The following is a 72,089-nucleotide window of genomic DNA, read 5'->3' as shown; positions in this document are numbered from 1 at the left end:
CAAAGTGGATACACAAAACTACGAATGGTGGATATCTGACAGAAGCAATGCCAACAATATGAGAGGTTTAGCCATACTGAAAAAGAGAGAAAATCGGATTAAGGTTAGAGGAGTTAGAACCATTAATAAAAACATAATGTCAGCCATTATTGAGAAAGAAGAAGGAGAGGAAAGCTGGCTGATAATCAACGTGCATGCGCCGAACGCTAATGCAAATTCGTTCTTCGCAGCTCTAGGAGCATACATAAACAGCCATCCGAGGAAAGAGAAAATGATAATCTTAGGTGACTTCAACTCGCAAATAGGTAAAGAAGATATAGATGATGATGACATGGAAAGGTTAGGCATACATATAGGACATAGAATAACAAATGAAAATGGCGATTATATGAAAATATTCCTTAAAATTCACAATCTAAATGTAACTTCAATGAGGTTTGACAAGTCATTATTGTACACTTGGACAAATGGAAGTAAAACATCGCAAATAGATCATATACTATTAGATGATAACACAATTGTAAAAGTAAAATACATAAAAGCAAGGTGGACCACAATTCAAACAGACCATAAAATGTTGATGTTAGGAATACAAGCAAAACAGTGGAAACAGGAAAATAAGACCGTAACGGCTGTTCGGGCTCTAAAGAAGTTGATCATCAATATTAATTTCTATTCCCGATCAGCCTAGATAGCCGTGTAGTGGCGGTAGCAGTTATCTCAACTGGCTAAGAATATCACTACGGATTGCCTAATCCGGTGGTAAAAGTCCACCAAACAAGCGACCCCTAATTCATGGTGTTAAGCGTACCGTGCCTAGGAATGAATGGTTAGGGGGGTCTAATAAAAACTTAACCGTGAACGGAGCCTGTGGAGTACCAGGGCACCCTCCACAGTATGTTGCCCTTACTGTGTTAAACGGAGCAATGACGCAGTGGACCTTATTTGTCTCCGGGATAATCGGCCACTTTTCTTACGTCTCAATTCCGAGGCTTAATAAAAGTGGGTAAATGAAATTTTTTTATGGCGGGAATTAAGTTCGTACAGGTAAACCTTCATCACGCAAAAGGTGCTTCTGCTGTGTTGAGTCGAAGGTTTAAAAAAGAAGGACTGGAAGTGGCGCTTACTCAAGAGCCATGGTCCAATAAACGAAAGATTCTTGGAGTTCTGACACAAAATAGTAAACTATTTTATGATGAGCAACAAGATTCACCCAGAACCGCTGTCTTAGTACGCAAAACGTTAAAATGCTATCCTATTACAGAGTTTATCAGAAAGGACATTGTTGCGGTCATGGTAGAGGTACCAACCACTAGGGGTAAAACTGAGATCGCTGTGGCTTCAGCTTACTTTCCTGGTGATGTTCCTGAGGTACCTCCTCCTGAGATCGCATCATTTGTTCAATTCTGTAAAGAAAACAACAAATCGTTTATCATTGGCTGTGACGCCAATGCGCATCACACGGTTTGGGGTAGTACGGATATTAACAGTCGAGGTGAGTCACTATTAGAGTATCTGTCTTCCAACAATATAGACATTTGCAATAATGGTGATAAACCTACTTTCTCAAATGTAATCAGACAAGAGGTCTTGGATCTAACACTGTGCAATGCTGCAATCTTTGACAAGATCACAAACTGGCACGTGTCAGATGAGATTTCTCTATCTGATCATAAACACATAATCTTCAATTGGAGTGGTGGAGATTATTCTAGAACCGCATTTGGAAATCCCAGGAAGACAAACTGGGATCAATATGTAGAATTGTTGAATACGCAATCATTTACAATGGGAGAAACTATTGATTCAACCCAAAAGTTGGAATCATTTTCTCAAAGGGTAAATGAAAGTATCATCAATTCCTTTAACGGAAGTTGTCCCACCATACAATCGTCTTCTACTAGAGACGTGCCATGGTGGAACTTTAAACTGGATCGCCTTAGAAAATTTTCTCGTAAAATGTTCAATAGAGCGAAACAAACGGGAGATTGGACTCAGTACAGGAAAGCCCTGACTGATTACAACAACGAAATACGAAAATCGAAAAGAAAATCTTGGATGCTGACATGTGAAAACATAAACAGCACTCCTGTAGTTGCAAGACTACAGAAAACGCTTGCAAAAGATCATTCAAATGAATTGGGAAACCTGAAGCGCGACGATGGAGCTTTTACCAAAACTCCTCGTGAAACATTGGATTTAATGATGGAAACCCATTTTCCAGGTTCGGTTCTAAGTGTGGATTCCAATGATACTATATCTCTGGAAGGTGAAGGATGTCCTAGTATAAACTCATCGGAGTCAACTAGTACAATAAACACCGCCTCAGATTTAGCTGATGAAATCTTCACGAAGGCCAGAGTGGAAAATGCAATTAGATCTTTTCAGCCTTTTAAATCTGCAGGAGTTGATGGAATATTTCCAGCACTGATTCAAAATGGAGAAGCGGTGTTGGTTCCACCACTAATTGAGATTTTCAAGGCTAGTTTAAGATTGAATTACGTTCCATCAAAATGGAGACTTGTAAAAGTTATCTTTATACCAAAAAAGGGGAAGCGAGACAAGACGCATCCCAAAGCATACAGGCCAATTAGTCTTTCTTCAGTTTTGTTGAAGACTATGGAAAAGGTTTTGAAGGATTTTATTATTTCTTCTTACATAAAAGACCATCCCCTATCTGACTTCCAGTTTGCTTATCAATCTGGTAAGTCAACAGTTACGGCACTTCATTCGCTAGTAACAAAGGTGGAAAAAACGTTTTCAGCAAAAGAAATAGCTCTATGCGCCTTTTTAGACATAGAAGGAGCATTTGATAATGCCTCCTATTCATCTATGAAGCGTGCCATGGAGAACAAAAACTTCGACCAATGTATCATACATTGGATTGATACTGTGCTTGCACAAAGAGAAATCACCTCTGAGCTGGGAAGTTCTTCTATAACAGTAAGGGCAACGAAAGGTTGCCCTCAAGGAGGAGTCCTCTCACCACTAATGTGGTCCTTGGTTGTAGACGATCTTCTAAGAAGCTTGAAGGAAAAAGGTTTCGAAGTTGTAGGCTTTGCAGACGATATAGTCATAATAGTGAGAGGAAAGTATGACGGAACTGTTTCGGAAAGAATGCAAAGGGCTCTAAACTATGTATTAAGGAGGGCCTTAGCGTCAACTCGTCAAAAGTCGTAATTGTCCCTTTCACTAGGAGAAGGAAGATCAACCTTAAAGCTTTTCGGCTTGGAGGGATACAAATTCATCCTAGTGATCGAGTCAAATACTTAGGTTTGATACTGGATGCTAAACTGAACTGGAATGCTCAAATTGAGTCCGTGATCGGTAAGGCGTTCTGGTTATGCTCCAAAACTATTGGCAGGAAGTGGGGCTTGAAACCAAAAATGATAATGTGGATTTATACTGCCATAATCCGCCCAAAAGTGACTTATGCTTCGTTTGTCTGGTGGCTAAAAACAAAAGAGGTTACCACGCAATCAAAGCTTGCGAAAATTCAACGTCTTGCGTCCATTGCTGTTACAGGAGCGATGCGAAGCACACCATCAAAAGCTTTAGATGCGATTCTCAATCTGCTACCTTTGCACGAGTACGTGCAATTAGAAGCAGAAAAGGAATTGCTGAGACTTGAACGAGTTGAAAAGTTTATGCCAGGTGATCTTGTAGGTCACCTGAGCATTTCACAATACTTCCAAAATAGGCCAGTAATGAAAATGATTAAAGACTGGATGAAACCTGTGGAGAACCATGATGTTCCTTACAAGTTGCACGAAACAACTCGTGCAGATTGGGAAGTCGGTGGTCCCACTGTTCGTCAAGGGTCAATCAAATTCTTTACAGATGGCTCAAAAGTTGGAATAAAAACGGGAGCAGGAATCTACGGCCCTGGAATACAAATTTCAGTGGCGATGGGACACTATCCTACGGTGTTTCAAGCAGAGATTCTTGCTATTTTAAAATGCGCAAATATCTGCCTTGAGAGAAAATACAGGTATGCAAATATTTGTATTTTCTCAGATAGTCAAGCTGCACTAAAAGCATTGTGCGCTTACAAATGTACTTCAAAGCTTGTCTGGGAATGCATTCTTTCACTGCGCAGGCTGTGCCAAGGGAATTCAGTAAACTTATACTGGGTTCCAGGTCACTGTGGCATTGAAGGAAATGAAATGGCAGACGAGCTTGCTAAAAGTGGTTCCAATTTACAGTTTGCTGGCCCAGAACCATTCTGTGGTATATCAAACTGTACAATTAAAATGGACCTGAAACGCTGGACTGAGCAGAGGGTGATATCCAATTGGATGGACGTCAAAAATTGCAATCAGTCAAAACGATTTATAACACCAAATGCTTATAGAACTAAAAAGCTCTTAGAGCTCAACAAGAGAGCTCTATGTACATACACTGGCCTAGTAACTGGACACTGCCCGAGCAGGTATCACTTGAAAAATATTGGCCATATTCAGAGTGATATCTGTCGTTTCTGTAATACGTAACGTGAAACCTCGGAACATCTGCTTTGCAGTTGTGGTGCTTTATACACGCGCAGGCAAAGATTTCTAAATAGCGGTTGCTTGCAACCCAGTGAGATCTGGTCTGCAAAACCTGGGAAGGTCTTGGAGTTTATCAATTCCATTGCACCTGACTGGGAGACGACGCGTCGTGGCAGTAGCTGATTACTTGACACATGGTAATTAGCTGGCTAGATGCGAATATCAAAACGGGACATGCCACAAAAGTTCAGCCTATTGGACGCAGTGGCTTAATTTCCCCAACAGGGGAGGAAAAAAAAAAGACCGTAAAAGTTAAAAAGGTGTTACAACAAAGTGAACCAAAACAAATATTCCATAGAGAACTGCAAAAACATGAGCCGATAAATGTTGAAAATTTAGAAATAACTGAAGCATATGAGAAAATAACTGAAAAAATAACCACTAGTGCTAGAAAGGCCTTAGAAAAAGTCAAGGACCCTATGACACCAAAGAGAAAAAAGGCAATACACTCATTACTGAAGGCAAGGAAACAGGCGAGATTAGCGAAATCAAGAGGAATAGATACGAACTGGTTCGGAGAAAACATAAACATTCGAAGGCATGATTACTACTTAGCGGTTAGAGATCACAACGAAAAAGAGATATTTAAGTTCTATAACGAATTACAAGACTACGAAGTAGGAGAGCGAATCAAAAGATCGTACATATTTTTGAAAAAGTTTACTAGAAGAAGAGCAACAAAAAAACCTCTAATTGCAATGAAGAAGTGGGTAGAGGAACTAAAACTGACGGAAGGTGAATCAATTGTCATTAAACCGGATAACGAAGAGCTAACAGAAGAACCTAGTAGGGAAGAAATTAGAAACATAATCGATGGACTGGTTAACGGCAAAGCAGCAGGAACAGATAAAATAAGAAATGAGTACGTCAAATATTCCGATGAAGATAGCATAGAAGAGCTATACCAGATTATTAGAAAAGTGTGGAGAACCAACCAGATGCCAGAACAATGGAAGAAGTCAGTACAAATACCAATCCCAAAAAAGAAAGGAGCAAAGGAAACCGCAGACTTCAGACGTATAACGCTGTGTAACCTAGGGTACAAAGTTTACGCCAAATGGTTAGTGACAAGATTGAGACAATACGCAGGAGACCCTGGTTACCATCAGACAGCCTTTACACAGGATAGATCGACGGACGACCAAATCTTTTTTGCAAGAAGGTGTATGGAAGAAAACTGGAATGCTGGTAACACAATAGTACTCATGTCAGCAGATGTCAAAAAAGCATTTGATCTGGTAGATGTCTCCTCGGTAAGTACGGCAAAAATAAATATATGGGGCATTTCAAATACGACGTCAATTATCCTCTCTTTCTGCATCCTCTACTGCGCTTTCTATGCTCTTCTCTTCTTGACTTTTCTTCCTTACTACGAAAAGCCTGCTTCACAGCAGAGCTTCAATGAGCGCTTCCACAAATGTTGGCTGAGATTTTTCTTAGTCGGTGACCGTTCTGGGCGGGTAGATCATGTGGTAGACGAGAATGGTGGAAGCTCGAACTTTCCAATTGTCTTCTTACAAGGAAAAATTACCCATTGATTGTAAGTTTATTGAATAGTTAAATGGAACAACACTATCACAATCTTGCTCACAATTCTTCGAGGGTTGGTCATATAATGTATGTATGTATGTATGTATGTATGTATGTATGTATGTATTGCAGCTCCATCCTTCCTATGACATTGAGATACTCAATGTAATAAAAAAAAAAGATAAAGAAACAGACTTAAATATTTGATATATATAACTAATTCATCGCTAATGCTGATAGACTGTGATAATATAATAGCACAGACGGTGATAGTAATGTAGACATATTCAATTATAGAAAGTAAATCAAACGAAGTAAATAAAAAAGATTGAGTAATTAATTAAGTAAAAGTTCAGGATTAGCACAATTGGTTTGGTAGTCATGGATAACGGGGAAGGAAGGAGTTGAATATACAGTAGAACAATTTTCTATTTAGCTTCTCTTCTAATCAGTAGACGAAGTTTTGAATGACCCTAGAATGGACAGGTATACACAATGTAGATAATTAACATTGCATACAATTTTAAAACACATTTAGGTGGAAAACATACTGACTGAACTGAACGTCCCTGCACATATAACAAATAGAGTACTACAAGCGTTGACAGCAGAGCGAACGAGCATACAGTGGGAAGGAGTCAGGACGGAGGAACGGAGCAAAGGCAAAGGAATTAAACAGGGGTGCCCATTATCACCCTACATTTTTACGCTGATCATCCAGAAAGTTTTGAATGAGGTTAAGAAGAAACACCCTAATATTAACCTATTGGAACTTAATAACGGAAAGCTGCCAGTGATTCTAGCTTTTGCAGATGATTTGCTGATTATTGCCAGAACAACAAATGAGATTGAAATAATTATGAAGACACTAAAGATGGAGTTAAAGAAAGTAGGTCTAGAAATTAATGCTAGTAAAAGTGAAATACTAATCAAAGAACCTCAAAGTGATAGGAATATCCCTGAAAAAATCAAAATTGATGGAGAAGAGTATAAAGTTGTGAAAAATATGAAGTACTTAGGGACCTTTCTGACAGAATCGTTAGACAGACCACAAACGACAAGAAAGCGATGTAAGTTAGCTGTAGGGAGCAGTAAAATTATTGTTGAATTTTTAAGGCGATACAAACCGCCTTGGAAATTGGCGAGATTAATATATAAAACGGTAATATCTCCGGCCATAACATACGGTTTGAAAGCGGCAGCTCTTGTAAAAAGAAACAGAAAGTCGATTAGTAAATACGAAATGCAAATTTTAAAAGAAATGATCAGGTACTGTAGAGATAGGCCAAGAGGAAGAGTAAAACTGTCAAGATTGCTAGAGGGGAAGACTGCGGTAAAGAAGATTAGGGTAATGAGAATTAACTACTGGGGTCATATTCAAAGAAGACCTCCTGGTTACCCACTGAAAATTGCACAACAAATAAAATACGAGAAAAAGAAAAGGGGAAGACCGGCTAAAACGTGGAACGTTTCAGTCATAGAGGATAAACAAATGATTCAAGGAATATCAGAAGAAGAGTGGATAGAATTAGCAAAGGATAAAGAAAAATTAAAAGGAAAGGCAAAAGAAATATATAGAATTGAGGGCAGTGAGGAGGAATCCGAGTCAGAGGTAGAGTAATAAATAAATAATGTAAATATGTAAGTAAATGAGCTTGTAAATGAATAAACTTTGAATAATCTGGAATTGAATGTAAAAATAATTAAAAACAAAAATAAATTCATATAAATCGGGAGGAGAAACATATGAATTGGTGTGAAGAATTGAGAACGAGAGAAGATAATGGTGTGTGGAATTAGAGTGCAATAATCTACACAAATTCACCTAATTGAGAAAAAAGCAGATAAGAATAAGAGTATAATTATACTAAAATACCCCACAGATGTTTAAAAATGATACTTTCTATCCACAGAAGTAATGAATCAACCCAACTGGCAAAGAAGAATCAATGAGAACTGGTAAGATCGTTTCATATACACCGCCTTTAAAACCAACTAAATACGCGCCAGAATCAGAAATGGTTTTTTGATTCAGGAAGTATGATCTCATCTCAGATATCCATTTGATATGTGGATGATATCATGCGGGGCTTATTGTACATGAAAATGACCTCAGAACGCACGTGTAGGAACAGGCATTCTCGAAATGGGTTGTTGGATTGGCAATAGAGCTATCACCTTCCATCTCCCCCCGGATTAAAGTTGTTTACATATGTTTGATAGTAAAAATATGAAAAAAAAAACACAAATGTGTAAACATATTTCTTCCATAAAAGCACTGCCGGTCAGTGGGAGATGGATTGTACACACACACACACACACACACACAAATATGTTCAAATTATTTTGAGGGAACACAAACACATGAAAATTTAATGAATATTTTGTTAGAGTTAATAAGTACACTACAAACAATATGAAAAATCTGCTTATGTAGTTGACGATGTTTATAAATTTAACACATTTTACACATATTATCTGCCAAACGTTTTCCACTAATAAAAGAGCATTAATTGAACAAAAAACAAAATTCTATAACTTTCAGAAAACTTATTCGATCTCGTTCAAAATTTAATCAATGGAGCTTTAACATATAGTTTATGATTGGTCAAAATTTCAGCGTTTTTGATTGACATATAAAAAAGTTATGGACTTTTTAACAACATTTATGAATGAAACAAATGTTTGATACACTGTACATGATTAAAACACTTATACTGTAGTACCAAGTCTCTATAATATAGCTTAATCAATCAATTATGCTGTAGTTTTCAAAGGAACATTGCAAAAGAGTTTGAAATTTCCAATTGGGTTGTTTAGTGAATAAAATATTGCTATTTTCTATAGCCCAGCTCATTTTTCTGAGTATAACGTGATTTTATTGGATTCCAATACCTTTGTTTTGATGGTTAAATTAACAAAACAGTTTCCATTTTTGTGGATAGAATGACAGTTCAATCAATAAAGTGACAGTTCGACCCGAACAAAAAAAATTCCCCATACAAACTTTAAATGCATTTTAAAAATAGTTCCCGAACTCCGAAAATTATGAAATTTTGGAATTCGACTAATTGTTGGATGGAGAATCCGATTATGAAATAAACCGGATACCCCTAAAGAACCCAATTGTCTTGTAATGTTTTCAAATTTGTGCAGTAAACTTTCCCTAGTTTAGAAGCGGTATGGTAAACAAGCGGTAACGATAAATACAAACTTCTTTTGCTGGCAATTCAGAATTTCCAATTTCAGTTGATTTATTATAAATGTATTAAATTCAATATTTAAGTATTATTTCTCCAGTACCAAAAATACCGGTACCAGAGGTGCTTCAGCACCGATATTTTCTGTACCAAAAATTGCCCGGTAGTACTGGAATTTCGGTACCGGTAATACCGGTACTACATCCCTAGTTAAAAACATACCATTTCACATAAATAAACTCATGTTTGCGTTGTTTGCGTTGGACGTAACCAGAAACAACATTTTTGTAATAATAATGGGTGTTTGAGTATACATATTTTCAGTGCCCCAATAAAAATAATTAATGGTAACCCTTGGACAGTTATGTCGTCCAATTTACCATGCGAAAGACTAAAGGTGAAACGGACGCCGTGTTATTTTTCCTATCCTGCCTCTCTTTCTAACAATTTGCCTCGCGATTTTGAAAATGGTAATCTCGAGTTCTATCGCACTGAAGATGCTGAAAAACAATCAGCATATGCATTGCAAGTGAGCATACACAATGATAGGTTTTTGTTGCAAACTATGAAGTAGAACATGAGATTACCATCTTAGTAGCAACAGAGCAATGGCGGATATTTTCCGATCGTCCTTTTGCCCTTAAGGGAGTCATATCTTATTTCAACGAATGGAATTCAAACATTTCCAATCACTATTATAAAAAAAAATCGTGATGGTCCTTCTTACCCCTCTGGTGAGCCGTCTTATCCCGTCATTAAAAAATAAAATACTTTTTAATCACATTTTCAAATGGCTCAAAATTATAGAAGTTTCAACAGCACGAATCGAAAGATTTTCTTGCATACCTAACACTTTGATAAAAGATATGCTGTGATAAAATTAGTGTAATTCATTGTCAGTTTAAAGTTATGATTGTTTTGGCTGAGGGTGGCAGTCTTACCCCGTCTCCCCCTGATCTGATCAGCAGATTTTCTCATTGCATTAAAAAAAGAGATTAATACACCTAGTGGTGCCACGGTGCCCCCACAGACCGTTATTATAAAATAAAAATGTCCATCAAATTTTTAAAATAATCTCTAGGAGGAATCTCGAGAAATCTTGATTTGATGTTTTATACTGAGAAATCCATGTTCAGATTGGACAATATTAAATACCTACAAAAATTTTCCTAAGTGTTCAAAGTTGTTTCAAATCAGTATATATTTATTAACCGTTATGTGTCCGGCAAAATTTTTGCTTTTTTCTACACCGTGTATTTTAAATGGGTGCTGGGTACCCGGGTACCCTGTCGGCCACATAAGGGTTAACGTTACTTTAATTATACATATTTACTACTTACCCAACTCAGATAACTGATTAAACTGACTTAAGTATGTTATGCTAGCCATGCATCGGTTTTCACGTAAGCATTAAAAATTTGATTTTGTCCCCATTGTTTTATGAACATATTTTACATCCCAGTATTCCACATTAACATTTTCCCAATTCTACAGCAAGTTTACAACTTCAATTTGCATAGCGATATCAGCGATCACTGTGGAGTTATGGCAATAAATGTGAAAAAGTGTTGGAACTTTTTTTTCTTTCTATGATTTTCTACTGAGTCGATTAAGTGCGCTGTGGTGTGCCTCTGTGCTCCGTTAAGATAAAACCAATCAAAATATCAAAATACAGTCGGGTCTTCTATTAGACGCTGCCATCCACTTTACGCCATTGCGTTTCCCAGGCTGTCCTCTAATCAATTTAGTTCTTTTTTTTTTTTGAATATGATGGAGTATATAGTAAGCACTAATAGTACTAAAAAATCAGCTGTATTGGATGTAAAACAGCTGAGAAACTGCGGTCGGCATAAAGTGGGTGGCAGTGTTTAACAGGAGTCTCGACTGTATGTAATCAACCAAATGTATGAAAAACCTAAGTGATTTTGAAAAAAAAAATAAATATTTATTTTTAAGTTGGGTACGAATTGAAAATCAGTTGCATCGTATTTCTCCTCGCGTAAATCATATTCCTTCAAAAATGTAGCCAACTTTCATAGAAATAGCGCCAAATGTTCACGAGTGGTATCCTAGTTTGTAAGGAATTATCATTTGGAAGATGTTATTCTACTTCGACATGAATCCACAACAACGTATTGAATATGTAATTACTAGTTATACGTTGTAGTTTCCTGTTCTTCCAAAATTGATGTACTGTTAGATCTTCATTTAACACATTTTTCTCAATGATTTTCTAGTGTTCATGTGCAAGAATATGTAGCACTTTTCATTCAAAAAAAATGTTCAAAATTCTAGGCAATATCAAAGAAATTAAATTCAAAGATAACCGTACACATCGTATTTGCTACTCCGTGATTGACCAGAGCAATCGAAGTTGCACAGAGTATCAATGAATGTTAGGCTTGGGACTAGCTAATCATTCTTAATGTGCACAATTCGAGAGTTCAACATTTGAAAGTCAATAACGGCGCTGGCCACGTCCTTACGGTCATCGGATCGATAATGTGTCAATGCTCGCCTCATATGGGAGCGATGCATTTACAGCAAGGAACAATACAATACTAAACACTGAGCACCCCTGTTCAAAATGCTTAGCAATATCGAAAAAAAGAACAATTTTATTTATGACTATTGTGACTGAAAGCGTTATTCATTTTAAGAAAACTGAGAAATGATTCTGATTTTGAAGGTCGTATATCGTATATACCACAACGCACTTAATCAACTCAGTAGAAAATTGTAGGAAAAAATATGTTTCAACACTGTTTCGCATTTATTACCATGACTCCACAGAGAACGCTAATATCGCTATGAAAATGGGAGTGCAAATCGTAATCATGTTGTAGAATCGGGGAAAGTTTTAATGTATAACATTTGGAAGTAAAATTTGTTTATGAAACAATGATGAAAAAATCCAGTTTTAAATGCGTTCGTTAAAACTAGTGTATGTCTTAGCATAACAGTTTAATCAGTTAACTGAGTTGGGTAAGTAGTAAATATGTATAATTGAACTAACATTAATAAATATATACTGGTCTGAAACAACTTTGAACACTTTGGGAAATTTTTGTAGGTATTTAAGCAATATTGTCCAATCTGAACATGGATTTCTTTAAAATTTCTCAGTATAAAACATCAAATCGAGATTTCTCGAGATTCCTCCAAGGGATTATTTTAAAAATTTGCCCAGAGGTGCAAAATGGTACCAAAAATCGAAACCTGAACTTGGTTTTGATGGACATTTTTATTTTATAATAACGTTTGTAACCGTTCGGTTCCAAAATGTACTTGATGGCTCCGAAACAATTCCTATTTTCCCAAATTTCTTCCCCTAAATTAGACCCTGCAATAAAGGAACGCACACACTCCCTGCATGCAGGTAACGAATGAGTGCTTGTTCCACTTTCACGTCATACCGTGTCCATGAAATGCGTCCAAACTCGAGCAGTTTGAGCTCGGGCAAAACAAACACCAGCCCTGAAAGTCTTCTCCTCGTCCCATAGATGGTGCTCAACTACAACAGGATGGGCAAACATAAAATCATGAGCATAAATGTGTAGGAAAAATGTTGGCTCTTCTTATAAATGCCAAACGGAAACTGGCGAATGGCTCTTAACTGTCAGTGATCCTCGAACAGAATCGTAGTAGCGCGATCAGTTTGTTCGTTAGAAAACCACGTTAAATGTTAAAATGTGTGTTAATGTTGTAAAAAGTAATAGTACGGACAGTTAATGTTAAAATGTGTTAGTACGGTTAGTAGTGTAAATAGTAAAATAATATGACTTAAAGCTAATTAATTGTTAAAATTATAGTAAAATCCACTACACAAAGAACAAACAATAGGACAATGAACGAAAAACAACGTGTTAACTAAAACAAAACAAGAAAAAGGTACGTAACAAAAGTGACAAGACAATGAGTGAAGTTAGAGGTTAGGTACAGTGGCGTCATAGGGTACTAATCCGTGATGATCAGGTCCAAGATTGGGACCTTTTTCTTTTCTACTCTTTTTGCTGAGTTTCCGACAGTGCGAGGAGCAGTGAATGTGTGTGGTGGAAGTGCGCGCAGTTTTCCTGTTCAGGACGCGACCCTGAACTCGGCCCAGCATTCCGAGGAGTAGCTCAGTGCCGCCATTACTCTTGGCCGCGCGATTAGGCACTTTCGACGCAGCCAGCCTTTCTGCAGCCGCCATCTTCCCGCACCTGCACGAGCCGATCAGCACCAACACCGACAATAGCCCGGCCTTTCCGAAGTCGGCATGCGTCCGTCGAACTCTCCTTCTACGTTCCCGACGCCTGCTTCCCAGACCAGCATCGATCGGCGATCCACGATCGACTCGCTAGCCACCAGCTACCCCTCCAACAACGATCCGGAACAACAGAAGAACAAATATGCATGCAAGTACCCATTTTGTGACGTCACTCAATAAATAATTGTAAATAGAAACCTCAGGTGTAGCGCGTTTTGGAAAGAGACACCAAAAGTTAAGATTCGTTCACCATTTTGTGTTTGTGTCGTTCTCCGGGTTCGCAAAGGCACCTCCAAGCCTCGCTTTTCTTGGATCATTACCGTAAGAGTATCCCCCCCCCCTTTTAGATGATTCGTTTGCCAATTCTACGTAGTGAGACCTCTATGGACAGGTTCCCGTTCCGCGATTGCTCCTGCGAGATTAGGCCATCCATGGCATGTGTATAGGGGTGAATGAAATGCCATCAACGACCCTGTAGATTCCCCCATCCCATGAGCTACCGAGTTACACGTTCTGTGCCCCCCGTGGGTGCAGGGTGCACTTGCTCGTTCAATAAGTATTCATGATATCTCCATTATCGTAGGCGGAAATGTTCTTGAATCATGATAATACTTGATTTAGAAAAACAACTATAATAGCCATTTTCGAATTGGGAAACACAAAGAATGCATTTATTTCACAAACAAAATCAGTCCTATGTATTAGTTACCTTCACTACCATTAAAGGCCGATCAAAATAAATACGATAATGGCAAACTCCTCTATCAAAAAGTCATTTTTGGAGTGAACATATAGCCTTTCTACTACACTGAGTGTACCAGAATGGCAAAAAGAGTCAGAAACTTCATAAAGCAGCGGTCAATTTGAGTTTTGAGTTATCTTAGATTTTCTGATCATAACTTTTGAACCCCGTATAAGTTCGCTATACCAAACATAATTATGTCTCGATAACATGAAACGTACAAAATTACTAATGGCTCTGTGGCCACATATATGTAACAGTTTGCATATTGCTTGCTTCCCAATTTCACCCCACCATTCACTACGAGCCGATGATCAGGTTGAGGATGTTGCTTTTGAACGGCCGTGTTGATTTTCGGAAGCAGATTGGTGGAAAACTGCTACCATTATGAGAAGACCGCATCCCTACTTAAGGAGCTCAATTTGTTGGTTTCATATGCCACAGCAATTAAAATTGAAAATGGGATTCTGTGCTCCAGTATCGCCAACATCTGTGCGTAGTGACGATGGGATCAATTTTTCTATGTTTAACTTTGGGTTTAGTTGTTTGGGCTTAAAGGGGTTCTGACTGCGGAAATAAGCATTTTTCTGAAAAAAAAAACTAATGAAATCCTCGATGTTTTTGAATGAATTTACTATGCACTAAGGTTTAGGTATACAGGGTGTTAGGTTCCTGAGTGCAAACTTTTTAAAGGGATATAGAGGACCATAAATGATGAAAAAAATTGTTCTTCGCATATGGTCAAATCTCAACCGTTACGAAGTTATTGAACTCCCCATGTTTTTTACTCTTATTGCCATAACTGGCTATAACTTTAAAATGATCAAACTTATCGCAGTTTTTTTTACTCTTATTCGAAAGATTATTGAATTTTCTATCTAATGGAATCTTTGAATCGATTGGTTTAGTTAAATAACTAAGTTTTCTAGAGCAAAATAGCTAAAAATAGTGTGTTTTTATTTGTTTATGTCAATTATCTTTGAAACTTGCGTAATAAATTAAAATTCTTTCTGTGGCAAAGTTGTGACCCCTGTTTCACTCTACAATTCGTTCTTTGACGCCAAATTTCTAACTCCTATCGTTTTCTTGCAATTTTGATTTAAATGTGCGGCACAGTTCGCAAAAAAGTGCTTACCATGACGATTGCAAATTTATGATCTGAAATGCGACGTTTAAACCGAAATTGCAAGAAAACAATAAGAGATAGAAGGTTGATATCAAAGAACGAATTGTAGAGTGAAACAGGGGCCACAACTTTGCTGAAGAAAGAATTTTAATTTATTACGCATTTTTCAAAGATAATTGACAAAAACAAATTAAAACTCACAACTTTTAGGCTATTTGCTCTAGAAAACTTAGTTATTTAACTAAACCAATCGGTTCAAAGATGCCATTCGATAGAAAATTCAATAATCTTATGAATAAGGGTAAAAAACTGCGATAAGTTTGACCATTTTAAAGTTATAGCCAGTTAAGGCATTAAGAGTAAAAAAACATGGGGAGTTTAATAACTATGTAACGGTTGAGATTTGACCATATGCGTAGAATAACTTTTTTCACCACTTGTGGTCCTCTATCACCCTTTAAATAGTTTGCACTCAGGAACCTAACACCATGTATAAGAATTGGTGCCGAAATTTTTAAACGAATCCTGGGAAGAAATTCACATAGCTCTCTCTCTTTGGGCAAATGATGTGATAATATCTTTCCAAATACCTACTTAGAAGCCCAGTAGGTATTTGGAAAGATATTATCACATCATTTGCCCAAAGACATCTGGTTGAAAAGCAATTAAAACAAAGTTAATTTTGTTTTTTTTTATGTTATTCATCACTTCCGAAATGTGAACCCTATTAGTTGGGTTTGCCAAAAATGGACTTCGATTCCAGGTCCTCGGCATAGGATCCGCCGTCTCAAAAATATTAATACGTTTGAGTTTTTTATTGACTGGATTATTCATTGCTTCCAAACTTAGTGCTAAAACATAATGTTCATAAAACACTGGGAAGTGGGCTTGGACACTGGTTCAATTCAAAGTTGTTATCTGTAATATTAATTTCGCTAAGAATAAAGCTTCATTAAACAAAAAATAATCCAAATTGAATAATTCAAAACTATGAACAATTTCACAGCTTTCTTTTTCTACATTTGCATTACTGAAATTGACTTGAGTGGCACTGCGAAACCCGCTTGCCGACGGTAACCACAGAAAGCATCCGTAAGCAAAAAGGTAGCCACAAAATTATGACTGCTTTCGCTGGGAGATAAAATTCATGTCTTCCTAACATGGAAAACCACTTGCACACCTCTTAGGAGGTAAGGAAAATGCGCTCCATTTGAGAAGGAAGTTTCTTTGCGCACATAAACAACACGTCACAAACTTATGATTACCGTAAGTGGGTGGATGAGGCGTACGTTTTTGTAAATGGTATATGAGCGGCATCGCATATAGGTAAATGTGGGAGTGCTCTTTCCGACCAACCTTATTCATGTCACGGAAGGGGAAGTTAAGACTTTACAACTGCTCTCATACAACCAATCAAAAAGTGATAAATTTTCTTTCGAGGCTTATTGGCTAAGGCATATGTATCATAAATCAGAGAACATATTTATTAATATCTTCCAAACCATACGATATGAGATTAATGACTACAACCCTCAACAAGCATGTGTTATTCCATCTCAAATTAATCGTAGTGTAAACCACAAAACATCACCACGAAAGTCACATTCAAATATTTTGGTTTGGGTGAGGCATTCCATAGAAACCGTACATTGCCTACGTTTATTAACGTTGAAGACCTCGCTCTCTCTCTCTCTCTCTCTCGGGTGGGCGCGTTATTAAGGGATTGCGATTGGGAAAAGCTGCTGGTGAGGGAATTTTTGGAGGGCAACATATTGAATTAATGGCTTTGCTTCCATCGTTAAATTTCAGCGATTAATTATTCTACTAACAGGATCAGGATCAATGATGGTGCTTTGAACCGCGAGTCGAAATGTATTGGAATAAAGTTGAAAGCATCATGACGGACCACTGTGAGTTAATCGAAAGGTGGGCGCAGTACATTGACAAACACCTACATCGTTCAGGAAACGTATACACGGAGGATTAGCGTAAAATATAATTATGACACGTGGGAGGACTGAAAATAAACCAACTCTTAAATCTTGATAAACATATTTTACTTAAAACAAATAATAAAAATAAGCTTACTTCTTTAAAAACTCCATCCAAAGAATCCTTTGATAAGATCGAAGAACTTGTCCACATCTACCCCATGGTCACGAAGTTTCTGAAATAGTGACTTCAGCTCTGTAGAACTCTGAAAATAGTGAAACGTGAAACCCAAGAAGCATCTCTACAAACATTATTTCACTCACATTGGCAAACTCTAACAATTTCTGGAAATCCGTGCTTTTCACTGTCTCGAAAAACGCTCTAAATTCAGCACTGGTTTCCAGCTTGTGCTCGAATAGGGCAAACAGCTCATCCTTTGGAAGTAGGGCCAGCAAATCATCAACAAAATCGTTCAATCCACGAGTTCCGGCCGGTGGTGGTAGGCTAATTTTCGCTGCCGGTTTGATCTGCCCCAACCCCAGCAGAGCTGCTATATCGTTGAAGAAAGCGTACGCCTCAACTCCCGCCAGCTCCAAATAGTCCAACACATCGCGCACTTCCTTCAGGGCAAACACTTGATCCCAAATGGATGAAAATTCCGGTCCGTAGAGATACTGAAGCGCCTGCTGGACGTCCTTGTCGTTTAACAAGTAGTTGATGCTCACATCGACAATTTCATCAAACGGAAGCAGTTCGACAAATTCATTGAAGTCATCCTGTAGGGAGCGGGGGCTCGGCTCGTCTCCGGATGTGGTCGAGATCAGGGCCGCAGCAGTAGCAGCAAATGCAATTACCGCGAGGAACTTCATAATTGATTGCTATTATTGGATTCGAAACGGACGGCCAATTGACGACGATGATATGATTGATGAATCAATACCTGCAGGGGGACAATTTATAGCGCACGCTGCTAATCATTATCTCCTCCTTCGAGCGTTCAAGTGCATTCTTGTGTGGTAACAAACGATAACCGATAGAGAGTAGTGTTTTCATGTAGCATAGCATGGGGTATCACGGTACGTATTACACATCACTCTATCTGGGCTTACAAGCAATTGGATTTGAAAACAGTTGAACGGATAGGTATGTATTATTGCACTTTGGACAATGAGAAGTGGTTGTGGAGTCCACTGCTGTATCATTACAGTGGAACAGTGTTTTATGGTGACAAAAATCTTTTTGATTGATTCACTTGTTATTTCACATGAAATATGACTGAAAATTCGCAAGCAACAAACCTCGTGTGAGTCATTGAAAAGTTTCAAAGATACCTAAATGTCTAAACTTGTATGAAATCTACTACAATGACAAGATAACTGCGTCCCTTAGCTGAAATACCCGTGTCATCCGTAAATAACGATTTTTGACATCTATGTGGCAAAGCAGGTAAGTCGACGGTAAACGCGCAAGGTGTGTCTAATACTGTAAAAACCTATGGATTTGGATTATAAATTCAATTCACGATAAGTTTTGATTTCGTAGATAAAATGTTCTAAAATTTTCAGTAAGAATACTCGAATACCATACGTTTCGAATGTTAAATTCCAAATTTATGAGGGACAGGTTGATGGCCACGATCGTGATATAACCACGGTTGAATATTAATAGTTCAAAGATAATTTCATTGAAAATCCCTAAAATTTAAAATCGATCAAACTATCAATTCCCTCGATCAAACATTTCTAAAATTTCAGAGATGATACCTGGATACTATATCTTTCGAATGGTGGGTACCGCTTAGATGGATATTTAATTGTTAATAACGGTTTTAGACACACCGTGAAACATAAAGACTGCCCCAGAAAGTATGGACGCACCTAGTCTTCAGTTGTCTGGGCCTGATCGATGGTTCTTGTTTCGGGCTCCGTTTTGTCTGTTTCTGCTTACTATAGGATCGAAAATTAAAACGTTCTTTGTCACGATGAACATTGGAATTCAAAATGGTAACTTTTTTGGTCATACCCCGCTCTGTGTTAGTTAGAAGGTTTTTTGTTGTGCTCAAGCATCTTCATTATTTGTTTATCCAAACAAGGGATAGCAGGATCTTTATTTTTTACCCAATTTTTGCCTATGCTTTAACGTGTTATTCCTATCGTGGTTGCTAATTGCTGGTTGCACAATTTTCTAACTTACTCCCACCATATTTTGTTCTTTTCATAAGTGACCTTTCAAACTCTGAGCATCGTTTGTGCACATTTTTTCAATGATGTTCCGTTGAAAGTTCATGTATTTTGAAATACACTGTTGGAACCGCAAAAACCGTCATACAAATGCTGAGAAAATAGGTTGACCAACAGGATGTAGCTTTCAAAAAGAACTAGTCATCAATAGTTTTGAAATGTCAGTATTTTCTTACTGCGTCCATACTTTCTGGACCGGTCTTTATTGTATGCTGCCCTGTTGAGAACCAGTTCTTACAGGTAAATCTATCTTACTTGGAGTTGTGATAGTTTATCTGAAGTGTTCGATCGGATAAATAGTTTTGAATAATTTCCATAATGTTGGTGAGTAGTCGAATGTTCTTGGCGGAACCCGAGCTGCTGATTGGCAAAAATACAATTTTCATCAATGTTGGGAATGTTAAGTTTAAAACAATAACTAGAAGCTCTGGCAGGATTTTTGTCTCGCTTCAAAATTAAAACTTAAGCATTTTTTTTATATTTTTCAGGAAAGTATGCCAACTGAAAACGTTTGTTAAATATATTAATTAAACGTGATAAACCACTTCCTGGAAGTTTTTTCGATAAGCATATAGACAATTCTGTCATCACCTGGAGTTTTCATGTTCTTTAACTTCTTTATAATAGATCTCACTTCGTCCAGGGCTTGCTGGTCGCTTCTGATTCGTATGCAGAAGGTCATGGGTTCAATTCCTGGCCCGTCCCTTTCATCCTACTTTGTATCTTTCTATCCACTTTCTCTTTCTCTCTCTCTTCTCCACACATACAACTCTTGTATATTTATATGTTCAAGGGGTGATACACAAATTATGTCACGCAAATCTCGACCTTTTTCAGCCCCCCTCCCCCCTATGTCACACTTTTTGTATGGGACCTAAATATTTTTTGTATGAGTTGTCACGTTCTGCAAAACCCCCCCTTCCCCCTAAAAGCGTGACGTAATTTGTGCACGGCCCCCAATAGCCATCGCTAGAACCAGAAACGAATTGCAAAAATTCGTTTCCCTTCCTTCAAACTTCCACAGCACAGTGTATATAATATAATGCATACAAGTTATGCAACCAAAGCGAGCTGTGCTGCTTGTCCTTCATAGTAATCACCACACAATCTATCACCCTTACGAACACTACAAATATCTCCTATCCATGGATCGCATTACCGACCCAACGGTGACTCCCAGATCTCCCATCCTTTCCGTCTAACTCCGTGCTAATTGTGGGGATGCAGAGGTGATCTCGGTATTTAGTAGCAACAACCAGCACACTCTAACATTCCTTTCCCTTCCTAACCGACTATAAGGACGTGACCAGCGCTGTTATTGATCAAAAACGTATGAGCTGCTTAGATTGCACTTTGAGAATAAGTGGAGTGTCCCAGACCTTTTTCATTTGGATCTCAGTGCAATTGGTACCAGCTCAGATCAATCACGGAGGAGCAACCATTGACATGTATAGTCAGATTTGAACGTTGATCGTTTTGATCGTTTTTATAATAGATCTGACTTCGTCCAATACCAGATCCCAACGCATCACCTGTTCATCGACTTCAAAGCGGCATACGACAGTATCGACCGCACAGAGCTATGGAAAATCATGGACGAGAACAGCTTTCCCGGGAAGCTTACCAGACTGATAAGAGCAACGATGGACGGTGTGCAGAACAGCGTAAGGATTTCGGGTGAACTATCCAGTTCATTCGAATCTCGACGGGGACTACGACAAGGTGATGGACTTTCCTGCCTACTATTCAACATCGCCCAGGAAGGTGTTATGCGACGAGCCGGGCTCAACAGCCGGGGTACGATCTTCACGAAATCCGGCCAATTTGTCTGTTTTGCGGATGACATGGATATTATTGCTAGAACATTTGGAACGGTGGCAGAGCTGTACACGCGCCTGAAACGCGAAGCAGCAAAGGTAGGACTGGTGGCGAATGCGGCTACGACAAAGTACATGCTGGTAGGTAGGACTGAGCGAGATAGGACAAGCCTTGGCAGCAATGTTACGATAGACGGGGATACTTTCGAGGTGGTAGAAGAATTCGTCCACCTCGGTTCCTTGCTAACGGCTGACAATAACGTGAGCCGTGAAATACGAAGGCGCATCATCAGTGGAAGTCGTGCCTACTATGGGCTCCAGAAGAAACTGCGGTCAAAAAAGATTCACCCCCGCACCAAATGTACCATGTACAAGACGTTAATAAGACCGGTGGTTCTCTACGGACACGAGACATGGACGATGCTCGAGGAGGACATGCAAGCACTCGGAGTTTTCGAGCGACGGGTGCTAAGGACGATCTTCGGCGGCGTACAGGAGAACGGTGTGTGGCGGAGAAGGATGAACCACGAACTCGCTGCACTTTACGGCGAACCCAGCATCCAGAAAGTGGCCAAAGCCGGAAGGATACGATGGGCAGGGTATATTGCAAGAATGCCGGACAACAACCCTGCAAAGCTGGTGTTTGCTAACCATCCGGTTGGTACAACAAGCCGTGGAGCGCAGAGATCACGATGGGCGGACCAGGTGGAGCGTGATCTGGCGAGTGTTGGGCGTGACCGACGTTGGAGAGCTGCAGCTGCAAATCGAATATTATGGCGGCAAATTGTTGATTCAGTATTATCATGAATTTGATGTTAACTAAATAAATGAAATGACTTCGTCCAAATCAGTGATGAATAAATTGAGCCAATGAATTATCGAAAATATTCTCATGATTGAGATTGTTTTCTAATGCGCGGGCAACCTGTGTGTGTGTGTGTTCTTTTGGACTAGTTAGACATAGGGAATCGCGCCACTTGTGGGCGGTGGCTTCTATATTCGTCTGTTTTCCAATATAACTCAGTAAAATTTGAACCAATTGACACAACTTTTGGAATGTGGTGAGATAGGTAAAGTATCTACCCGTGTACAACATTTCAAGTCAATTGGTTCAAAATTGACTGAGTTATAGTGGAAAACAGACGAATATAGAAGCCACCGCCCAAGTGGCACGATACTCTACTGAAATTATGCGCACTTTCAAACTTTGTGCCAAGTTTTTGTGTTTTTTTTTTAAATTAGTTAAAAATATTTTATTATCCTCTTTCAGCGCAGGAATACCCAGGTAACCAAAAAGCAGTTAAAATGACATTAATTCGGTCCTATATGCGCCTTTACAGCAGGTCAATGAATGCTAATCAGCCGTATATGCTCCATAAGTGCTGATTAAAAGTGGGTTTTGATCCGATATACGGCTGATCAAATGCTTATCCCTCTTATCCCCCAGATTGTTAAAAATAAAAACAAATATTTTCATCTGCCCATTATACGACTTCCCTTTCTCTTCTATTTTTTCTCACTCTCCTGTGGAGCTTTAGAGGCTTATGGCACGTTCTAAACTGTTGTTGATGTTTTTTTTTTTGCTGATTTCGGACAAATTAGGATTCGATCCCTCGATCCTCGATCCTCGATGGTGCTGAACCGCGCTACAGGGTAAGCTATAGATTATTAGATAATGTGCGTTTGAATAGAGATTTATTATAGGCTAACACCAGCAGTTGCTTCGTTATGCAATGGGCTTAGTAGGTGCTGATAATAATCCATCAATGGAAGCAATTTGCCAAAGCATGTTTTCCCCACTGATTTTCTTCGTGAATACCTATGAATATGCGAATAGTACATGCGAATGATAGTGGCTTCTACAGTCGTAACATGTTTCTAATTTACGTGCCTCGGCTGTTGGAATATACTAGTGGTTTTTGGAATATAATAGTGGTTTTAGCATCACTCACATGGTCAGAAAATTCACTCATTTTGGAGCTAAAGTGGGACAACTCAAAAATGAGTAAATTTTTTTTCCAGCGATAGCGTTGGCCCAAGTGCGAAAGTCTCATCAGTTTAAGTCGTATAATATTCTTGCTGATGTGAAGAATATTATACGGTTTAAATTGGTTGGATTTTTACACTTGGGCCTGCGCTATCGATGGAAATGCAATTTACTCATTTTTTGAGCTGTTCCAGTTTAGCTCAGTTTTGTGTGAATCTTACTCATTTTAGAGTAACATTTTCTTAGCGTGCATCTCTCTAAGCAGTTTTATGGCAATAGTAGCAGCTATGACGCCTGTTAACCTAAACTTACCGTGTATTTGTCAGATTTTAAGTAACATTTACATTGCTCATATAGGACAGTTTAACCGTAGAAATGCTATGATACGGCAATAAGCAGGTCAAATGCAGACATGAAACAGAAATACGGTTTATTCAAATGCTTATTGGTTACCTGGGTAAGCTTGGCCTGGTTCATTGTTGATCTTCAGCACAGTGCCTATTGACATCTGGCTGAGGAGTCATAAATTTTGAGACGTCTAACGAAATTTTCAAGGGTGTTTCGATGGGATAAAGGAGGTTTTAGGAGCGTAATTAGTAATTACAGGCGCGTTTTCGGTCATCGGGTTACTTATAAAACAACGGTTTTAATTATAGCCGACGTTTCGAGCGTTTATTCACTCATCTTCAGGGCAAACTACAATTTACATACAAAGTTTGAGTAGTCAAGTCATTTGTTACATAAAACATAAAATTACTCACATTAAAGGTTGTTTTAGGTCAAGTGGGTTTGAACATGGACAATTTGAACGGTTGACAACATTACACTGAAATTATAATCACACATATAAATTTCGGACCTAATGACTTGATTCATTTTTAATTAACAAAACTTTGAACGGAGCACAAACTTACACAGCTTTCACCAAAGCACATCTAAACAGGTTTGAATCAATATGTCTGTGAGTGGAGACGTCAAAACGAAACGATGGAACAGAAACAGAGCATCACAGCATCACATCTGTTAATGTCTTTTCTGTTCCATCGTTTCGTTTTGACGTCTCCACTCACAGACATATTGATTCAAACCTGTTTAGATGTGCCTTGGTGAAAGCTGTGTAAGTTTGTGCTCCGTTCAAAGTTTTGTTAATTAAAAATGAATCAAGCCATTAGGTCCGAAATTTATATGTGTGATTATAATTTCAGTGTAATGTTGTCAACCGTTCAAATTGTCCATGTTCAAACCCACTTGACCTAAAAACAACATTTAATGTGAGTAATTTTATGTTTTATGTAACAAATGACTTGACTACTCAAACTTTGTATGTAAATTGTAGATTGCCCTGAAGATGAGTGAATAAACGCTCGAAACGTCGGCTATAATTAAAACCGTTGTTTTATAAGTAACCCGATGACCGAAAACGCGCCTGTAATTGCTAATTACCATCCAAACGGTCGTTATTCCATCAATGGTTTTAGGAGCGTTTCGAGGCATTTCAGTACCACTTTGAAAGATTTTCAGGGTAGTTGCACTAACCTTTCAAGGGTGTTCCAAGGGTTTCAGGTGCATTTGAAATTGGTTACGGAGATTTCACTAAGCGCCCCTGAGAGCCCCAGGACCCCCTGAGCTCCTCTGAGACTTCTTAAACTGTCCCTGAGACCCTTTTGAACACACCTGAGACCTCCTGTAGCGCCTTAAGAATTTCTGCAACCCCTTGAGACACTCTGGAAACCCTTAAAGCGCTCCTGAGACGTCCAGGTACCCCCTTAAACTCCATGAAATGTTTCTGAGACCTCTGGTACACTCCGAAACCCCCTGAAATGCTCCTGAAAGCCCCTAGATCAAGCTGACTCCCAGTGTAACCCCACCAAGCACCCCAGTGACCTCCTAGAGCCACCTGAAATAAATTCAATGTGGCAGGAAAACTCCTTCCCTGAGAAGTGGTAGACCCGTGATCTCAAGGCAAACTTCCACACTAGAGATCTTAGCAACTACCGGCCGATCAAACCAGTTCACTGTGCGGGAAATAACATAAGAAAGAAGGTCCACCGGCTACACAGGAAAAACTCGAAAGCGACATTCATCTCGGGCATTGATAACACGCCTTCAAACCAAGGTACGCGACCGACATCTATTTCATTTAGCCGGATCACTTGCTTATTCAACTTCTTCTTCTTTTTCCTTTTCGCCTTCTTCTTGACGTAGCGTGCTCACTGGGACAAAGCCTGCTACTCAGCATGGAGCACCTAAATGACATCGAACTGGCTTAAGACGTTGCTCTCCTATCTCAACGTCGCTTTGGTGAGCAGAGTTAGCTCGATGATCTTGCCGATCGCTCCTCGGCGGCAAGTCTTACCATCAATGTCAACAAAACCAAATCGATGATTGCAAACACGGTCAACCCTTCCAGCTTTACGGTAGCTGGGCAATCAGTGGAGAATGTTGAAAGTTTCCAATATCTTGGTAGTCAAATGGCAGCCGATGACGGCACCAAGGTGGACATAGGTGCACGGATCAAGTAAGCGAGGGCTGTCTTTGCGAGTTTAAGAAATGTATGGAGAAACACTCAACGGCTGCAGGTTTTCATCAATAGATGCTGGCGATGTATAATTCGTGCGTGGTGGCCTCACAATTGCATATCCTACGTGGAGTCCTATCGTCAATGCCATCAAAAGCCGAAAGCGACAGAAGAAAGACGGGAGCGAAAGTGCAGGTGGGTCGGCCACACTCTATGCAGGGGCGGAAACGAAATCTGCAAGCAAGCGTTAGATTGGAACCCAGCAAGACATCGCAGCAGAGCCAGACCCAGAAGATCATGGCGACGCAGCTTCTACAACGAATTCAAGCTAGTCAAGCGGCCACAGGTCAAGGCGATGGCTGGCAATCGCCCAGAACGAGGACGGAGACCTTTCACTTCGGCCCTCTGCACCACACCGTGGGTGCTCAGGACTGAAATTAAAGTAAGTAAGCAAGCAATCATTCGAAAACCCATCAGATATTGCTGCAGGAAACTTTGCGAAAGTTTTCTTTTTCAATTAGGCCAAAATCATTAGTGCGCTCTCACCGTAAATTCCTCCATAAATAATTCCAGGATTTGTCAACAAACATGTCTCAACAACATTTACAGATGGCATATTTTATCATAAAATATGTTTGAATACCAGGGTGTTTTGTTATTTTGTGATTCCTGTGAAGAATCATACAGGACTGTCTTCAATGACTGTGTTAGAGTTCGTGTAGTGAAGTGTAAAATTGCTGAGAAGACTATACCTATGTAGTAGTTCTTCTTCTCTTCTTTATGGCTCGACGTTCGCATTGGAACTCTCTTCAACTTAGTACTTTTAGAGCACTTCCACAGTTATTAATTGAAGGGCTTTCTTTGCCTGCCATTGAAAGAATTTGTACATTGAGTGGCAAGTACAATGATACCTATGTAGTTGTTAAAACTTATAAATATGTAAATGAATGATGTGCTATGAAACAGGAACATTTGAACTGAAACACCGGGACAACGTTATTTTCTTTCGTGAAATAAAAATCTCCCAGCTCGCATTTCAATCTCACCAAATGTATTAGAAGCCTTCGCTAGAAACTACTAAAGCTAAAGTAACCCTGTATCTGCTGAATCCACCCGGGAATATCGAAACCATGCCGCTGCAGCCTCCACAGAAGAGTCCTCAGCTGTTGGGAACTCTGTAACGACAAGCAGGGAGAAAAGAAAAACGCACGCCACCAGGATCGCATGCAATCAGTTTAGTGAGAAAAACGAAAATCTTTTCAGAATCAATTTCAGCTGGCTAATCCCGATCCCACACTGTCACTAACGGTGGATGGAGTCCGTTCGCTAGAGCCTACCCACAACTCAATGCCGTTTTCATACGGTTTGGTACAGTTGGATATCATTTGACGTGGGCATGAAATTTACTTTAAGAAATTACTATTAAAAATTATCAATTTAAGCTTCGTTAAAATCCATCCTTGCTCAAAAATAAATGCTAAGTCATTTGCAGAATAAAGTAGCAGTGAGTAACCGGATTAATCTAACCAAAAACTGTCCTGAAAGTTTCTAGTTCGTTTTTTTGAACCTCTTTCTGTTATACTTACCTGTAGCATATTGAGCACATTTTCAAAGTCCCCACTGCCGATCTGCTCGAAAAAGTAGGAGAAATCGTTGCTGGTCTCGAGCTTATCGAAGAATAGCAGGATTATCTCGTCCTGTGGTAGCAGTGCTAATATGTCATCGACTAATCCGTTCAGTCCCCGGGTGGTTAGATTTACTGCAATCAATATCGTCACCAGCCGGAATGGTTGGTTGGTAGCACATGTGTGAGTTTGGTGTTGTCGTAGGCAGGACGCCGGCGGCCAGAAGAGGGAAGAAAAGAGCAAATGGATATAAATTCATCAACATGTTGACTTTGGATCATATGTAGCAGTCACAATGAATCATGTGACACACAGGGCGGCTTCTTCAGTGCGAAATTGGTTCCGGCTAGGGTGCCTCCGGTCGGCAAAATTGATTAATAATTCAATCAAGTTTGCTCGCACCGGTGCGGCTTGAGATGAGGACTCTAGGTTCGAGAATACCGCACCAGATGCGTACGGACTGACGCGCTCCGGTGCGTAAGCTCAATTATAAGCCAAAGCTTTTCGATGTCGAACATGTATAACTCATGCACCTGACGGAGGACGGCTAACCAATCACCGCAATCAGGGCGAAATTGCACAAACGCAAACAAATGTCCACCTGCATAGGTATTGCTTCTGAGTGCACAATTCGTTTCAAAAGAACGTACGCATTGATCCGATCCGATATAGGGAATCGCAAAGCCTTCAATCCCAGCTCGACATATCGTTTGATGGCGTGTGTTTTGCTGAATGCATAGCTAGCTCAGTGCGACTTATTGGATATTTGTTACGATGCACGTTATTGATCAAGATCAAAATTATTGATTTCTACTTTCATTTTTATAACCAGTGTTCATTAAATTCCTGTTGGTGAACCGATTATGGAAACCCGAATTGAATTAGAGACAGTTGATTAATACACTTAGGCATCATGAAGGCATTATGAAGTAGCTATAAGTAATCCTATGTACAATTTCAAACGTTAGACATATGTACGATATATGTACAATGTACATAATTGACGGCTGGCATTATATACGTTAGGCATAATGGACGATATCGTTAGTGTATTCGGCTGGTTTATGAAACTGTTTCATGGTGGCTTGTCAGTCAGTAAAACACTATTTATGTTGACCGACGTTTCGGTCCATTTGGGACCTTCTTCGGGGACTTAATATTTACAGTGTTCTCGTCCATTGTGATTTGGTCGAACTTGTAACTGTCGTTTTGGTTTGCATTTTCCCGCACAAACGCAGCCAAAAGTGATGCCCAATCGGGGGAACACGTTCCAAAAATAAGCACTCTGAAATTTGTCTGCGATTGTACGGGAAAATTCGAACAAAAACGACAGTTACAGGATGTACCTAACCATACTGGACGAGAACACTGCAACTGGATAATTCTCGCTGAGATCGGCCCACTATTTACTCCTTGACATCTTTAATTTTTTTATATGTTGTGTATAAATGTCTGCAATTTTGAAAATCGATGGTCGCCATCATAGTGAAAAAAATGTTTTGGTATAAAAATTCAAGATGGCGCCTAAAATCAATATGGCCGACCCAAGTTTTTATTATTGTAAATAGTAGCTCTATCTTTCCTCTTTTCAACAACAATTCTTTTTGAGGTGGTTTTGGAGAAACTTTCGAGTTATAACGGTTTATGGCTTGTTTCCACTTCGTGCGTATTGTGCAAAAAGATAAGACAAGTAATGATCAAGTAATGATTCCGCTTCAAAATTACTTGAGCGGTTCACAGATGACAAGTAAGGAAAACAGTGTAAAGCCAGTAACGATTTCCGTGCAAATCAAATGAAGCTGTCATTTTTCCGCGCGGAAAAATAGTCCGTGCTATTATTTCGTAAGAAAAAGTGACATTTCTCCCCATATAGATCAGTTGTCAAAATTACTTGCGAAAAAAAGGAGGAATTTTACTTGAGTGCTCTACGTGGGAGCAGGAAACTTAGCTTTAAATGAGCCACCATTTGACCAAAATCGAGCGGTCTGCAAAAATTGTTGTGGCTCTAACAAACGGGGGGGGGGGTGGGCCCATCAATTTGAGTAACCAAATGCATTTTCCTTACTTTTTTAGCGAAGACTTTCAGAAAATCGCCACCTTAAACATTTTTGAAGACAAGGTGTAAATAGTGGGCCGGGCTCAGCAAGAGTTACCCAACTATTGAGTCCATGGAGAAGGCCTCAAATGAACTGAAACGGCCGACAAAATGAAAGAACAGCGTTTTATTTTTATCAAGACTAACAAGCCACCACGTCGGAAGACTTCTGGTATTTGGACTATCTCCTTTTTTTCAAAAAAATAAACTCCTACTGCATGAATTAATTCGATACCAGCTGCTTCACTCATTGTGTATTTGCTACACAGTCAATGTGCAGATATATTGAAGCAGTGAGTAATGGCATTGCTTTTTTTTCATTGCATAGCCATTTGCTTTCAGCGTTTCGTCTTTCAAATCTACGCATTTTGCTCAATGAATATGAAAATGACAACCAAGATATACTAGAAGATCATACGCTGAATTTAGTTTAGTCTTTATGCAAGACACTCCAAAGATTCCTTTAAGGATCAGAAATTCCTCCAACGTCTCTTTCAGATTTTTTTTTCCAAGGAATCCATCATCATTTCCTCTATGATTTTTTATTTTCAGGAAAACCCTTAAAATTTTTTTCGAAGGATTTCTGTTATATTTTCTTTATTGAACCCTCTATGAATTACTCCAGGAATTCTTCAAAGGATTCGTTCGAGTAATTACAAAACTCTTAACAAAATCCTCCATTTATTCCAACAGGAATTCATCTAAAGAAATTTCCATAAATGCACACTAAAAAAATCTCAATTTTGACGGTGACACAATTGAAGAATTTGACATAATAATTCGTGACATAATCTAATATATGACATATTTTTAAGTCTCCGGAGACGTGAACGCAAAGAAAATCATTGCCGGATCTGTATTAGACATTTTGGACATGCTTTTAAGCGTTGACCAGTAACATTCAATCATGTGACTTACTTTTCAATTACCTGTGCCAAAAAATTACATGACCAATAACGCAATCCGACCGAGCTATGTTTGTTTACGCCGAAACGTCAAGCGCCGTCGGCTGTTTGTTCAATCTTTCCGAGTTGTATTTTAGCTTGCGATCCCAACATTTTTAATAAAATTGTGCAGTTGTTATAGTGTCTATATAAACGAGCGATGGGTGTCAACATGCAAAATGGTATGATCCTCTCGGACGGATGCAGTTGGAAATGGCAGAGAAGCAGATATGCTGTAAAATGCGCGGAGGAGGAGGAGGTCATCCGGATCGTGATTTTATAGTGCAAAACAGTCATTTATACATTTGTATGTATCTGAATCGATAGAAATTAGGACTGATATGTAATAAAGTGTATTCAACTGGTATTTCTAGTCTTTGTTTTATTCATATGAAAAATAAACCAGGACTATAGCGTTCTAAAAAAAACAGGGGATTGAGGTTAGGTTAAAGCCAGAAGACGCGTACTGTAAAATTACGAGATCGCTGGAATCCAAATCGTGTAAAAATAAAAGGAAACCTAATTTTGTGTCATTTTGCTCGCTGCTATATGTCGGAGTTAAATGACACAAAATTACATTAGTTTTTCGAAGTGTGTGGCGTAACAATTTTTGGCCGATTTTCTATCCTCCCTTCCCCCTTGTAGTATATTTTCCCATACCTAATACATGGCTTGAGCCATCGTAACACAATCCCAGACTCACACCCCCCCCCCCCCCCCCTAAAAAGCTACGCCATTTAGAACGCTCCCCATGCGTTCTATCAAAAATTCCTCCAAGGATTTCTGTCGGTAAACTGTCGGTAGTTGCAATTACTATTCCTTCAGGAATATCTCTTACAATCTCTTCAAAAGATGTATTCAAGGATAATTTAAGTATATCTCCATGGACTTTTTGTAACATTTCCCCAAGTATTCAATTAACCCTAGTAGGATGATAGAGTAAACATGATCCAAACAGGCACGCTGAACGTGTACTACGCCATCGTGGAGCGAAAAGAACATCTTAGAATTAATTTAACCAGGAGACCAAAAATACCAAAATTTCTCTAAGGATTCCTCCGAGGATTCCGCCAAGAAACCCTACAAGGATTTCATCAGGAACTTTTTCTAAAGATTGCCTGAAGCATTTCTCCAGGATTTTCTTCTAGAATTGCTTCATAAAATATTCAAGACTTGCTCCTACATTCAAGACTTGGAAACTGCGAAGTTTTCTACGTAGTTAACATACGCCCTTGGATATCCCAACTCCCAACTCTTGTGGGTTGTCAAGATAGGGAGTCTCCATGTCATGTCGTAAGTCTTGGACAGGTCTAATGAGACTACATCTACGTGCAGGTCCTCACACGACGCTTGGTCTTTAACCAAAACCATCCATCAACGTCTTATCCTTTCCATCTTTGGAGATAAAAGAAATAACTTAAGAGTGATTTAGAAAAGCCTGCATGAATCGCTCCAGATATTGCTGCTGATTTTTTTTTAAATTCAGTTACAGATTTCTTCAGAAATTCATCGAGAGATTTCTCAAGAAATATACCGAAGGCTCATTTAAATTTTCGAAAATGCCTTCACGGATTTCGAAAATAATCCTTCAGCTGCTTCTTCAGAAATTGCTCTAGCGATTCCTTCAGAAAATCAGAAAATATCCAGGGAATTTTCCAGAAATTCTGCCAGAATCGTATTTGAAATTTTTTCCTTAAATTTTGAAGTGAATAATTTCATCAGTAATTTCTTTCAAAGAATTCTTTTAGAAATTTCTCAGGAGATTCCTTCAAAAAATCTTAGTGGGATACCTCCATAATTTCGGCTAAGGATTCCTTTAGTAAGTCTTCTATGGGTATCTTTCAAAGTTGCTTAGAATTTGTTTGGAAGATTTGGCTTTCTCAGGCTAGGGATCTAAACGATTAAATAAGCATTGCTCGACGCTTCGGCCTAATTTATTTGGGCTTTTTCAAGGATAAAGGCCAAAAAATAGGCCAAAATGTTGGTCAATGCCAGTTTAATTGTTTGGATTCCCTAGACTGAGAATGTCAAATGTTCCAAAACATATAATTTCTAGTCGAAAATCTCAGCTTTTCCTGGGATTCAGCCCTTAAATTTAGAAAGGTTTCTATCTGTCTTATTCAGCGTTATAAGACCTACCCCCGAGATAGTTGCTGGGGAGGTCCTAGGCTTTGGTGTGTTGGTAAGCCACGACGCAAGGATTGTAACTGTTTATAAGAAGTTGCATCTTGGCTCAATTAACCTTGATCTCAATTCATGCGTGTTCTAATGCGCAGTTCATCAAGTGAGTGCCCAATCCCACTTAGAGGTGGAATGCTAGAGCTATGCGGTTGACTCTGTCCGCTTTCCTAATTCGGTACCAAGTTCAAGGGAGGATCGGTTCCTCTCTTGGCGCTTACCACTGGGGACCATTTCGAGACCGGTGAGCTTCCGCTTACATATATTGAGCAGGCCAACACACCCCATCACCAACTTTCTTGGTGGGTTTGGGAGCATTATGCTTTTTGTCCATGTCTTTTTGAAAACTTGGCTCCATCCAGCTCTATGTTCTTATTAGAGGTTGACGGTTAACCGCTCACGAATCCTAAGGAGTACCAGGGCTTCACCAATATGGTTTCGCATTAAATGTTTTACACAGTGTATTCTGTGTATCCTCGCCTTTGGCGTTTTCGATAAGATATGCACAGATCAATCTTCAGCATAAGAGAACAGCAAAGATTAATCTTTGCAGACTTATGCAAAATGGTACAGCCCAAGTGGCCTTAGTCCAAGGTCCTTACTCTTGTGAGGGGAATTTCTATCTAGGAAACCTTCTGGACCCAGAGTTTGTTACTTACAGTAAAAATGAATTGGCAAACTCGCGTATCATACAGCGAGCATGTGTGCTCATCAACAACGCAATCGTTGCTACACTCATATCTGAACTATTCATTATGTATGTGCTATCACAATATTGATCTTTTTGTTGGAAATCTAAACAGGAAATACGTCTATTGTTCGGTGTATTTACCGCATGATGAACCGTCCCCTGCAGATGGTTTCAAACAAGTCATCGCATACTGCACTTCGAAAGGCCGCTTCCGTTAAGGCTCAAGCATCCGTCATCATTTTTCGGAAATAGAAAAGCAGTTTTTTCGCTGTAAATCAAAACAATGACCACGAAAATGTATTCACTGTATTCTATTTCTCATGTGGAATGCAGTGAATCCATTTTCGTTGCAAAAATTATTGATTTGAACGAAAAAACTGCTTTCAAATGTTTGATGATGACGATGATTTCAATGACGAATGGTTCAACGTTAATTGTTGGCAGTGATGCTAATGCTCACTATATCGTCTGGGGCTACTCAGACATTAACTTGAGAGGCTCCAGCTTGATGGAATTCTGAAGTAATATAGATCTTGGATAACTTAACATGGGTAACCGCCCAACCTTCATGATATCTGCTAGAGAGGAAGTGTTAAAAATAACGCTTTGCTTTAGCTGAATTAGTCATGAGTTCGCCAATGATAATGTATCAGATCTGATCATTGCTACATCTCTTTTGAACATGTTTATGCAAGCAACATAACCCTTACGTTTCAGGAATTCCCGGTCAACCAACTGGGATTCTCACCATCCATTAGCACTCCAAGTGATTTAGTTGATGCCGTTGATACTAATAACACCCATATAGACGAGGCGGTAAACGCACGGGTATTCAGCATGACCATGCTGAGGGTGACGGGTTCGATTCCCTGTCGGTCCAGGTTCTTTTCGTAAAGGAAATTTCCTTGACTTCCTTGGGCATAGAGTATCTTCGTGCCTGCCACACGATATACACATGCAAAATGGTCATTGGCAGAGGAAGCTCTCAGTTAAAAACTGTGGAAGTGCTCATAGAACACTAAGCTGAGAAGCAGGCTTTGTCCCAGTGAGGACGTTACGCCAAAGAAGAGAAGAGAGACTAATAACACCCCTCATCATGGAAGCTTTTGAAAAAGCTTGCTCTCTACGGTCTGTGAAGACCGCACTGGGAACCCCTTGGTGGAACTGTGCTCTGGCCAAGCTCAGGAAACAATGTAGTAAGAGTTAGAACAGACGACGTTGATCAGAGACTTTCAGGTCGGCTCGCAAGGCCTATCAAAAAGCTCTCCGGTCTGCTGAACGATCCTTTGTACAAATGTTTCCAGTTTGAGTGTAGTCAGTCGGTCGAACAAAATCCTTGCAAAATCTAATTATTTTCGAGTGAACGAAATTCGATTGCCAAATGGCGACTTCACCTTCAATGATGAGAAAGTTTTAGAATGTTTATGCAGTAGACACTTCCCCGTATGTGTGGATATTACATCTTCGGATGAACCTGATGTATTTTCTTGTAGTTATGATTCTCTACCTTCAGCTCGGAGTGTCATAACTATAGAAATGATTGAGTGGTCACTTAATAACTTTGCTCTTTTCAAAACTCCTGAAGCAGATGGGATATATCCTATTTTGCTTCAGAAGGGATTTGCTCATTCCAATTTTCAAACATGTTTTGAAAAAAACTACTTGTTTGCAGTTTTGCTACAGGATATATACATATCTTGGCGGGATATTACTGTAAAGTTAATTCCGAAAGTGGGTCGTACGTCGTATGAAGATGCAAAGAGTTTCAGACCTATCAGTTTGACCTCTTTTCTTCTGAAATGCTTAGAACGCATTGTTGATCGTCACATCCGTGATGTTCATCTGCCCAACGTGCCTCTTCATGTGAACCAACACGCTTTTCAATATGGAAAGTCCACTGTGACTCTTTTACACAAGGTTGTGTACGATATTGAGGAAGCCTCCACTCAAAAGCAATCTTGTTTGGGTGTTTTCTTTAATATCGGGAGTCGATGTGGATTTACCCATAGGTGCGGCGATAGGAAACTAGTCGGCTCTTCAACTCCTACGGCGTTCTTGTGGGAGTGACGTCATGTTTACAAATATGGAACATGACGTTACTCCCATAAGAACGCCGTAGGAATGAAAGAGCCGACTAGTTTCCTTTCGCCGCACCTTAGGTAATCCACATCGATCGGGAGTGCTTTTGATAACGTGCTTTTCGATTCCATATTGGAAGCCGCACGGTGTCATGGTATATCTCCAATGATTTCCAATTGGATTTACCAAATGTTCAAAAAACCGTTATCTCTTCTAGACATTGGGTCAAGCAGCGATTAGGAAATTGAGTAGTTGTGGATGCCCCAACGGGGAGTCTTTTCCAGGGCGCTGCAGCGCGCTGTTTGAAAGCTTGTGGTACGCTTATGCGTGTATGACGATCCTATTCCCTTGCCATACCTGTCCTTTTCTCTGTCCCATCCTGTTTTCCTTCCCTCGCCCTTCAGACAAATGATAAATAGGCTCGTGTTCATGGCGGTGGCAAAAATTTCCCTAGTGGAGGAGAACGTGCATCTGCATTTTTGACCGAAATCTCGAATGCTGAGCGTTCGGTAACGAATTTTAAACGAAATTCTGTAAAAAATTAACAAATCTCGGTAAAATGTTATCGTTTATCTTTCAAACTATAACAAAAGTGGCTGCCTTTATTGATTTTTCCTGAAAAACAAACCTAACAATTGAGATTTCTGTGAAAAATGATCGAAGTCGATGATTTTTACTAAGTGTTTGGCTGGTGGTGGCCAGTTAAAGTAAAAAGCCATTGCTCTACATTTAGCTTCAGTCCCAAGGAACACACTTGTCACATAAGAGTTACGGCAGCGTATGTTTTTGTTGCGCAGAAGTCACTATGACTTACTTCTAGCAAGTAAGTATTTATTTGTCTGGATACCACAGCAAATTCGTCATCGAGTTTTGGTCATCCACCCCTTCCTACTCCGTCCAAACCCGAAACGGTTGTAATATTGTGTATCTTGGGGATAGTATTGACGGTTGAAGAAAATTGATAGTCCATACTTGACCGTTTCCGGGAAGCTAGTACCATCGACCGTTAGTATTACCGTGATAGTTTTGTCCCTAGCCTTAAGATGAGGATTAAAAAAGCAGAATTGAAAAGCTAAACGAACCACACACTCTCAGCACTGTGGCACAAATTTCCTACATGGAGAAGAACGTGCCTCTGGAACCGACCTACTGATATTGCTCTCATCGAAGTTTTGTTAAATATCACACGTTAGAAATCCAATTGGAATAATGAAATTTAAAGTAAATAAAACAATTGAATTTTAAACAGTTTTTGATTCACGGAAAAATCGTCATAAAGCTCGTGTTCAAAATCTCCCACAACCGCTGCAGCACGCAATCAAACTATTGGAACGCATATGTAGATCAATACTACTCACAATTCCGTATTGTATCATCCGGCTCGACAAACACATCTTCCACGTCGAATCGCAGGCACAGGTCCTTCCAGACCTGCTCCACGCTGAAACCGATGCCATCCAGATACCGTCGAAAACTCTGCACCTCGCTCAGGTTCATAATTTCCAGCTTTATTTGCGAGTAATCTTCGGTGGAAACATAATCAAAGGCGTTCTCCACCTCGGTGTCGTAGTGATAGTAGTACTGCATCAACGTTTGCACGTCGTCGAACGGAACCAGGTCGATGAAATCCATTATGTCCTGCTGCAGATGATGCGACGGTTGCTCCTCGATGTGTCGAATCGTCGGCAACTGATAGGCAAATATTTGAGTCGTCACCGGTGACGATGATAAAAGGGACAATAGCGTTGCTAGCGCTGCAACCGCCACGGTCGGTGAAGTTGCTGCCGTAGATGAGAACGTGCTTCTGCGCCTCATGATTAGTTTGGGTAATTAATTTACACAGGCCGTGTCGTCTTTTCAAGAACCAATGGGAGGGGTGTTGTGCACGATGATAAACTTATCCTAAATTTGGTTGTGGTTTTTAGATTTATGCTCCATCGGTACTTGGGCTGATTGCTGAACTTTACGAGAAATACTTTTTTGGAACTAATTTTCCATAAATTATGACTATTTCAGTGGTACACCACTTCACGACACCCGCGTGAACACTACGAAAAGTTTTCCGAATTGCAGTCTCATTTGATCTTCCAATCTAGAAGCACTATCCAACCGAACAGCGACGAGGGTGGGTTTTCACACCGAGTCAAAACTCTTTCCCGCGAATCGAAATAAACTTCTCGCGAACGACTCCGTGAATGGACTGAAAATTCTCCCCGGCAAGGGTCCATCAGATCCGGGACAAGTTTTGCGCCTCGCCGCCACATGATTCATAATGGGCCCTCTCGTTCTCAAGTGCGTCGTTGATTGAATTTAAATTGGTCCCAGGTCAGATATAGTCTGGATCTGCGTGATCCACACGGGGGCTGCTAAATTTGTAAATAAGTCGTAACCGAGACGGTGCGGTGCCGTCAACAGACATGAATGAACAGTGTTGTCGACGGTGTCGGTAGAGGTACTCCGGCTACTGCAAATCCATCCACCGACCAACGATAACGGCGACGACAACGACGTGATGATTCGATTATCCAATTTATGAGAAGTAGCAATTTGGGGTACGGATGCTGCAGTTATGTGTCTTACCAAGTGTAAATAAATAGCGGAAACATGCCTTCTACCGGGCCCGACTGCAATTTCGAAGGGCAATCAAATCTACAGAATTTATCGCCAGTGCTAATTGAAAGTACTTCCTAATTGGATTACTTTTGGGGCTGGATCTCCCATCAGTGGGGAACGGAAATGCAACTACATTGGCAAGGAGTACTTACGCTGAAAGCTGTCTGCCATGCATTGTCGTCGTTTGCAGGGTAACGACAGGAGGGCAATCAAATTGACCAACGTCGTCGAAGCGTTTCCAGTCAGATTAGATCCATAAACGACCATCGTTTTCCAATAAGGCATGTGAAGATACCTATTCGATGGAAACATGGCAATCATTGAACAACATGAGAAACACATATTATAAGTCGGGATACTGTCAATCTAGTTATTACAGAGTAGCGGTATTAGGGGCATAATGGACACCCTTAGCCAATGGGTACGTTAGGCTTGTATAACAAAGTAAAACTTAACATATTAACAGTTGACTTACAACTTAAACTTGTTTCCTACGTCTCTCAACCATTTACAGCAGGAAGCATGTCTTAATTGTGAAGAAATCATGAATTGCAAACCTACGAATTTATTTTCTTGGCTCCAACGTTTCGATCCCAATTTGGATCGAAACGTTGGAGCCAAGAAAATAAATTCGTAGGCCAATTATTAAGACTGCAAGCCAGAACAAATTATTCGAAATATAGACTGTTTCAGAAATTATAAATACACTAACCATTAACTGCCATTTCAATTTGAGCACAATATCCAAATAAGTTTCTTCTAGCTCTTATAGTAAACATGCCAACGAAGCAAATAATACCAATTTTGTTGATGTTTGTGTTAAAAGTTAAAAAAATAGGGCTCTGTAAACTAGATGATTAAAATTTGAAGTTGCACAAAGTGGTCAAAAAATGTAGCATAGAAGAAAAGAAAAAAATCTCACAGATAAAATATTGAATTTCCAAACGCAATAAAAATTGCTGTATCGATAATAAAAGATATTTCTCGATTGGTAACAGTAATTTTTAGTGGAATATTTGATCAAGAACCACCATTACGGGCCTTCTCAATACAAAACTTTTTGTTTCAAATTTCTCATCAACACCAGTAGCAACAAACGTTAATCAAACGAATGTCTCAATAACTGCTTACTGCAATCGTTTTTATTGTATGACAAGCTTCGCCATCTGAAGGATCGAATGAGCTGAAAAAATCAGTTCGTTTAGATTAAATGCGTTCAAGAATGCTAAGAAACTGTGTGGTAGTTCTTATGGTCCGTAGAAAACCTTAAAAAATAAGAAACTTGATCTCCGAAAAAATGTTGTGGAAATGCCTTTATCGATTTTTCCCAAATTTTGATCAAGGCATTCCTTAGATAACTTGTTGAGCAAGCGAATATGATAAAAATTTAGATATTTTTTTGGTATTTAATGATAAATAATGTTGAAATCATTAAAAAACACATTTGTGCAAATGCAAATTTGAAAAATTAAGTAATTTGTTAGAGAACTCGATTGTTCTTTAAAATATCAAGACAATTGAAAGGAAATATAAAAATATGGAGTACAATATGCAATACTCTGAAAGAAGTTGGTAAAAATCATTAGAACAGTTCATTTAATTTAATAAACAAAGTGTATTTATAATTTCTGAAACAGTCTATAATCTTCCCAGTCGAAAATCGCAAGAATTGCAAACCGTGTGTTTTTCAGGGCAGGCGTGAAATGTACGGGGCATAATGGACACCTTATTATATTTTATGCTAATTCTTTGATAACATCGACCAGTTAAGTAATTTGCCTTTGGAGATCAACACCACAGATATAATACTCCATCTTAGACGAGTTTACATAATATTAAAGTTAATTAAATACTATTTAGGCTAAAATAATCGGACGAGCAAATTCCTTTTAATTCTACTACTGTGCTTATCTTCGGACAGATAGGCCTATTTCGTCTGTGACTTACAGACTTCTTCAGTGTCAAGTGTTCGACTGAAGAAGTCTGTAAGTCACAGACGAAATAGGCCTATCTGTCCGAAGATAAGCACAGTAGTAGAATTAAAAGGAATTTGCTCGTCCTTTCTAGTTTTTCTTTAAAAGAGTTATTCATTTTTTATTTTCTTTTGCAAAAGTGAAGTATTAGTGAAGTGTTTTTAAATTAAACTAGAGTCTGAAGTAACAAGTTCTACTAAAAGCTCTAAAGTAATAGTAAAGTAAAATGATCGGATTGCTTTTTTCCACTCTCTAAAACGCCTAACAGTATGCAATGCGCGTACATCCATTAGTAATTGCCAGTGTTCATTTCGCCCCGAATCGACTACAACATTAAAATCGCTATTTTGAGTACATTCTGATCAAAAATATAATACTTTATCCATTGCTAAATCTGCCCATGTAGATAAGCTAACAATTCACTTGTTTTAACACACTTTAACACTCGAAATACCTTATTTGATGCTGCTTCGAAATTATAAGAATTTCACCATATGAAAAACACATTTCAATTTCAATGATATTTTGGTTATTTTGGATTGAAACATATGGGACTTTTGAAAAATGGAACCATGACTTGTTCCTTTACACTTATGCATTAAAAGTTTAACATAAAAGTCAACGGTTTCGGCAAAAATAGGGGTGTACATTTCGCCCCGGGTGTTCATTATGCCCCTAATCCCCCTATCATACCGCCTAATTTTCGAGTGAGGCGGAAATCTTTAAAATCTCTGCATCCAGGTGGCCAGTAAGCATTAGCAGGAGGAAGTATATCTGTGTTTAACTTGCGTTTAAAATGTCTCTGGTTTTGAATGAGTAGTTTGAATACATAGCCGCTAATATGCTACAGTATTGTTAAGGGGCTGTTCATAAACCACGTAGGCGAATATTTGGCCATATTAGACCCCCCCTCCCCCGTCGTAGACTTTTGTCCATACAAAAGCGTATGGAGCGTAGACTTTGGTCAGACCCCCTCTCCCCCCAAAATGTCTACGTGGTTTATGAACGGCACCTAATCATCGGCTGTTCGGGCTCGAAAGAAGTTGATCATCAATATTAATTTCTATTCCCAATCACCCTAGATAGCCGGCGGTAGCAGTTCCTTCAACTGGCTAAGAATATCACTACGGATTGTCTGATCCGGTGGTAAGAGTCCACCAAACAGGCGACCCCTAATTCATGGTATCATGCGGCTTAATGGGTACCGTGCCTAAGAATGGATGGTTAGGGGGGGTCTAATAAAAACCTAACCGCTAACGGTGCCTGTGGAGTACCAGGGCACCCTCCACAGTATTTTGCACTTACTGTGTTAAACGGAGCAATGACGCAGTGGACCTTATTTTTCTCCTGTAAACAGTAAAAAAAATGAGTACCTTGAAAATTATCCAAACAAATCTTCACCACGCGAAGAGTGCTTCAGCTGTGCTCAGCAGAATATTCATTAGAGAACAGTTAGACGTGGGCTTAATTTAAGAGCCCTGGGTAAATAGTGCTGGTAATGGGTTGCTCTTCGCAGAATTGTAGGATCTTGTACGACGAAAGTCAGTCTAATCCAAGAACAGCCATTTTAGTAAGTAGGAGAACAAAATTATCCCAATTACTGAGTTTATTACACGAGACATTGTTGCGATTAAAATGGAGGTCCCAACAATCCAGGAAAAAACTGAGGTATGCATTGCTTTTGCATATTTTCCGGGAGACGTTGATGATGGTCGTCATTCATTTATTTAGTTAACATCAAATTCATGATAATACTGAATCAACAATTTGCCGCCATAATATTCGATTTGCAGCTGTAGCTCTCCAACGTCGGTCACGCCCAACACTCGCCAGATCACGCTCCACCTGGTCCGCCCATCGTGCTCTTTGCGCTCCACGCCTTCTTGTACCAACCAGATGGTTAGCAAACACCAACTTTGCAGGGTTTTTGCCCGGCATTCTTGCAACATGCCCTGCCCACCGTATCCTTCCGGCTTTGGCCACTTTCTGTATGCTGGGTTCGCCGTAAAGTGCAGCGAGCTCGTGGTTCATCCAACCCCCCCGTAACATGACAGATGAGCTCAGTTTCGCGTACCTACTTGCAAATCGCAGATGTCGCTATTGTACGTAAACAACGGATCCATCCTTCACTGACGCAACAATTTTTGTCCATGCATAAACATGTTTTTGTTTCGTGGTGAGTGGATGCCAACAAGAGGCTAGGGTTTCGTATCAAAAGGACGTATTCAACAGAAGCGCAAAACTTAATGTTAATTAAATTCAAATCATTTTGATGTGATGCTGTAAGAAATGTAACAGAAGCACTTGCATATTAGTTTGTAACTGCGCATGCTTGATTAAACCGTTGATCCTCGGTTTAATCAAGCAGTTTAATTGATCTGATTAATTTTTAATTTCCATTTTCGATTTGCAACCAGATGTGCAGCTGTGAAATGTTTGCATAAGTAGTAATTTATTACTTGCATGTGCATAATAACCGCACCAGAAGAAAACATGAGTTTCTGATTAATAGTACGAAAGTCGACTATTTTGCCTTCATCTGCTTTATAGATATAATTTTCACTTCCAGTAAACAAATTCATCATACCGCACTTAAATTGCATTTTCCTCAGCCAGAGAAGCAGAAACAACACATTAAGATTCTTGTTTAATATTTTATTATGTTTTGTACGGTTTGTTATTCTTGGTTTTCGTCATTTTCAAATGTAGCACTTGCCGCTTTGAATCTGACATTACCAACCGGACCAAAATTTTTAGGTACGCTGACGTTGTTCGGCAGCTGTCAAGAAGCTCCCGGGTTGGGTTCATCCTTCTCCGCCACACACCGTTCTCCTGCACGCCGCCGAAGATCGTCCTTAGCACCCGTCGCTCAAAAACTCCGAGTGCTTGCAGGTCCTCCTCGAGCATCGTGCATGTCTCGTGTCTGTAGAGAACCACCGGTCTTATTAACGTCTTGTACATGGTACATTTGGTGCGGGGTGAATCTTTTTTGACCGCGGTTTCTTCTGGAGCCCATAGTAGGCACGACTTCCACTGATGATGCGCCTTCGTATTTCAAGGCTCACGTTATTGTCCGCCGTTAGCAAGGAACCGAGGTAGACGAATTCTTCTACCACCTCGAAAGCATCCCCGTCTATCGTAACATTGCTGCCAAGGCTTGTCCTGTCTCGCTCAGTCCCACCTATCAGCATGTACTTTGTCTTAGCCGCAATAACCACCAGTCCGACCTTTGCTGCTTCGCGTTTCAGGCGGGTGTACAGCTCTGCCAGCGTTCCAAATGTTCTAGCGATAATATCCATGTCATCCGCAAAACAGACAAATTGGCCGGATTTCGTGAAGATCGTACCCCGGCTGTTGAGCCCGGCCCGTCGCATAACACCTTTCTGGGCGATGTTGAATAGTAGGCAGGAAAGTCCATCACCTTGTCGTAGTCCCCGTCGAGATTCGAATGAACTGGATAGTTCACCCGAAATCCTTACGCTGTTCTGCACACCGTCCATCGTTGCTCTTATCAGTCTGGTAAGCTTCCCGGGAAAGCTGTTCTCGTCCATGATTTTCCATAGCTCTGTGCGATCGATACTGTCGTATGCCGCTTTGAAGTCGATGAACAGGTGGTGCGTTGAGACCTTGTATTCACGGCATTTCTGGAGGATTTGCCGTACGGTGAAGATCTGGTCCGATGTCGACCGGCCGTCGATAAAACCGGCTTGGTAACTTCCCACGAACTCATTTACTTAAGGTGAAAGACGACGGAAGATGATCTGGGATAGCACTTTGTAGGCGGCATTCAAGATGGTGATCGCTCGAAAGTTCTCACACATTAACTTGTCGCCTTTCTTGTGGATGGGACAGATTATCCCTTCCTTCCACTCCACCGGTAGCTGTTCGGTTTCCCAGATCTTGACTACTAACTGGTGCAGACAGGTGGCCAACTTTTCCGGGCCCATCTTGTTGAGTTCTGCAGCGATACCGTCCTTACCAGCCGCTTTGTTGGTTTTGAGCTGGTGGATGGCATCCTTAACTTCCCTCAGCGTGGGAGTGTACAAAAAGATGTACTTTATTTCCCTTTTCCCCCCATGATACTGTCATCAAATTGATAACTGCTACATCACTTCCTTTCTTCACTTATATTGTCCATTGTTCTTATAAAACTAAAACACTTAAGACTAAAACTTAACACTTGAGCATAGCTCTCACTTTCACTCTCTAGACTTCTCCATCTAGACTTCCCTATAGACTTTTCATCTATAAAATAACTCCTATCAACTGACTTCTATAAACTCAACTATTAACTGACTACATACTGACTGCCCCCCTCTGAACATAGTAATGTCTTTTATAAGTTGGCTTTCAAGTAATATTTATGACTGTACACGTCTGTTTTGGCTACCTAGTTCATACCTTTGGGTGTTAACGGACATTCGTTGAACCCCACGTGACTCGCTATTTACTATTTACGTTAACGGTGGTTCGTAGATTCCAACGTGCTCGCTCGGAGCGTTCTGACCTCTAGGTCTTTGTTTATCTTAACGGTGAACCGTTGATTCACATGTGCGTACTCGGGCGACACATTATATTTACTGTTTTTACATTTAAACGCAAACTTTATCGCTACTAGGGTAAAAGTGCCAATGTTCCACATAAATGACAATTACATTATATTTACTGAGGAATCCTAATTAGTATGGAATAGTAAGGGTGATAACGACTTAGGGTCGTTACAATATCCCCTTTGCCAATCAGCTGTTTGATTCTAGAATTGAAGATTTTAGAGACAAACGGTAAGTGTAGGTTAAAACATTATTATTATCACTATTGTTATTATTATTATTATTATAATGATTATTATTATGATTTTGTTTTCATTCCCGAGAACTTGTTGATATACTGCTCTGCCTCCAATGCCTGCTTCCTTGGGTTTCCGTTTACGTTACGTAGCTCCACGGATGATTTCAGATTCCAGGTGTGGGTATCGGTTTGCCTAATGCCGCTCTCACATACCTTCCATGATTTCAGATGAATGAAAGATATCTTAACCATGCAAATGTTTCGCTACTACCGGTCTCAAACACGTTTGTAATGCTCTGTTTCATCGTTGAGCCATATAAGACATCTCGTCTTCAAAAGGGTGAATTGCAGAATGTATTATATTCTTATTCCATTTTCAGCTTCTGGTTTGGTTGGTGAAAACCGGCTCCTCTCAATTTTCGTAGTGAATCAAAAATATCATCCTAAAGTTTTCTTACCACTTTCAGACTGCTTCCATGCTGTCCAAATCATGCAGTTTTTAGGTTGAAAACGCTTGCTTATAGTTTGGTTATTATTTTGCGCGTCCATGTTGATGACTATCGATATTTGTTGTAGAATTAGTCTTTAGTAGCGAACTAATTGTTCTGCATCGAATGTATGGATTATTTGTAATGTTAATCCGTATTTGTAATTGTATTTGTGTGTTTTTCGATGAAAGTAAAATCATTATGATGTCAATTGCTTGTCATACCTCGAGCTAAACATTCTGCTTGGTTTCTACCGGGGATCTTATTCCGTCACTTGTCATGATGTAACTCCTTCCATACCACCCAACACCTGTCATCTTCCGTCATCCTCTCCATCCGTTCATATACCAGAATACAATTGGTATAATCGTGCTCATCAGCGGAAGGCTGACCAATCTTCCAATTTGCAGTGTACCATCAGTGTGTTGTTCTCTTCGATGATAACTCTCGGGGAATGAATCGTTAGGCAAATGTATTTCATTTTAACAGATCATTAGGGTCATCCTATCTTGTATATTGATTGATTTGTGTTTTATTTTGTTTGTTTTTTTTTTTTGTTTTTCCTTTATTTTTAAATCAAAATCTGTTCAAAACTACATTGTATTATCATAACCTGTATTGTGTATATATAGCTAAATCAATCTTCTGTGTTTGTTGCGTATTTTTTTTTTTTGGCATCATTATTGGAGTTCTGTTGGAGTTGACGTGTTTTTTTTTTCAAATATATGTAAAATTAAAGCTGTTGTAATGTAAGCATTTTGCAGGAATCATTAGATTAAGAAACGGATTGTATAGGGTATCGGGATGCTTCGTTGGCATAGTCCTCTCGTTCGGCCTATCTCAACGTAAACCAAAGACTCAAACAAACACGCATAACTGGATATCGGAAAAGCTATGCGCCAAACAACTGTAACATTTCGTTTCAATTTTAACACTTTGGGGCATTAAAATTGAATGAAAATGTCACTTTGTAAAGCTTCTGTAGACGCCATGATTTATCGGCTTAGTGGGTAGCCTATACACATGATCATAAATGGCATGATTCTGGAACATTTCGAATTGACTTTTCAATAACTGAACATTTGATGCGACGGTCAAAGACGCTATTTTGAACTTGTAAATTTGTTTTCAACAAATAATAACTATTTTAAAAATTAAATGTGGGCCGAATATTGAGGACACTTTTTTTACTATGTACCCAAATCTTGGCCCATCAGTAAAGTGTCGTCAAAAACACCGATAAAGTGACGTCAACAACATTGCTTGCGAAAAACCAGAAAGAACGAACAGGAAGAAAGATTTTGTGTGTGGTGACTGTAAAAATATAACACAATAATAGGGTTGCGTTGTTTTCGTTACTAAATTAAGAAAGAATTTTAGTTTATGTGATCTATTTATAATTTTTTTGAAAATTTTGCTCAGAAAATGTTATTTAAAAGTAAGATTGGTGAACAAACAGAGATAATACTTCAGCAGAAATATTGAAAAATTGAGATAATAAGTGGTTCTAGAGCATGGGAAGCAATAGGCCAACGTTGTGTCCACTAATAGGCCAATTTTTGTACCATAGACCAACATTGCATACTATCACATCGAATCTTTTCAACTTAATTAAGTGAATTCTTGAGTATTTACGTTAGTTTACTTCCAATTTGTGAAACATGCATTGCCTTGAGTGTGTAATAGGGTCAACATATTATTTCTAGCGCTATTAATTCAGGAGTTATGGTCAAAATTGTCATCGCGGCTTGCAAATTAGGCCAAGGAATGGTACATATACCCTATTAACCTCGCAAAATACTTCACACTACGCATTATTAATATATTACCTGTTCCTTTCAATCGTTTCTCCAGGCTGGTTTCTGTCTGTATATTCGCTACAGCTCTTCCCTTTTCCCATTAGAGGTTGTGGGTTCCTGTAATGAAACTAAGATCTTGTGTTTAATTCATATTTTATGCAATAATTTTCAATCGCTGAAATAGTCTTTGACCACAACTTAATTTTTTATTTTTTTTCTACTTATTCCTCATTTATGTTGTTATATATACCTCTTTATATATTATATATCTTTGTATATTATATTCAGTAAGATTATTCATTCAACCCTTTTTTTTCTTGTTGGGTATATAAGTCACTGCGACCAGTTTTTAGATCTACTGTGTCATTCATTCAGCCTTGCTTTTCAGGTGAACTATTTTTGTTTGTCTTTTGATGTTCTTCATATTCAATTTTTACTTATATATGTTTTGTTGTTGTTTCCCCAAAAACCCCTTTTTCATTATTGTTCAACCCCTATTGGTTGTTATAATTTTCCCATACCCACATTTTTCCCATTATTCCTATCCCTGTATTTATTTACGAGCATTGTAATGCCCGTATTCTGTGACCCGCATCCTTTGTCAGTTGGTAATGTTGTCCAATAGTATTGATGCTTCTTTCATACATTTACAAACTCGATGTTTCATCCGGGGTCGCGATCCCCTTGTCCATTCACACACTCATTCTCTCTCATTCTTTGAAATTGTTCCCTACTGTCAGATATGTTGTCATGTCATGTATATGTATTTTGTATATATCATTGATTTTTTTTTTTACATTATTGTTTGTGTATGGGCCCATACGATGTTTTTATTTCGTCTTCAAAAATCATGGTCACATGTTATTTTTATTTCATTCAGTTTATTCCATTGATTCACCTTTTTCTTAGCATGGTCATGCCCCAATTGTTCATTAAATTCTTTTCATTTATGTTGCCCCAAGAGATCCCTCTTATTATTAGTTCATTTCAGAACTCAAGAAAAAAAAATCATTTTTCTTTTGTCTTGTTTTGCAAAGTATGTTGCCCATAATATCATAAAATAATATTTGATCGTATGAATTTATTGTTCATCATCTATTTTTCTTATTGTTTTTCATTGAATATTTATAACCTAACGGTTTTTTTGCATGTTTTTTTTTTAAGATATGTTGTGCTTATTATACTAGATTTTATTTTTTTATTTTTGTATCATTCAATATTTGTTAAAATATAATAACATTTATCTAATATTTACAAGGTTGCTATGTACATATTTACAAATATACCTATCTTGATCGGTGTATGGTGGTTACTCATTATACTTTCGAAGTCTATTATTATGAACTTTTTCTAATCTTTTCCCGTTTTTAATAATAGTTGTCTGTTCGCTGGGAAAACTGACCACTTCATATGGTCCCCTCCACTGGGATTGCAATTTTTGTCCTGATCCAGTAGGATTCGCCTTTACAAGAACCAAGTCACCCCACATTGGTTGCCAATCATTGGCTTGTTTATCATAAACTTCTTTACGCTTCTTTTTTGATGCTGTTAAATTTCCTCGTGCTAAGTTGTGGAGATATTTCAAATTCACTCTCAACTCATCTGCATAATCTCCGTAAGTAAATTCCATATCTCTCATTCTGTAAATAGAATTTGGGATTCTTGCTTGCCTGCCATATAATAATTCAAATGGTGTAAACCCTGTTGACGAGTTTATCGTAGTGTTGTATTGAAACGTGAAATGTGGTAAAAGTTTATCCCATGTTTGAGGATCGCCTCCAATAAATTGACGTAAATAAATTTTCAGTTCTCTGTTAGATCTTTCTACAAGATTTGCTTGAGGATGGTAGGCTGTGGTTGTAATCTTTTTAATTTTCAAAATTTTACAAACATTTTTCATCAAATTGCTAACAAAGTTTGCACCATTATCAGTTACTAATTCTTTTGGTGCTCCAAACTTGCAAATAAAATTGTCTACAAATGCTTTGGCGACGGTATGACTTTCTTGATTTTCCATTGGTGCTACCGTTAAATATCTAGTCAAATCATCTTGTATCACCAACCCATATCTGTTGCCATTATTAGATTCAGGTAGTACAACGATATCCATAAAAATCTTTTCAAAAGGTTCTGTGGATGTAGTAGTAATTTTCATAGGCATTTTGTTTGCAGCTCTGATTTTGTTCTTTTGACATGAATCGCATTGCTTGACATAATTTTCTATATCTCTACGCATATTTTCCCATTTGAAAAGAGGATTAATGCGTTTCAACATGCGTTTGCTCCCAACATGTCCACCAAGCGGGCAGTCATGAAATTCTTTTAAAACTGTTTCTCGCTCTTCTGGAGATACCCACATCCGATCCTTATCGGGAGAATACAACGTGAAATTCTTATCAAACTTATCAGCAATAAATCTCATAATATTTAGGTATGGAAGCCTTTGAACATCCCTAAATGAAATTATTTGAATATTTTTCGCTGTTTTTGCAAACTTTGGGCAATTGACAAATGCATCCACAAAACTTTCTAGAACCAAGTTACAGTCACCGATTTGAGATCGTTTAGACCCGTTCAAAATAAATCCCCATATTCTTTGGCTTGGGAATGAGAATATTCTTCCTTTTAAATGGTCTTTCAATCCATGTGGTAAATCTACGAAATCGCTTAACTCCTTATACGCAGATCTGCTGTTGAGTATTAGGAATGTTGCATCAACATCTTCTGTTGGAAGTTTTTCTTTAGTAAATTTTAAAAGCTTGTCATTTATCTGATCATTACAAATTGCATCGGAGAAATCTTCATTTGAAATTAGTTTGTCTAAATTATCATATTTATCAGCATCCCTGATATCGATTTTTTCAAGACCATCCATGTTCCATTCTGCCTTTTTTGTTGTCTTGTCATGACAGCGATATGAGTAGAATCGTCTTCCATTTCATTTTTATAATGAAGTCTAGATAAGAAATCCGCAACAACATTATCCCTTCCTTGTTTATATCGAATGTCGCATTCCATTCCTTGCAATTTCAGTCTTAATCGTGTTAAAGTAGGTGATGTTTCTTTTAAGTGCCAAAGCGAGATCAGTGGCCGATGATCCGTGTAAACAATAAATTTTTGATTATAAATGTAGTGTTTGAAATAGTTGACTGCCCATACTATTGCCAATAATTCTTTCTCAATTGTGTGGTACTTTCGCTCGGCTCCAACAAGTCCTCTGCTTGCATACGCAATAGGTCTATCTACTGATTTTTCATTTGAAAGCACCGCTCCAATAGCATGGTCACTTGCATCTGTGGTTATTACAAATGTATCTTTATAATTTGGTCTTACCAATAAAGAGTCCGAAGATAAAAATTGCTTGAGTTTTTCAAATGATTCTTGACATTGTTGAGTCCAATTAAATTTTACATTTTTCTTTAATAATTCGTTCAAGGGTTTTCGAATTTCTGCAATTTTTGGTATGAATTTTCCATAGAAATTAACTGTACCTAAAAATGAGCGAACATCTTTGACTGTTTTTGGAATGGGCATTTCTTTTATAGCTTTTATGTTGTCATGCGTTGGTCTTATACCTTTTTTATCAACAGTGTGTCCCAAAAATTTCAATTCACATTTGGTCGGTTCTATTTTCAGGTTATTTTTACGAAGAGCTTCCAACACCTTAACAAGATTTGCGTTATGTTCTTCAATTGTTCGTCCAAAGATAATAATATCGTCTAAATAAACAATTGCTTTAACTCCGTTAATTTCATACAAAACTGAATTCATTAATTTTTGGAAAGTTGATGGACTGTTCCTTAAACCCATAGGCATTCTGGTAAATTCAAAATGCCCTTTTGGAGTTGAAAATGCAGTTTTAGCTGCGTCTTTAGGATTTATTGGGACTTGGTAAAATCCTGATTTTAAATCAATTGTGGAGAAATATTTGCTGTCTCCTAAGCTATCTAAAATGTCGTTAATGAGAGGAATTGGGTAGACGAACGGCTTGGTTATCAAATTGAGATCCCTGAAATCAACCACAATTCGATACTTTTTATTTCCCTCTGCATCTAGGTCCTTTTTTGGTATGCACAATACTGGCGCATTCCATGGACTTTTGCTAGGTTTTATGATCCCTTGCCTTTCCATCTCTTCAATTTCATCATTGATTTGCTTCTTCGTGGATTCTGGAAACCTATACTGTCTTTTATTGATTGGTATATTTGTTGTAGTTTCAATCTCATGCATGGCGGCGTTTGTGACTGTAAGTTGGTCGCCCTTTAAATAGAATACATCGCTATACTGTTCCATAACTTTTTCCATGGAATTGAAATTTTCTTTTGTTAAATGTTTCAAATTTATTGTGCTGAGTAAATTTCTCACTCGATCATCTTCTTTCAATCGTGTTTGTTTTTTATTTTCTGTTAAACTTATATCTTGGTTTGTATCCAAATCTTCGGGTAAAATATATTCCATAGATGCTACTTTGAAATTTCCATTATAATGTTCTTCTACAGAAAACTCTTCAAATTCTTTTTCAAAATTTTTACTTGTAGGTTGTTTACACGATTTTTCATTACTGGTTTTCGTGTCTTGGATGTCAATTTTACGTTTATTTCTTCTGTTACGTTTTCTACCCTTATTTATATTATTTTCTTTATGCGTATTGAACCCTATATCAATATTATTTGTTGTATCTGTTTGACACTCCTTATGATTATTATTATTATTGCATTTTTCAATATATACCTTATTAGTTTTAGTTTTTGTCGGATTTTGGATCGCTTTTTCTGATACCATTTTATGTTTATCCTCATACGATTCGAGGGAACCCATATTCATATTTGAATGGCTATCTGCTTGACCATTGCTATGCATTAAAGTATTTCTATATTTGTCCATAATTATATTCGGTTTACGTAATATTAGATAAGAAAATTGCTGATCTATATACAAGGTGTATTCTTTAAGAAATTCCGCTCCAATTATTCCAGGAGAACATAATTCTTTTACTAAATGAAACTTAATTTTATAGTGTGAATTTCCCATTGGTAAAACCAGTTCTACTGATCCTAACGTTTCTGATAGTGTAGAGTTAAATCCAGAAATAGTTATCTTTTCGGAGTAGTCTATGTTGTGCGCGCCTACATTTGCCGCTATGTCCCACCTCATGAAATTATAACATGAACCGGTATCCAACATGTACTTGATTTTTATATTTGGTTTATTTATTGTTCCTAGAATCAATAAAAATTGATTATGTTCTGTATATATTATGGGTATTTTTTCATGTTCCGGAATGCATGTTATTTGTCTGTGTGGCTTATTAAATGACGTCCCTTGTTTATTTTTATGAAGTTCAAACATATGTGCACGTTGTGTACGATCCGTCCCAGCAACATTAAGTTGGTAGCGTCTTTCTTCGCCGGGATATTCGGACGCAATCATCGAATCCCCGGTAAAGTAGTTTTTTCGTGGATTATATTTTGTAATCCTATTTTCGTGTAGTTGTTGGCGATTTTTACTTTGGTTATTTATAAGGTATGGCCTTAGAGTAATATTATTTTGTCTTGTATTATACCGTTTATCAATGTGACGTATATTATATTCGTTTCTTATGCAGTCATTTGCATCCTGAAAATTATTTATAATATTACCACTCTCTTGGTGATCTGTAGCTGTAGCCCCATTAAAAGGGATATTTACTTCATTATTCTGTTCTTCCTCTTCAATGGAATATAAGTATGCAACCCTTGAATGTATTTCTTCAATTTCATCCCTTTCGTCATTTTCCTTTTTCAACCATTTTAATAAATCTTGGAAAGATTTTTCCCTCTGTGATATTCCAACTTGTGCAAGGCTTTGATTACGTAAGCCTGCTAAGAAATGTTTCCGTAAATGGTTTACCGCATATTTTCCTTCATTTTCCACCCATTTAAATAGTTCCTTGGCTTTGTTTTTATAAGCATCAAATTTCTCATCTTTATTTTGCCACAAAGTATCAATTTCATTCATTATGGACCCTATGTCCTTTTGATGACGAAATTCTCGTGTCAAATTATCTCTCACCTCTTCCCAAGTATTCGCTATGATACTAGGTAGGTATTGCAATGCTCTTCCTCGTAATTTCATGTATACCACATTGAGGAGTGCTCTGTGGGTTTCTTTTTCCACAAGCAGATCGGCAAAGAAATCAACTTGACTAATGAAAGGTATCAAGATTTCTGCATTCCCATCAAATTCTGGGATGCATTGAATTGCTGTTACCTGCGAAAATCTCTCCATGATTTCTTTTTATATGATTCAAGTCAGCGTCAAAGTGTTCTAGGATTAATAAATGAATAATTAATCAATTAAATCTATATATTGTTAACTACATTCCCACAATCGTTCCCCCTACTACGAGAAATACTGCAGTCTCTCATTATCTATCTCTATGTGAATAGATCATATTTGCATGGCTTTGCGATGATACTTACGTATCGCAAACAATAACAACAGCGCATGGTTGATCCGCCACCAACCATTAAACGGAGCTCAGGCATAATCATTCTAGTGTAAGAGTCCACCGACTCGTTCAGTTAATGCATGCGCCAGCACCTAAGGTGTCGTTTGATATTTTGCTTCTTTTTATTCTTTCGCGCATGATTGTACTATTGCACATATTACTCATCATGCCGTTATGCAAGTAAATTAATTTCGCGACCTAACTTATATCATATTCGTCGCTCAGACTTGTGGGTGATTTCTGATGCGTTTAATTGGGTCATCAAGCCCTGTCTAGAGTTTCGGTTTTAAACTCAAAATATGTTTTAAGAGTACGTTTGTACAATGATACATATTGCCCATTTTACTGGCATTTTACCAGGTTAGCTGGTATGTCTGAAACATACTGGAAAAACTTGTAATTAGAAGGCACGAAATGTTGCTAATTGGCAAATTACGTACGTTTGTATTCATTTTTTTTTTTTGCATGTTTATAGGTTGTCGATCAAAATATTTATATTTTTGTTTTAATCTTGTGTACCGCCTTTGGCCTTATTCATTCCGAATTGATTCATTATTTTTCAGTTTCAGATTTTCGGAAAAGTATATATTGTTGCTATCAGCTTGTTTGATCGCATGTGTCATTGAAAACGAGATTTAGTTATTCATTTTGCAACCCTATTGTAGAACGTTTGTGCAAAAAAGTTATACGATTATCAAAAGTTTGTATTTATACTTAGCCATATGGATCCTCATCGTCCCGCATCTTGGGTTGTTCTGTTCCACTGCGTTATTCTTCCTATGGTAGGCGAGAGTGAAATGTTGCTCCGCTGCGCGTCCTCTCCGATTAAGCGCGTTCTTGTTTGCACTGATCATTATTTCCATTTTGACATTGTATCTCCGAGATTGAAGGCATTACTGTTCCGTTTCTCTGCACTTCTGCACTTGAATGTTTTAGACTTCTTCACAGTCATATTTAAACGTTCCTTAACTTCTTCGAGCGGTTAGTTACCGCTGTCACCATATTGTACAAAAAGATGTACTTTATTTCCCTTTTCCCCCCATGATACTGTCATCAAATTGATAACTGCTACATCACTTCCTTTCTTCACTTATATTGTCCATTGTTCTTATAAAACTAAAACACTTAAGACTAAAACTTAACACTTGAGCATAGCTCTCACTTTCACTCTCTAGACTTCTCCATCTAGACTTCCCTATAGACTTTTCATCTATAAACTAACTCCTATCAACTGACTTCTATAAACTCAACTATTAACTGACTACATACTGACTGCCCCCCTCTGAACATAGTAATGTCTTTTATAAGTTGGCTTTCAAGTAATATTTATGACTGTACACGTCTGTTTTGGCTACCTAGTTCATACCTTTGGGTGTTAACGGACATTCGTTGAACCCCACGTGACTCGCTATTTACTATTTACGTTAACGGTGGTTCGTAGATTCCAACGTGCTCGCTCGGAGCGTTCTGACCTCTAGGTCTTTGTTTATCTTAACGGTGAACCGTTGATTCACATGTGCGTACTCGGGCGACACATTATATTTACTGTTTTTACATTTAAACGCAAACTTTATCGCTACTAGGGTAAAAGTGCCAATGTTCCACATAAGTGACAATTACATTATATTTACTGTGGAATCCTAATTAGTATGGAATAGTAAGGGTGATAACGACTTAGGGTCGTTACAGGAGTTGGTTCGTTCCCGTCCTATACTGCACCAACATGGTCATTTCCTCCGCTGCCTTGGTCTTCCGTGCCTACATGCTCTTCGCCATTCAGGTGCTCGTCGAAGTCTTTCACCTTTCGATCACCTCACGTTTGTCCGTCAGGAGGCTCCCGTCCTTATCCCTGCAGATTTCGGCTTGCGGCACGTAGCCTTTGCGGGATGCGTTGAGCTTCTGGTAGAACTTACGTGTTTCATTTCCTCGCACTCCGCTTCTTCCAGGCGGCGCTTTTTCTCCCGGAAGAGATGGGTCTGCTGCTTCTGCTTCTGTCTGTATAGCTCCACATTCTATGGTTCCATGCTGCAACATTACCGCCCGCGCTGCATCCTTCTCCTCCAGAACCGCTCTGCACTCCTCGTCGAACCAATTGTTCGTCGACTCCGTTCTACGTACCCGATAGTGCTCTCGGCTGCGTTGTTGATGGCTGCTTTGACTGTACTCCAGCAGTCCTCTAGAGGGGCCACATCGAGCACACCCTCGTCCGGCAACGCTGCCTCGAGACTCTGCGCGTATGCGGTGGCGACATCCGGTTGCTTCAGCCGCTCTAGATCGTACCGGGGCGGCCGCCGGTACTTACATTGTTAATAACGGAGAGTTTTGGGCGCAGTTTAACTATCACCAGGTAGTGATCAGAGTCGATATTAGCGCCACGATAGGCCCTGACGTCGATAATGTCGGAGAAGTGCCGTCCATCAATCATAACGTGGTCGATTTGCGATTCCGTTTGTTGTGGTGATCTCCAGGTGTAACGATACGGGAGGCTGTGCTAGAAGAAGGTGCTACGAATGGCCATGTTCTTGGAGGTGGCGAAATCGATGAGGCGTAGGCCATTTTCGTTCGTCAGCTGGTGGGCGCTGAACTTTCCAATCGTCGGTCTGAATTCCTCCTCCTGGCCTACCTGAGCGTTTAGATCCCCTATGATGATCTTGACGTCGTGGTTTGGGCAGCGGTCGTACTCGCGTTCGAGCTGCGCGTAAAATGCGTCCTTGTCATCATCAGTGCTTCCGGAGTGAGGGCTGTGCACGTTTATTATGCTAATGTTGAAGAATCGGCCCTTGATCCTCAACCTGCACATTCTTTTTTCGATCGGCCACCAATCGATCCCGCGCCTCTGCATGTCGCCCATCACTATAAAAGCTGTTCCCAGCTCACGTGTGTTGCCGCAACTCTGGTAGTTGGTATGATTACCTCTAAACCACGGGTTCCCAACCGGTGGTCCGCGGCCCCCTGGGGGGGCGTGAAGCCAGTCCAAGGGGGCCGCGATGTTACCAAAAAATTGTAAAATTCTAATTCTATTTTGTGCAAATTTTCAAATTTTTAATTTTGTATAACGCCACAATTTTAGGAACAAATTTTCAGTACAAAACGCCTTCAGAAGAAAAAATTTTCGGCTGCGCCGCTAATTTTCAGCTATGACTCAAATTAAATGTACATGACATCATTGCTTACGAAATGTGAGTGTCGAATAAAAAAAAACGTATCATTGACCGTCGAAACCCCCTCCCACAGTAAATTCCAGGCAACGAAACTCGGTTTCATTCATTTAATTCATTTTTTTTTTTTTAATCATTGGGCCGCAGATGTTTCGACAATTCTTAAAGTGGGTCGCCACCTCAAAAAGGTTGGGAACCCCTGCTCTAAACGTTCGCACCATAGATCCTGTCAACACACCTCCTGCAGCGCTACGATTCCGAACCCGCGGTCCTTCAGTATATCGGCGAGTATGAGGGTGCTTCCGATGAAGTTGAGATGCAGTTCCACGTACCAAGCTTCCATTCGCAAGTCCCTTTTTGTCGCTGTGGCCGTCGCCATTGGTATCGGTTCGCATTCTTCTCTTGTTGATTTTCCGGTGCTAGTCTTTTTTACGGCTGGCTCGCAGGGCCTGACACCTTGTCTTGGTCGTAAGTTTTGTTAATTATTGCAAAAAACGCCCAATTTGTAATAGGGCACAATGCAAATGCCCATCATACCAAATGGAGTAGTACAGATATTAATAAAAGAGGTGAGGATCTCCTGAATTACCTTTCGTGTAATAACATAGACATATGCAATAAAGGGAATTCTCCTAATTTTGTTAATGCTATTTGACAGGAAGTTTTAGATCTTACGCTTTGTAGCTATCTGCTATCAGATAAGATCGCGAACTGGCATGTTTCTGATGAGGAATCACTGTCAGATCACAAACATATCAGGTTCGATTATAAAGCCGGATCAAATTTAATTAAAAGCTATAGAAACCCAAAGAAAACTAACTGGGACCTGTACAACTTTTATTTATTGAATGGAAATTCATATAAGGGTGAGCAGATCTTGCCTGTTTCACAGTTGAAAAATGCCTCTGATGAGATTATTGATAAAATGATTTCATCATATCATGCTAGCTGCCCAATCCAACAGAGGTCATCCAACAGAGATGTCCCTTGGTGGAATGATAAGCTGGCAGATCTGAGGAAGAAATCTAGACGGTTGTTCAATAGAGCAAAAGTTACATCTGATTGGGTTCAGTATAAACAAGCCCTTACAGAATACAACAGAGAATTAAGACTAGCCAAACGGAAGGACTGGAGACGGGTATGTGAAGACATCAATAACGCTCTTACGGCTGCAAGGCTTCATAAAGTCCTTTCGAAAGACCATTCAAATGGTCTTGGAAGTCTTGAAAAAGAAGATGGCAGTTTTACTATTGATTCTTCTGAAAAATTGGAAGTAATGATGAAAACTCACTTCCCAGAATTGATTCCTTATTCGGATGAAGAACAGGACTCGGATAAGGCAAGACATGCATGGTCGACCAATGCCTATCAAAAAGCTTGTGAAATCTTCACGCCGTCGAGGGTCGAATGGGCATTGAGTTTTTTTTTCAATCTTTCAAATCTGCCGGGAAAATTTTCCCAGCTTTACTTAACTTGAGGTCTTAGACCTGACATGATTCACTGGATCTATGCTGCAATAGTCCGGCCTAAGATAACTTATGCTTCACTTGTTTGGGGGCCCAAAACAAATGAGGTAACCTGTCAAAAGAAGCTAAGTAAGCTACAAAGACTTGCTTGTATATCTATGACAGGAGCAATGAAAAGCACTCCATCAGTTGCTTTGGATGCCCTTCTCAATTTACTGCCATTGCATCAATTTGTTAAACTACAAGCGGCAGAAAATGCCCTGCAGTTCATACGTTACAATAAAGTCCTAGACGGGTATCTTGTTGGACATTTGAGGATCACCAAAGACTTGGACATAAAAACAGTAGAAGATTGGATGATAACGAAGACCAACTATATGATGTTCCCTTCAAAGTGGTGAAACCATGTCGCTATGTTTGGGATGCTGGTCGGCCAAGTTTACGTCCAGGTTCTATTGTATTTTATACTGATGGGTCCAAGATGGGAGAAAATACTGGAGCTGGTGTTTTATGCCCCGGTATCAGTAAGGCTATATCAATGGGATGCAGTCACACTGTATTTCAAGCGGCGGAAATTCAAGCCATTCTAGAGTGTGCCAACATTTGTCTGAAAAGTAATTATAGGTTTACCACGATCTGTATTTTTTCGGACAGTCAGGCGGCTCTAAATGTGCTAAAAGCTTTCACGTGTCAATCAAAGCTAGTTCTCTGAAGCAATTGGCCAGTAGGAACGAAGTAACTTTATACTGGGTGCCCGGTCATTGTGGAATTTTGGAAAATGAAAACGCCGACAATTTAACTAGACAGGGTGCGACATCAAGCTTTGTAGGCTCTGAAACTTTCTGTGGAGTTCCAGAGTGCGCTCTTCGGATGAAACTAAAAACTTGGGAAATGTCCATTTTTCCACGGTTCGCACATTTTTTTTGGGAGTTTTCCTTGAATATCTTCCAGGTTTCCTGGAACCCGATTGATGTCTTCTGGAATTCTTAGAGAATTTCTTCCAGAGGTTTTTCCGGTATTGCTCCCAGTTCCCGTTTTTTTGCCAGGATTTATTCTGAGATCTCCACAAGAGTTTTTTTTAGGATACATCGCAGATGTTGACGCGGAATTTCTGTTTTCTCTGGGGATTCCTCTTGAAACCGCGATTCCTTCCAGTGTTCCAGCAGGAACGATTTGTTTTGAAGTTTCACCCAAGATTTCTCTTGGAGTTTCTCCCGTGACTTCTCTCAGATGATTCCTTCCGGTGTTGGTCCTGGGATGTCTCTCAGAGCTTTTCTCAATTTACCCTGAACTTCCTCCCAAGATTTTTCTTTTTCAGAGTGTGTTCTGGTATCTTTGCTGGAGCTACTGCTGGTATTTCTCATGGAGTTCTTCCCGTGATTTCTTTCAGAGCCTTTTCTAGGCTTTTTCGAGATATCTTGAAAGAAAAATTCTGGGAACAAACGCAGGAGGAAGTATTAGGGAAATTTTGAAAGGAACTCTTAAAACCTCTTAAAGAAATCTCGGGAGGAACTATGGACCAAGTCCAAGGGAAATGTCGAAGAACTCTCTGGAAGAAGTCCCGGGAAAAACTTCTGCAAAAATATCGAGAGAAACTTTTGGAAAACCATCCCGAAACCACTAAAACAAATTTATTGAAGATCTTAGGGAAAATGTTTGCAATATCTCCAGGGGGAATCCAACGAGAAACTATGGAAGACATTCAGGGTGGTACATACTCTTGCAGAACCCACGTGAAAAACTTCTGCTGAAATTCTGGGAGCAACTGTAGTAGAAATCCCAGGAATAACTATCAGAAATCCCGACAGAATACCGAAAAATCTCAGAAGGAACTACGGAAGCAAATACGCAAAAAACCTTAGGTTATACTTGGACAAAGCTAGAAAAAAAAACTTTGACAATTTTTAGGACGAGCTCGTGGGAGGAATTCTGTTAGAAACTGGGGAAAAAAATAAAGGAGAAATTGCGGTAGATATACAAGGAAAAGGAATTCAAGCAAAAATCGTGGGCTGATGGGGCTGAATTTCAAAATTCCAACATGACTACACTACTACTTACTAGCAAAGAGAACAGACATCTAAGTTCAGTTTCAAAATGGTCCACTGCACGAATTTATGCTGGCCTGCTTACTCTCACTAAAAATTTGAGGTTTGAGCGGTGTCGACACCGCTCAAACGTCAAATTTCGTGTGAGAGTAAGCAGGCCAGTATGAATTCGTGCAGCAATCCATACAAGCGTAATATACGGCCTGTGGAATTACTGATTGGAATGAATGTCTTTTTCCTTTTCATGATTTTTTTTTAGAATGCTTGGATGACATTTTAAGCTTAGTTTCTTGTTGCCAAGTAGTGCGCTCAAGTAAAATTTCACATTTTTCCGCAAGTAATTATGTCAACTGATCCAGTATGGGGAGAAACGTTACTTCTCCTTACGGAATAATAGCGCGGACTATTTTTCCCGCAAGGAAAAGTGACAGCTCCATTTGATTCGCACAGGAGGCGGTATGACTGTTACACTTTTTTCCTTACTCGTCATCTGCGAACTGCACAAGAAATTTTGAAGCGGAATCATTACTTGACCATTACTTGTCTTATCTTTTTGCACAGTATGTACGAAGTGGAAACTAGCCATTAGGTGTAAATGTCAAAGCAATTTATTGCAAGTAATCCAAAAGAACTCTGAAAAATCTAGTAAATTCCTTAACACATTTATGTGTCATATTGGGAAAAGTTAAAAAAGTTTTTGTAAAAATTCAGGGATTTTGTGCAACCTTTGAATAATGAATCATGCGCATTTTTTATTTAATTTTCAAGGTTTTCCTTCTGTACAACAAGATTTTTTTTTAAATATCTAATTTTTGGAATAAAAACGTTCAAAATTTTCCCCTACCTAGAAAACTCAGGGAATTTTATTTTGTCTCATAAGTCAACACCCTGTTAGTATAGCTGTTCTGGCGATACTGAAGTAGTCTACGGACAGTCAATCAAGTTCTAATCGAACCCGAAACTGCACAGAAGTTTCTTCAATGAGAAGAAAAGTTAAGGAGGAGTTATCATTTGTAAGTAGAAAGCGATAATTCCAAAGTAATATTTTAGAAGTTATTATGCTCTGAGGCTCATAATAAGCGCATTCAATTTTACAGTGAATATTTATTAGGATTGTAGAAGCATTAATTTGATACGCCTCTAAAACAGTGAATATCATTATCATGAAATGATTATTTTCCGTTCATGTTCTCTAATTATCCAATACACCCATTGTTAGCAAAAATCGAATATAAGCAAGATGGCCACACCGAAAAATATTTGTACTCAGTCGATGAGTAACGTCAACTCAGTTTCGTCGATCGCGAAGAATCGGCGAAAACTGAGTAAGCTCGCTTGATGACAATGGTGTGCTCTTACTTAGTTCGTCGCGTCCGCTATCGTTTACTTATTTTTGAGTAAAGATTGAGTGAATCGATATTTGTATTTGTATTTTAAATAATTCATCTGACATGTTAGTCTTAATGAATAAAATTAATTTATATTACATACAGTTAAACGACATTTAACACAGATTTGTTACGATTTTATATAAGATTCCTCCACATCTGTAAAAGCACGAATACACGCTGAGAAGGGCTCGCATACACGGTCCGGGGGAAAGTTGGTTGCAGTAATGTCGAATGTCGAAGATGTATGGTCGGAACACGGCATTTACTGAAGAAAGCAACGCTGGAGCAACGATTTCAGTATTAAGTAGTTTTGCTTCAAGTAGCGACTGCTGTACTTTTCGCCGTCGCTCCAAGGTCCCCAACCCCAGTAGTCGGCATCTATCTGGATATGGTGACAAGTTATCAGGATCTCTCCAAGGCAAACTTCTCAATGCTAAGCGGGTGAACCGTCTCTGAATACGTTCAATTCTTAGGCTCCACGTGACGTGGTACGGTTGCCATATGACGGAGGCATTTTCCAAAACTGGGCGCACTAGTGCACAGTAAAGAGATTTCCAACAATGCGGGTCAGAAAAATCCTTGGCTATTTTAAAAATGAAAGCCTAACTGACGTGATGCCTTCGATATTCTGAACTGTGAGCAGATTTGGAGATAAACGAAAAGCAAAACAATAGTTTCTCGTGGCGGACAGCAGCGGCTGCATAAAAAACGAAAAATGGGAAGAATTTTCCTTTTTTGAAGCAAATTAAGTGGTTCACGACTTCCGAAATTAGTGAAGTGGTGTTGACAAAGAAGTTTTCGAGGAAAATCACTAGCTGCCGAGGTCGTAAATTATCAAATTTTGAAAGAAATATCTATTAACAACAGAAAACATGCTTCAAAGTTACTCAGAAAACTGAGTAGAAGAAACTCACGGTCGCTGTTGAATGCCGTGAGTTGACTTTACTCAGTCTTCATCGACTAAAACAGAAACTCAAAATTGAGTAACCTACACCTACCTCAGTTTTGGTTTGTGCCACTTTTAACGAAACTGAATCGGATCCATACAAAATTTTGAGTATAACTTTTTCTCGGTGTAGTCATATTGTTACTTGGAATTATGACATTCTACAGCTGCAAATCTTGCTATTTGTTCAAGCTGCGTTCAATTTCGAGCTGGCTTGCGTTCCAAAGTTTGAACTACCTAAATTGCAATATACAAATGACCTACAAATTTGGTGTCATCGGGGCTAAGTTTCTTCAAATTGATTGAAAAAAGAAAACTATTGAAAACATTGGCATACTTAAACTTAAAAAATGAAAAATTTGAAAAAAAAATTAAAATAAAGAATTTTTACCAAACCCCGATATTTTGATAAATATTTTTTATCTGACCCCTCAAAATGCAAAATCTAGCCAACAATTTTTAAAGAGGAGGGGGGGAGACAAAAAGTCAAAATTAAATTTGTATCAGCCTAACGGAGTAATGAAATCCGTTATTTTAATGTTATTAACATAACATATTATGTTAAAAACTTGTGTGTCATAAGCGGAAAAATAACAAATATCAAATTGAAAAAAATGTTCCAGGAAGACTAATTAAACAACATGTTTTGTTTGTTTCATTAACAACTTAATAACCATGACTTTTAAAACATTTCAATAACAAAATATGATATTTAAAAGTTATTGATAATAAGCCAAAAGCTAAATTTTTGGACCACTCTTTAAATAGAGTTATCCTCATTGCGATTTATAAAAAATGAGTCTAACTATTTTCGAGGAACTACTAAACCACCAAGTATTACAACATTCTGAGGTTGTGTATGAAATGGATACGACTATATGTAACTGGATACAAAAAATGATAAGCTGACAAGAATAATGATTAGAATAATGAGATAATATGCACGGAATGCTGTAAAGAAAGTAAACCTCTAATGTTGTAGTTATAATTTAAAAACTTGTTATTGTTGTGATATTGTTTATCAAATATTTGTACACTCTCAATATCACAATAATAACTTAGTTTGTACCATAACAAAACATGTTATTTAAATGTTGTTTGATGGGTGCATATCAATAGCTGGATAATAACAAAAAAAGATTGTCCAACAAAACATGTTATGGAAAAGTAATTCCTTGATAAGTTATTAATAACAAAACAAGATATAAAAACAAGTTATGTTATTTTGTAGTTATTATTTTGCTATTCTCTTCTGCTTGGGTAAATCTCATAAAAACTTAAACCAACACACTTTGCCTCCTTATTTTAAACTTATGACAAGTGAGCATGAACGAAATCAAAATTGCACTATCATTAGTTATTTACATTTGGAGATTTGTGCATTGAATGTTCTGGTGCAATGTTGAACTGAGACTCTGGGACGTTTTTCCTTAAACTCAATGCTTCATCTTCATGGCCTGAATATTTTTTTTTATTGCGTGATCTGGTCCAGTATGCACCATGCACAATCTGGGGGCTGTGAGACCTGTCCCTTATTAGACTTGACATGATACAGTTCGTTGATAAAAAAAACCTTTACAAACTGTGATAAGGAATAGTTAGTGCATCTTCTCTGTCATTTGACGTCATTTTTTCTATTCACCAAGAAATATTATAATTTGCGATAATTTTAAGTAAAAACAAACTTTGAAATGGTCAGGGTACGATTGGCTTGAAATTTTGTACACGGCTAGATACTATACCTATCCAACTGCGGTCCAGAAATTGTGAAAATTAGTTCAAAATAGACTGAGTTATAGCGGACAGTGTACAAAATAGAAGCCACTGCCCAAGTGGCTCGGTACCCTATGTGAACTGCAAGAGAACAGGGCATAAATTATTCTGATACGGACTGAACTTATATTCTGCGTACAGTCCTATCAATTTACAAGTTTACAGAGAGGGAGCATGATATAATATGAGATGGCCAAATTTCACTCTACGTCATTCATTAACAGCGCCTAATGCAAGCAAAGAATCCCTAAAACATTTGCTAGCTGAGACGCTGTACCCTCGATTGGGTAAGATAACTGTCTTTTTGCGCGTTCATCAGAGTAAATATTTCATTCAACCGCTATCGTGCTTATCATAACAAACAGATTCACACAAGCCGTCATAACCTTGAGGGCAGCAGCAACTGGACCATAATATTCTTCGCTTTCGTACTAAATTGGGCACTAAAAGTAGTCGCTTTATTCTCGCTCGTTTTGTTCCTTCATCAATACAGTCAATTCAGTCCGTTCGACACCGTTTATAGTGAATGGTTCTGCCGCTTCCGCTTCCGAAGCATCTTGTTGACCAGCGTCGCTGGATTTGTGCTCCTTTTCATCGAAGATTTTGAAATTTTTAGAATACCACCAGGTGCCCACGTCGAAACAAGTCCCCACTATGACCAGAGCAGCTGATGTGTAATTCATCGATGTCCGCAGAGATTGTCCATCGTAGAGCCAGCAGTTTCCTTGTTTCGAGCATGTCCGACCCCACAGGACACACGTTCGATCGATGATCATTCCAAATATGATGGGGGCCGGCAGAAAGGAGAACAACGTATTGATGGCCATTGAAAATCCCAGTGAAATTGCCTTGTCTCGTTCTTCAACACAGCGTAATCCAACCAAAAAGTTAGCTGCTGATTCAGTACCACCGATAAACTTATTCAAGCACACCATTATCAGGAACATGTAAAACGGAGTCATGCAGTTTACAGGGCAGCTACCGGAAATGGCCGTTCCTACCAAAGTTGATGGGTCCGATGAGCTCGAATTTTCAAATTGCGTCGAATAGGAGAACGCGTACGAGGAGTTAAGGGAGCCCTGAATACACGAGCATTCTGAGTAGAGCTGCGAAAGATAAAGAATATGTTTGTAGACGAACTTGAATAAAGATAAAGGGATATTTACGATCGTGCCATTGAGTTGCTTAATTTGCTCTTTACAGCCTGCATGGCATGGAGACAGGTAAGTATTTCCATCGCTTCCACAAATTGGAGCATATTTGATGAAGTCGCAATTGCAACCAACATTGCAGCTGACATCTTGAGAACTGAAAGAAATATTTGTGATTAGCATTGTTAACCCATTTTAGTATGTTAGACCGCGTACTTGCTCACAATCGATGAGTTATTAATTTCATTGCAACCAAATACGGCGTACATCACTATGAGTCCAGCAGAGCATATACTAGTGAAAATGTTCCAACCCGTCAACTGCCTCGATGTCGGTTTGATCTTTTGGATCACTGCTCCGGCTATTAAAATTCCCAAAGCGGAGAATACCAGCGATGTACTTCCCGTCACCATACTGTAATTAAAAAGTTTTATTAGAATCGATCTCCAATAGTTCACACAAACTTCAACTCACTTTGCTTGCGACGGAGTCAGCCGATATTGGATTTCAATGTACTTGGCTTGAAACAGGAAGTAAGGCATGTATCCAAAAAAGTAGAAAATGCTAGCCGTATTATTGAATACGTATGCTTTGTTGGTGACCAATCGCTTTATCGTAAGTAGGAGGTCAGAGAAAGACGTTTCCGGCTCAGTTTCTTCAACGGTTGCTCCACTTAGTCGGCTAGCTTGCCGTGACAATGACTTCCGCTCAGCAGCTCGAGGAAGAATTTTGGGAAACCCAGCTGAAACATTAAGGATTTGTTTTCAACGAGTAATTTATGATTTTTTTTCCTTTACTCACCGAAAATAGGAGCCACCAAGAATAGGGCAACCCCAAGTGCAATCCACCCTGTCCACCACGCACCAATCCATCTGGGATCCGATGTCCCATAACCTGGATCAACGCCCGGGAAGACGAAATACTTCAAGCATAGAGCAGCCATAGAATAGCCCAGCATAGGGCCCAATCTCCTTCCAAAAGCCGACAGGCTGGACAGGAATGGTACTTTCTCTTTTCGAACATTGTCATCCAGGTAGGTTAATCCTAATGTGAAATACAGTGAGCTACCAATGCCAGAGAGGAAGCTTCCCAAAAATAGAAGCAATTGAGGTCGTAAGTTCCCAATATCTGTTGAACAATCAGGTGGTGCTCTATTCATTCTACACAAATTATCTGTCATTTTTGTTGCTCCCACTGTAACATTCCCCACATTTTGCATAAGCTCATCCACATTGGGTCCAAATAGAAAGTGAGGTAGTGCATTTACGAAGCAGGACAGTCCCATGCTTGTGATCCCCATGGCAATCCACAGCGGCTTCCTTTTGTTGGAAGCATAATACGAGAGGAACAAGGACGATAGCACGAATGAGAGATCTGATCCTGCCGTGATGATTCCCGCATTTTTTGAAGAAATCTGTATGCTCTTCTCAACCGTAGTTAACGTTCCGTAGAAATATGCTGTAGTGGAACCAAACAAACATCCAACTATTCCGAACAAGAACACGTACAATTTCTTGCTGGCCAGCCTTTGCCAGAACCGTCCACGACACACCCAAAAACCGCACTGCACATCACGTTCACTGTATTCTGAGATGGATCTCTCTAGCGGGACCCTCTTCGGATTCTCATCAGCCTGGTCGATCCCAGCATCCAGTATTCCACTGCCAAACATTGTTTCAGTACTTTATCTATTAACCAAACCACTCAGAGTTCACCTCCACCCCGAGTGCCATCAGAAGTCGAACTGATCCTGAGATCTTCACCCCAGACAGGTGAAGATCATTACCATCACATCCCTTTATCAGCAACAGCTCACTATCTTAGCGCTATCTCAGCACCACCGCATAAATCTTGATAGTGACTTGTGCAATCTGATGGCTCCTCTTAGGCAAATCTGTGAATCGGACTATCATGCTACAACTCAGCACAGTAGACTGAATGGGTTTACACTTTGATAGCACAACTGGTAGCATTAGGTATTCGGTGGCAAGATCTGACGACAACGTTGGAAAATCAACAGGAAAAGAAATAAGCCCAAGTTGCGAAATGAGAAGGGAAGCCCGAACTCACGTGTTTGCCGAACTCTATCACACTAGTGGTGAGTGCATAAAGTTGGACGAGATAAGTTTACAGATCAAAAACAAATCTTTGCAGTTCCGTCTGAAAGCAAATGATTCTTCGACAAGTCATTGTCCTGTAAACACTCTTACTTTTACTACGTATGTAAACGGAATGGTAACTGATAATTGTTGATGGTTGAGGTTCAGGGCCCAATGATTGATTTGGTGGTAGTTCTTCAAGGACGCGAAACATGTGTCACGCAGGGGTGTTCGAATAACGCTTAAAATATTTGCCGCTGTGCAGGAAACTGTGTATAACGATGAAATACGAACTATGAGATCGCACTCAACGACAATCACAGTATCTTAAGGGCAAATTATGAGAAAGTCGAAAAAAAAATCCGCAAAGGTGGAGGAACAATATCGTGTATTATTGTAGTGGTCACGATGAATTGGCGAATTTGGCCACACGACACGATCGAGACAGAAAACCAAAAACGAATGTTATGGCTGAAAATGTTGTCTCAGTTTATCTAAATTAATGTAAGGTGCCATCCATAAAGTGGGTGCGTCTCGCTAATATGTGGTAATACCACATTGTGGTATATGTTGAAGGAAGAGTTCCAAAATGTGTGGCAAATAAGGCTGACAAAAATTCCGATTTTCTCTTATGACAAATTATGTGCTGAACGCAAAATCTTACTTAATTTTTTTTAAGTAGAACAGTTTATTAGTTTTTCATGAGAATCGAGCTCCAAAGTTTTTAAATATATGGAATTTTCCAAAATATAAATAATTTGCGTTGCGATCAACCAATTTCCAATCTTGCACTGAAAATAATCGACACGCCTCATCCATGTTCTTTTTCACGTTAATTTATCGTTTAAAACAGCAAGCTATATTAACGTATAATTCTTTTGAATCAGATGTTGAATAGTTTAGGTTCTAACCCACTGGCTTTTACACATGATTTGATCGTGTTTGACAGTGTGTTTATGTATCGACAATGGAAATGGTTCGCCTACCAATTAATGTACATCACCGTACTCGCCCGTGTTAAGTATGTCTTAGCATGCTTCATTTTTTGGAGATCAGGAACCCGCAGCAGGGTGCCTGCATTTATATACTAAGAAAATTGACATTTAGGATGCCAAACTAACGTGTTTTACACATGATTTCGAAAAGTAGATTTATGACTGGTTTGACACGTTAAAATCAGATGTTTTCCAAGTGGTGAAAATTCATGTTTGAAACATGTGGCTCGAACGTGTAGAATATTTTCAGTGTAGTTTATCGATAAGTTTTTAATCAGAAGGTTTAAAATTATGATAAAATTATAGATTTTCCTTGTATTCTGAAGAAACTGGGTTCAAGTTGTTTCTTGCAGGTTGCATTTTCAAAATAGGAATAAATATAAAGTTTGAGGAGTCTTACAATTAGGTATAACGACTTCGTTCAAAAAGCGTTTAATTTTTAAATTAAAAAATGATCATGATGCATAATGCTCACAGAGACTCTGAGTAGAAATTTGCTTGTGTGAAAACTTGCACAAAAGGCTTTTGTGTTTCTCCTAGTTACCACTAGATGGCCCGAGCTGTGTGTTGCATGTGAATGTTGCATCAAACGATTCGTTACACCCTTGCCTGTTTCTACTCATCGTATGTGTTACATCTTTTTGGAATCGAAGAAAATGAGAAATTTCGCCAAATTCACCCTTACCAAATGTTAAATGTGATTTGCCGTTCTGAAACAGAAATAACGTGAATAAACAGTGATAATTTATTTGTGGTATCAAATTTTATTAGATCTGGTATCGATACCAATCATACTCGAATCGGAAATTTGGTTACCGTTTAACTTATTCGAAAGTTGTTTGTTTTGTACGTTTAACCGTTCGAGTCGCAACACTTGGCACTTTGGGAACACTTCTGTCTTGTTCGCCAGATTGGGGTTACTGGAGTAACCCCAATCTGGCGAACAAGAACAGAAGTGTTCCCAAAGTGCCAAGTGTTGCGACTCGAACGGTTAAACGTACCATCCACCCACCATCTCAACCAGGGTGCTGGTTGGTCTAATGTTACAAGTGCGGTGCCCGAACCCAATGCAAACGACATTCCACCGTGTGATCAACACGATCTTCACAAGTTGATTCATATCGAGCCCTGATGAAGATCCCAACCATAGGATCGAAACGTGGGCAATGATTTAGAATAATCAACCCTTTTTCTGTGACTGAAAGCCGAAAAACTACCAAGTTTCCATAGATCCAGTCATTCCCCTAAGAAAAGTTGTTTGTTTTAATACTCAGCTTCAGCTTAAAGTGGGACAACTCGTTGCTTATCAGTTTTTCCACTGTTAACGAAAACTGAGTAGGAAAACAAAAGACGATAAGACTAGTAAGATTTCTGATTCTGAGTTAGACCAACTCAGTGACTGAGTAGACATTTTTCTTTGCACGCTAAGAAAATGTTACTCTAAAATGAGTAAGATTCACACAAAACTGAGCTAAACTGGGACAGCTCAAAAAATGAGTAAATTGCATTTCCAGCGATAGCGCTGGACCAAGTGCAAAAATCCAACTGGTGTAAGCCGCATAATATTCTTCACATCATCAAGAATATTATACGGCCTTAACTGATGAGATTTTCGCACTTGGGCCAGCGCTAGCGCTGGACAAAAAATTTACTCAATTTTGAGTTGTCCCACTTTAGCTCGAAAATGAGTGAATTTTCTTACCGTGTAACGTTACCGATGAAACGATTATGTTTCGTGCGGTGCTATAAAGCTATAAAACATTAAATTGCACGCAAGTTTTTAACCGTCAAAAACATACACGGTAACAAAATTCACTCATTTTCAATCCAAAGTGGAACAACATGAAAATCCAGGGGGGGATAACACTTCCTTTGCTAACCGGAAAAATCCGCATTTATTCGTTGCTAACCGTCGTTAACCGCGTCCAACAGCTGCTCAGTTAGCAGCGGTGAGTGACGGTTAGGAACAGATAAAGGCGTATTTTTCGGTAATAAAAGGATATGTCATTCCCTTTGTAAAAATCAGTAAATTGCTTTACCAGCGCTAGATAAGCGGTTACTCAAGAATAATTATACGGCTGAAACTGTTTGAATTTTTGCACCCAGCCCAGCGTTAGCGCTAGGACAATCGTGATATAATATGTATTATTTCGATAAACCTCGTTTTTTTTTTTTCAAATCAACTATAAAATTCTCAGACGTCTCGAAAATATTATGAAAGTTTTCAAAATATTGTCAGTTGTTTAATGAGAAGTTAGAACTTTTATAATATAATTCCCCATAGTGCATATCTCGCTCTAACCGTAGAAAATGGTACGTTTGGCATGCTCAGACTTTTTTTTGGCAAAGATTTTTTTTTTTCACGTTAGCATTTTACCTAGGGTAGGTGTGCCATTAATAATCTCACGCTCCCATATTCATCCTATTCTAAAACAAGCGATTACGGCACCGATTGATTCCGTTCTTTTTGTTTTCAAGCGTACTCACTTCTAACAAAAAATACAAAAATATGAAACAAAACAAACAACGCTTCAACCCTGTGTTTTTCGTAGGATGAGAATGGGAGCCACATGCCTAATAAGAGAACCAATACCCTATCTAGACCTGATAGCAAAAATAGTGGCAATTTTTAAGCAATTTTTTTTTGTAAAATTTTGTCATATTTTTCTTGATATCTTTTATGAATCTTTTGCACTCCTGTATGCGATTTCATTATTACCAACATTTTTTTTTCTTATTGCTTCTCAGCTTAGTGTTCTATGAGCACTTCCACAGTTATTAACTGAGAGCTTCCTCTGCCAATGACCATTTTGCATGTGTATATCGTGTGGCAGGCACGAAGATACTCTATGCCCAAGGAAGTCAAGGAAATTTCCTTTACGAAAAGATCCTGGACCGACCGGGAATCGAACCCGTCACCCTCAGCATGGTCATGCTAAATACCCGTGCGTTTACCGCCTCGGCTATATGGGCCCTACTAAAAACAACGAATTGAAGCGCTGTTTGTTTTGTTTCTTATTTTTGTATTTTTTGTTAGAAGTGAGCACCCATTAAAACAAAAAGAACAGAATCAATCGGTGCCGTAATCGCTTGTTTTCGAATAGGATGAATATGGGAGCGTGAGATTACTGATGGCACACATACCCTCCTTTAATGAATGTTAAGTGTTTCTTTAGAGACATTCTTCCAGGATTTACATTAAAAACTTTCACGACTTCCTCCGGGTATTCTTTCAGAAAATCCATGAATTGTGATAATCTCTCTAAATATTTCCTAATAAATTCCTGAAGCAATTCCACCAAGTGTTTCTTCAGCATTTTTCCAGGTATTTTTCAAGGAATTTCTTCCAAAATACCTTGTAGGATTTTTTCGGCAAGCATAAGGATTTTTTTCATGAATGTCGGTACCTAC

At 38.9% G+C, this 72,089-nt stretch overlaps 2 protein-coding genes across 2 annotated transcripts; both read right to left on the bottom strand.

Moving 5' to 3' along the window:
- Nucleotides 1–17,437: 17,437 nt before the first annotated feature.
- LOC109430558 (uncharacterized) lies at nucleotides 17,438–37,720 on the bottom strand. Its single transcript, XM_062848455.1, has 4 exons — nucleotides 36,862–37,720; nucleotides 27,478–27,650; nucleotides 17,653–18,207; nucleotides 17,438–17,594 (listed from the first exon to the last, which is right to left on the bottom strand). The coding sequence occupies exons 1-4, from the start codon at nucleotides 37,316–37,318 to the stop codon at nucleotides 17,490–17,492; spliced, it is 1,290 nt and encodes a 429-aa protein (XP_062704439.1). The 5' UTR covers nucleotides 37,319–37,720; the 3' UTR covers nucleotides 17,438–17,489.
- A 27,145-nt stretch (nucleotides 37,721–64,865) lies between these two features.
- Nucleotides 64,866–67,373, bottom strand: LOC109430556 (solute carrier organic anion transporter family member 74D). Its single transcript, XM_019706630.3, has 5 exons — nucleotides 66,386–67,373; nucleotides 66,059–66,326; nucleotides 65,801–65,998; nucleotides 65,600–65,741; nucleotides 64,866–65,539 (listed from the first exon to the last, which is right to left on the bottom strand). The coding sequence occupies exons 1-5, from the start codon at nucleotides 67,254–67,256 to the stop codon at nucleotides 64,892–64,894; spliced, it is 2,127 nt and encodes a 708-aa protein (XP_019562175.2). The 5' UTR covers nucleotides 67,257–67,373; the 3' UTR covers nucleotides 64,866–64,891.
- Between the last annotated feature and the right edge of the window lie 4,716 nt (nucleotides 67,374–72,089).

The sequence above is a fragment of the Aedes albopictus genome, chromosome 2 (assembly GCF_035046485.1).
Source record: "Aedes albopictus strain Foshan chromosome 2, AalbF5, whole genome shotgun sequence".
NCBI classification, from domain to species: Eukaryota; Metazoa; Arthropoda; class Insecta; order Diptera; family Culicidae; genus Aedes; species Aedes albopictus.
This window is presented reverse-complemented; position numbering and strand designations above follow the sequence as displayed.

Coding starts and splice junctions, on each gene's coding strand:
- LOC109430556 (XM_019706630.3), bottom strand. CDS start 67,256: ATGTTTGGCAGTGGAATACTGGATGCTGGGATCGACCAGGCTGATGAG. Junction 66,327..66,385: donor CTTGGTGGCTCCTATTTTCG/GTGAGTAAAGGA, acceptor TTAATGTTTCAG/CTGGGTTTCCCAAAATTCTT. Junction 65,742..65,800: donor AACTCATCGATTGTGAGCAA/GTACGCGGTCTA, acceptor TATTTCTTTCAG/TTCTCAAGATGTCAGCTGCA.
- LOC109430558 (XM_062848455.1), bottom strand. CDS start 37,318: ATGAGGCGCAGAAGCACGTTCTCATCTACGGCAGCAACTTCACCGACC. Junction 18,208..27,477: donor ATGTGCTCAATATGCTACAG/GTAAGTATAACA, acceptor ATCCAATAATAG/CAATCAATTATGAAGTTCCT. Junction 17,595..17,652: donor AATTGTTAGAGTTTGCCAAT/GTGAGTGAAATA, acceptor CACTATTTTCAG/AGTTCTACAGAGCTGAAGTC.